Genomic DNA, 69,912 nt, shown 5'->3' on the forward strand with positions numbered 1-69,912 from the left:
CCACATTCTCCCACACTGGACTGGTCAAGGCAAAGTGTCTGTTTTAAGCTCTTAATTACCCTTTATAATATAATCGCAGCTGGACAGGTGAAGAGGGGTTGACAGGGATACAGACACAGAGACAAAATCTGGGCCCTTGAGGAGGTTTTGTTTGTTTGGATTGTTTGGTTTGGTTTTCTTGGCCATGCCTGTGGCAGGGCAAAGTTAGCGGGCCAGTGATAGAACCTGTGCCACAGCAGTGACAATGCTGGATCCTTAACCTGCTGAGCCACCAGGGAACTCCCAAAGAGGTTTTTACTGTGTGGACATTGATTGCCTGCTGTCCCAGCTCTGACAAGTGTCAGTCTTGGGGATAAACTTCCGCATGACTAGAACTCCCCATACAAAGGTCAATGGCTGACTGGCTTGTGCCCGTCCCAAGGTGCAGGGGACACAAGCAGGCAGGATACCCTGGGCTGTGTGACATTACACAAGCCAGACCCCTCTCAGCTCCTCATCCACAGGATGTTGCCCTGAGGTGGCTTTTTTTCTTCTTAGGGCTGTAAAAAATTGTGGTAAAGTATATATAACCTAACGTTTACCATTTTCATCATTTTAAGTGTACAATTCAGTGGCATTAAGCTTTCACAGTGTTGAGTAAGCATTGCCACCATCCATCTCCAGAACTTTTTCACCTCTCAAGCAGAAACTCCGTAGCCCATAAACCAAACTTTCATTTCTCCACATCCCCTGCCCCTGGAAACCGACATTCTGCTTTCTGTCTCTATGGATGTGCCACATTTAAGCATCCCATAGAAATGGAACCGTGCAACATTTGTCCTTTTGTGTCTGGGTTCTTCCACTTAGCATGTTTTCAAAGTTCATCCATGTTGTAGCAAGTATCAGAATTTCATTCCTTTCTGTGGCTGAATAATAGTTCGTTGTGTGGATAGACGGAGAGACCACATTTTGCTTATTTAAAATTTTTTTTTTAATTCTTATTTTTGTCTTTTTAGGGTTGCACCCAGGGCCCATGGACGTTCCCAGGCTAGGGGTCAAATCAGAGCTGTAGCTGCTGGCCTACACCATAGTCACAGTGACACCGGATCCGAGCTGCGTCTGCGACCTACACCACTGCTCATGGCAATGCCGGGATCCTTAACCTACTGAGTGAAGCCAGGGATCGAACTTGCATCCTCATGGATGCTAGTCAGAATTGTTTCCGCTGAGCCACAACAGGAACGCCCACATTTTATTTTCATCTGTCCTATTTGGGTTGTTCCCACCTTCTGACTATTGTGAATAAAGTTGCCATGAACATAGGTATAGAAGTATCTGGGTCCCAGCTTTCAATTCCTTTGGGATGTGTAGCTAGGAATAGAATTGCTGGTTCATATAATAATTCTGGGTTTAACTCTTTTTTTTTGTCTTTTGTCTTTTGTCTTTTTAGGGCTGCACCTGTGGCATATGAAGGTTCCCAGGCTAGGGGTTGAATTGGAGCTGTAGCTGCTGGCCTACACCACTGCTACAGCAATGTGAGATCCAAGCCACGTCTGTGATCTACACCGCAGCTCACGGCAATGCCGGATCCTTAACTCACTGAGCGAGGCCAGGGATTGAACCTGCAACCTCATGGTTCCTAGTCGGATTCGTTTCCACTGCGCCATGACGGGAACTCCTGAGTATAACTCTCTGGGGAAATGCTACACAGGTTCTGGAGCAGCCGCACCATTTTCCATCTGCACAAGCAATTCTTGGGGCTGCCAGTTTCTCTGTATCCTTCCCCACACTTGTTCTTTGGCTTTTTCGGTTGTTGGTTTTGTTGTAGCCATCCTAGAGGGTTTAAAGCGGTGTCTTCTTGTGGTTTACATGTCTTTAATGACGAATGATATTGAGCATCTTCTTATAAGGCTTTTTTTGGGGGGGCATTTGTATATTTTCTTTGGAAAAATGTCTATTCAGGTCCTTTGCCCATTTCTGAATTGGGTCTTTTGTGTTTGTTTTTGTTTTGAATTGTAGGGGTTCTTCATATACTCTAAATATTAATTCCTTATCAGCACTATTTGCAAAGATTTTCTCCGATTTTTCGGGCTGTCTTTTCACTCTCTAGTGTCCTTTAATGCATCACCAAATGTGAATAAAAAAGGTTGATCTGACAAAGATCTACCAGCTGACAGCTTTGCAATATTAATTCACCGGTTTAACCACCAATTATTTTTGTTTGTTTGTTGTTTGTTTTTTGCTTTTTTTTTCAGGGCCGCACCTGCGGCATATGGAGTCTCCCAGGCTAGGGGTCGAATGGGAGCCACAGCTGCCAGCCTACTCCACAATGCTAGATCCGAGCCACGTCTGTGACCTACATCACAGCTCACAGCAATGCCAGATCCTTAACCCACTGAGCGAGGCCAGGGATTGAACCCGCAACTTCATGGTTCCTAGTTGGATTCAATTCCACTGCGCCATGACAGGAACTCCAGAAGTAGATTTTACAAAGCAAAAAAGTTAGAAGGCAATTCTTTACACAGTCAAAAGAGTCTATATTTTTGCAGTTCCCATTGTGGCTCGGTGGGTTAAGAATCTGACTAGTATCCACGAGGATGCAGGTTCAATCCCTGGCCTCAGTCAGTGGGTTAAAGGATCCGGCGTTGCCGAAGGCTGCGATGTAGACTGCAGATGTGTCTCAGGTCGCATGTTGCTGTGGCTGTGGGATTTGACCCCTATCCTGGGAACTTCCATATGCCACAGGTGTAGCCATTAAGAAGAAGAAAAAAAAAAAGAGTCTATATTTTTGAAAGCCTTCATCTTAAAGTCTTAGGAAGAGATTTTTCTAACACAAAAAAGTGTTTAGAAGCCTTAAATCCCTGGAGACCATCAGCAGAGAACTTCATGATGAATCCTGGGTCTTGGGCGAGTGAAAACCAATCAGAAACCACGGTTGCTGAAAGGAGGACACAGGCACCTGAGGTAAATATTGTATCTGAATGATTAATATGAATGGTTTCTTTATACATTGCTTTTCCGTAACATTTTGCTACTTAAGGCAAAGGTACACGTACCTCAGGGAACCGAATGGCGCTGGCTTGACTTGCCACCTTTCTGGATCTGAAGCCTGGCTCCCCTACACAGGTTTAAGCTCCAAGAGGGTAGCCTTGTCTCCTGGGCCTTCCAAGACTTGCTTTGAGAGCGAGGGGACCCTGCTGCTTAAGCCGAAAGGCCAGGCAGCCTCCCCTTCGTCTTCTTCCTTCATCACCTACATCCAACCCATCAGCAGATCCCAGCAACCTCCTCTCCCACTGAGCCTCTCTCTACCGAATCCAGGTGTCCCCTGTGGATCAACCATGTGTTTCTGATGCTTTGACCTCTGGGGCCTTGCTGACCTTGGAGGGACTGCCCCTCTCAGGCCTAGCAGGTCCCTAGAATCCTTCCCCCTTCACTCTGGAGGGTGTTTTTTCCTATGCAAACAAACCAATGCAGATCCAAAGCCTCAGCCTCCTTTTTTAAAATCAGAAGGTCACAGTCAGAGTCCCTATCTACCTGGCCTGATCATCTAGGACCAGGTACCACTAGGGGGCAGCCCCTAAGCCCCAGAGCCTGCATACATTCTTCCAACTAGCCCTGCCTTGCTATCCTTCCTGTGGAAACCACTAAAAAGGCCCTTGTAGGCTTGTCCCCTCACTCCCTCTGTGTCCTGGCTGAACTGGTGCATCCCCACGTGGCCCTGTATGGGAGGCAGGGCATGCCTGCTCTTCTTGGGAAATGTCACAGATCACTTCTCATGGCAGCCATCCCCTGACCTGTTGGCCTCGCCATACTAAGTAGTAAGAACACAGACATTTTCCAACAGCCTGGAGTTGTGCCCCTCGCCTGCCTGGACCCTGCAATGACCCCCCCCCCAACTCAAAATGCTCCCCTGCGAGGCCTGCAGCCCAGGAGTCCAGGGACTTTCCAAAATGAAAACCGATGGTGTCTTTCTCTTATTTAAAAGTCCCTAGAGGCTTCTACTACAAAGAAAAATAAAACCCACAGTGCTTGTAGTGGCCTAGAAGGTCTGGTGTGTCCCAGCTTTTCCAGCATGTTCTCGGGCCTCCCCTGGCTCTGTGCTCCAGCAACACTGGCCTCCTTTCCATTCTGCAGAGACGCCAAGCTATTTCCTGCCTCAGGGCCTTTGTACGTGCTGTTCCCTCTGCCTGAGCACTCGTACCCTAGCTCTTGCACAACCAGCCCCCTTTCCCTCGAGTCTCGGTCAACTATCAGCCCGGGAGAGGCCTTCCTGAATGATGGAGCCAGACATTCTGTTCCATTACTGTGTGTTATTTTCTCCATCACCCTTGTCACTCTAATTATTCTTTTCCTCATTTGTTGTGAGTCTTCCCACCACACACCCCGACTTGGAATAGAATATAAGCTTCCTGAGGACAGGAGCCTAAGTCAAGGCCATGGTCCCTGAGCCAAGACAGCCTGGTGGGTAGCGCTGGATGAATGAATGAGGGGCCCCTGACCTGTGTTTCCCAGACTGGAGCGGGGAGGAGAGGAAAGGGTGGATGAAGGCAGAGTCGTGACCTGCTGCGACCCTGCAGCCACTCAGGAGCTGCTGGCTCACCAGAGGCTCCTAAGCGCCTGGCCCCAGACCAGGCTGCTGCAGTGTCAGGGCTGAGAAAGGCAGACAGTGCCTGCGTCGTGGAGGGGCCAACGGGAAGCCGGCCTCTGTCTTCTGAGGTTCTGCTGACCATCACATTTCTCCTGCAAGGGTGCCTTGTCCTTCCCCGGACCCCAGGCTCATCCGACGCCTGCTCCAGAAGCTGGGCTGTCCCCAAGCTGCGTCTCTACTTGGCCCGAAGGATACAATGCAGCTTTTGCTGGTGCAGAGACGTCTGGGGTGGCTGCCAGCCCTTTTATCCTTTCATTTCATCTGCCAGCCAAGAGCTTTTCCCTGCTTGTGCCTCTTGAAGCTTAAGGCAAGAAATGTTGACCTTGAGTACAGGTGCTTCTTAATTCGTTACTCCAGGTCCCTTGTCCTGGTTCACATCCAAGCCAGCTGCTCCCTCGTCTTCTCTCTTCCTTTCCCTTGACCCCTCTGTTCCCTGGCAGCCCCCAAACAAAATTTGGGACTTTTCCCTTGAGATCTGGCTCAGCCAGTAGTGGCGGGTCCAGTGTGCCCCCTATACTCAAGGGCATCAAGCTATCTCTTTAGATGGCGGCAACCTGGAGAAAGCATTTCCAGATTCACAGCCACGTGCAGAGTGATGGGGACTCTCACCCCTGAACTTGGGGGCTCAGGCTCCCCACCCTGCTCCACATTCATCCGACAGTTTTTGAGGCTCTGCTGCTTCCAGCATTGGCCTGCTGGGGTCTGTCTCACTGGACTGCGTAGGGACTCTGGTGATGCCAGGGTCACCTAGCGAACCAAGCAGGCGTTTTTATTGGAATCCATTATGTGACAGTCCAACAAAGCATTCTGGGACAACTGGATGGCCACATGCAAAAAAATTAAGTCAGCCTCCTGACCTTTCACCTCGTATACGAAAATTAGCCAAAAATGAACCCCAAACGCCTAAATGTCCAAACTAAAACTATTAAACTCTTAGAAGAAAACACAAGCCTAAATTTTCATGATATTGAAGTTCCTGCTGCGGAGTAGTGGGTTAAGAATCCGACTGCAGTGGGTCGGGCCACCATGGAGATTCGGGTTTGAGCCCCAGCCTGGCGCAGTGGGTTAAAGCATCCGGCATTGCCGCAGCTGCAGCATAGGTCACTGCTGTGGCTCAGATTCAAACCCTAGCCTGGGAACTTCCATATGCTGCGGGTGTGGCCATAACATTTAAAAACATTTTTTTTCATGATATTGGTTTAGGCAAAGCCTTTTTAGCTATGACACCCAAAACCAGAAATAAAAGAAAAAAATAGATACATTGTCCATCAAAATATACTCATGTGCTTCAAAGGACACCATCAAGAAAGTGAAATGACAACCCACAGAATGGGAGAAAGATTTTTGCAAATCTGGTAAGGGGCTTATATCTAGAATATATAAAGAATTCTAACAACTCAGTAATAAAAAGATAACCTGGGAGTTCCCATTGTGTCTCAGCAGGTTAAAGAACCCGACTAGTATCCATGAGGATGCAGGTTCAATCTCTGGCCTTGCTCAGTGGGTTAAAGATCCGGCGTTGCCATAAGCTGTGGTGTAGGTTGAAGAGGCAGCTTGGATATGGTGTTGCTGTGGCTGTGGTGTAGGCTGGCAGGTACAGCTCTGGTCCGATCCCTAGCCTGGGAACTTCCATATGCCACAGATGCAACTCTAAAAAGATTAAAAAAAAAAAAAAGATAACCTAATTGAAAAATGGGCAAAGAATCTGACTAGATATTTCTTCAAAGAAGATATACGAATGGCCAATAAGCACATGAAAAGATGCTCAATGTCATGGGCTATCAGGAAAATTCAAATAAAAAACTCAGTAAGATCCACTTTACACCCACAAGGATGGTCAGAATCAAAAAATCTGGTAATAACAGGTGTTGGTGAGAAAGAAATAGGAACCCTATACATTGTTGATGGGAATACAGACTGGGGCAGCCACTGTGGAAAATAATCTGAAGTTCCTCGAAAGGTTGTGCACAGGGAGTTCCCTTCTTGGCTCAGTGGCTAATGAACCCAACTAGGATCCATATGGATGCGGGTTTGATCCCTGGCTTCGCTCCGTGGGTTAAGAATCTGGCATTGCCATGAGCTGTGGTGTAGGTCTCAGAGCTCGGATCCCTCCTTGCTGAGGCTGTGGCATAGGCCAGCAGCTGTGGCCCCAATTCCACCTGTAGGTGTGGCCCTAAAAAAACGGCAAAAAAAAAAAAAGCGTTAAACACAGAGTTAGCATATGACCCAGCAGTTCCCCTCCTGGGTATACACCCAAGAGAATGAAAACATAAGTCCACACAAAAACATGTACACATATGTCCCCAGCAGCATTATTCCTCATGGCTCCAAAGGGAAAACAGGAGTTCCCTGGTGACACAGCAGGTTGAGGATGTGGCATTGTCACTGCTGCGGCTCTGGTTATTGCTGTGACTCAGGTTCGATCCTGTGCCCACAGCATGCCTGCTTCTGCATGCAGTGGACACAGCCAAAAAAAAATGCAAATAACCCACATGTCCATGAACCGATGCATGGATAGACAAAATGTTGTATATGAGCACAGTCAAATGTTATTTAGCAATAATAAGGAATGAAGCAATAATACATGCTACAACATGGATTTACATTACATGTTTTCCAGGTTCATCCATGTCATAGTATGTATTCTATTACATGTGTAATATACATTTTACGGAAGTGTCTACATATCCTATGTACACAAAAGGCCACATATTATATGATTCCGTTTATACGAAATCTACAGTACAGGCAAATCCATAGAAAGCAGATTAGTGGTTACCTAGGGCCGAGGGGGTTGGGGGAAAGCAGGGAATTTATGCTCATAGGTGCATGGTTTCTGGTTGGGGTAATTAAAGTGTCCTTAATTGCTTGCGGTGATGGTTGCACAACTCTGTGGCTACCCTGAAAAACAAATGAGTTGTACACTCCGAGCGGGTGAATTGTGTAGTATGTGAATGATAACTCAGTTAAGCTGTTCTAAAAATATCGTGTGATAAAGATCCCAGATAATCAAGAGGGTTTAAGAATCTAGAAATTTAGGGAGTTCCCATTGTGGTGCAGTGGAACTGAATCCAGCTAACATCCATGAGGACAGGGGGCCCATCCCTGGCCTCGCTCAATGGGTCAGGGATCCGGTGTTGCCTCGAGCTGTGGTGTAGGTCGCAGATACGGCTCAGATCCCAAGTTGCTGTGGCTGTGGAACAGCTGCAGCTCCGATTTGCCCCTAACCCTGGAAGCTCCATAAGTCATGGGTTTGGCCCTAAAAACAAACAAAAAAAGTCTAGAAATTTATAATTTGTGGTGGGCAGAGTAACGACTCCCTGAAGACATCCAGACCTTAATGCCTGGAACTTATTTTTTTTTTTTTATTTATTTATTTATTTATTTATTTATTTATTTATTTATTTTGTCTTTTTGCCATTTCTAGGGCCGCTCCCTCGGCATATGGAGGTTCCCAGGCTAGGGGTCTAATCGGAGCTGTAGATGCCGGCCTACGCCACAGCCACAGCAACACGGGATCCGAGTCACGCGCGTCTGTGACCTACACCACAGCTCATGGCAATGCTGGATCCTTAACCCACTGAGCAAGGCCAGGGATCGAACCTGCAACCTCATGGTTCCTAGTCGGATTCGTTAACCACTGAGCCATGATGGGAACTCCTGGAACTTATGAGTATGTCACAGGGCAAGAGGGACTTTGCAGGTGTGACTAAAGATATGCACCCTGAGCGAGTGCCCACTGTGGCAAATCAGGTTAAGAATCTGATTGCACTCGGTCACTTTGCAGCACAGCCAAAATTGACAGAATGTTGTAAATCAACTATAATAGAAAAAATAAAAATCTTAAAAAGGAAAAAAAAAAGGGAAAAAGAAAAGGATCTGACTGCACTACGGGTTGCTGTGGAGGTGTGGGTTGTCACGCCTACGTCTTGGATTCAACCCCTGGCCAGGAACCTCCATTTGCAGTGGGTATGACCATAACAAATAAAATAAAATTAAATTAAAATAAATAAAGTCATGGACCCTGAGCTGGGGAGATGATCCTGGTTTATAGAAGTGTGTTCGGTCTAACCACACGAGGCCTTAGAAGCAGGGGTCCTTTCCCAGATGCGTCAGACAGATGAACCTGAAAAGAAGAATGAGAGCTTCAAAGCACGTGACCTGCAATTCCTGGCTTTGAGGACTGAGGAAGGGGGCCATAGATGAGGGAATGTGCTAGCCTCTAGGAGCTGGGAATGACCCTCGGCTGACAGCCAGCAAGGGAACAGGATCTCAGTCCTCAAACCACAAGGATCTGAATTCTGCCAACACCCAAATGAGCAAGAAAAGGGCTTCCCTTGAAAGGTAACACAGCCCCACAACCTCTTGGTTTTATTTTTATTTTTTGGCTGCACCCGCAGCATGCAGAAATTCCTAGGCCAGGGATTGAACCCATGTGACAACACTGGATCCATAACCCATCGAGCCACCAGGGAACTCCACAACCTCTTGGTTTCAGCCCAGTGAGAAGTAAGACTTCTGACCTACAGGCTGTAAGGTAATATATTTGCATTGTTTAAGCCACTAAATGGTAGTCAGTTGTTACAGCTGCAATGGAAAACCCATACCTAGCTATTTTACATAGACTTTATGAAGCCAATCTAATTTCTTGTTTTTAAAGGATGAAAAGATGTACTCATGGCTGAAAATTCATGGCACCTGTTCTCCCCTCGCCAGCCCATGCCAAGAGCAGAGTGAGTGAGGAGAGCTGACTTAGTAAGGGGTACCCGAAAATAGAAAAGAAACTGCAACGTGATTTTATTTCTGACTCCACAGACCTCTCTTGTGAGTCATCCATCTCTTCAGGTCTCACTTTCCATGGCTGGGAAGCAGGCGGAGCTAACTCTGACTGCTGCCTTCCCCACAGTTTAGGAAAAAAGTCAGCTTCACCCACAGAGCTCCAGCACGCTCCTTGGCAGACACAGTTCAGGTCCTGGGACCCACATCGGGCAATCGCTGCTTTCTTCTGGCCTCTTTCAGAGGGTTTGGGGCACACCTGGGCCTCTGGGATGTGGCCTTGTGGCTGCTTTTAGCACAGAAATGAGCAAAGCTTCAGGTATGCAAAGATGCTGAACTTCATCACAAAGCCAATGGACAAGGTTTGGGACTTTGGTTCGGCGGGGGTGGGGTCGGGGTGGGCAATGCCCTCACACCTGGAAAAGACCCAATTGTTTTCATGATGGAAAGAAAAAGTAATGGTCCAGATCCGACCATGAGCTACCCAGTCAGAGACTGAGATAAGGACAAACAGTGACGGAGGAGGGCAGAAAATGAAAACTATGCCTGGGCATGGAAGTGAGAGCAACAGTTATAACATCCTAGGCTCATTTCATGTCACACCTCAGGCTCCACCCCATGGACACCTGAATGGACACACCCATTTTCTTAAGAAGCTGGTTGGAGCTGACTTGGCTTTGGGATTTTTTTTTTTTTTTTTTGCCTTTTCTAGAGCCGCTCCCTCGGTATATGGAGGTTTCCAGGCTAGGGGTCTAATCAGAACTGTAGCCGCCAGTTGGCGCCAGAGCCACAGCAACACAGGATCGGAGCCGCGTCTGCAACCTACACTACAGCTCACGGCAATGCCAGATCCGTAACCCACTGAGGGAGGCCAGGGATCGAACCTGCAACCTCATGGTTCCTAGTCAGATTCGTTAACCACTGAGCCACGACGGGAACTCCTTTTTTTTTTTTTTTTTTGGTTGCACCTGAGGCATGCAGAAGTTCTGGGCCAGTGATGGAACCCAAGCCACAGCAGTGACAACACCAAATCCTTAACCACCAGGCCACCAGGGAACTCCTGGATGTTTTTAAGGGTCCCCTCAGGGTGACTGAAGATCACGGTTGGGATGGCTGTACGAAGGATCTGGGAAACATTCCCTCCGTTCATCTCAGTCTCAAGGCACCTGCCTTCTTCCATCTGTGCCTCCTTTGGCCCCGGTTTACATGATGTGTGAATGCACAGTGTGTCGAGGATTACAGAACATGGGAAGGGCTCTTGGCCAAGAGTCCTGGCATCCACCAGTCCCGTTTGGCTGGCCCATGCCCTAGACCCTCCTCCCCACTGCCAGCTGTGGAGGCAGCTCGGCCGGTACCTGGTTCCTTAACTCTCCACCCGGGTCCCAGGCAGAGTGGCCAAACCCTTGCTGAGGCCCAGCAGTTCATGCAGGCCCCCAGATGGCCCCCGGCCTTCATGTCAGCGAAGCCCAGCCCCCTTGGCTCCCCAGCCTTCCTGGAACCTTCTTGCTTAATATCCTGTGTGGTAATCATGCCTTTTGGCCCACTTAGTCCTGCCGGCCACTGCCAAGTTCCTTCTGTTAGCTCCTGACATCCCTACCTCTAATGGAATGTCCATGAAATGAAAAGCTGCTACAAGTTTTCTCTCTCTCATCAGAGTGCCCTCTCTTGGGTGGTCCAGCTCCCTTTGGCACAGGTGACCAGGCATGCCCCTGTCTCTGGGATGGGAGGAGGTGGAGTCTGAAGAAGGGACAGTGCTAAGATGCTCAGCAGCGGGGATGGGAGGGCCAACCTCTGTCTAGGAGGTGGTCCTGGGTAGTCTGGCCGGTCAGCGCAGCAGTGGCCCTGCCTTATTTATTATTACTATTAATATTATTTTGGTGATGCTGTGGCATGCAGGGATCAAACCCGTGCCACAGCAGTGACAACACCAGATCCTTAACCTGCTAGGCCACCAGAGAACTCTGGCCCTGCCTTATTTAACCTGCGGTCACCCAGATGCTGCTGAGAAGTGGGAAGGAGTGGCTGCCTCTCTGATGGCCAGGGCTCCAGGGAGTCACGGACAGCATTGCAGGGTTGGGAGAAAAGGGTTGCAAAGGTGAGGTACAGCGTGATCATGGTGAGGACCAGGGGAGAGGACCAGCGTACCATCTCCCGAGGGCCGAGAGAGGCAGCTGACCCTGTCGTCTCCGGTATAACCTCACCATCACGCCGCAGAGGCCTTATTCCCATCCACCGTCTTGCGGATAAAGCCACAGAGGTGCCAGCTACCATTTCCTGAGCACTCATCGCGGGTTAGTGTCTTCAGGGTCACAGGAATGTAGGCAGAGATTTGAAGCTGTCTGGTGGAGACATGACCATAGACGGCTCTCCGGCGCCCAAATCACTACGTCTGGATATTGACAATAGGATGATGGAGTTCTCCATGCGGCTCAGTGGTAACCAACCCGACTGGTATCCATGAGGATGTGAGTTCCATCCCTGGCCTCGCTCAGTGGGTTAAGGATCTGGCTGTTGCCCTGAGCTCTGGTGTAGGTCGCTGATGCGGCTCGAATCTCACCCTGCTGTGGCTGTGGGGGTAGGCCGGCAGGTAGGCCGGCAACTGCAGCTCCGATTAGACCCCAGCCTGGGAACTTCCATGTACCAGGGGGGCGGCCCTAAAAAGCAAAAAAAAAAAAAAAAAAAAAAAAGAGAGAGAGAGAGATAAAAGAAAATAGGATGAACCAAGCCGCTCATTCTACAGATGGAGAAAAGCGAGGCCCAGGGAGGTCAGGCCCCAGGTCCCAAGTCCCAGTTCCCACAGCTCGTGCCAGATCCGGGAGGGAGCCAGTAACCAGACTCCACGAGACACCATTTCCCTCGGCCCTCTGTGTCCCCGAAGGCAGCCTCTACCATGCGCAGCAGAAACCAGGGCCGGAAGGAGGGGCCCGCTCACTTCGCTCTTAAATCCAGAAGATCCACGCGAACCAAGGAATCTTTTGAGAGGTCTCCGCCCCTCCCTCCTCCGCGACCCAGAGCTAGGGGGCGTGGCCTCGCCGCGCCTCCGCCCCCGCGGCCCGCCCCGGCCCCGCCCACTGCGCGCGCCCCTGGCCTGATTCCCCCCTGTGCGCGCGCGCGCGCGTTCCAGGCCCGGGATCCCCCTGCGCGCGCACCAAGGCCGCTGCGATCTGAGACCCAGGCCCTGCGGTTCCGCCGCGCCCCCGGACAAGGAAGCGTCTCTGGCTGGGCCGGGAAGGGGCGCCCTCCCCACTCGCCGCCCCCGGCCGCGCTGGCGAAACCTGAGCGCGCGTCAGGCGCGGAGCCGCGTGACGCGCACCTGTCCGGGCGGGCCCGGAGGGCGGAAGAGCATGCGCGGGTCCCTGGCCTGGCCTGGCCTGAGCTCGGCCCGCAGCCCCGCGCCGCCCCTGACGTTTCCCGGAGAAGCAGGCGGCTCTGACGGCCGAGATGAAGTAAGCTGCCTCCCCCGCTTTCTCTCCCGCTCCTCCGGCCGCAAGGAGGTCTTTACAGCAGGCCCAGGAGGCTGGCCACGCGTGGCGGTGAAATCCTCGGGCATATGGTTGGGAAGAGTCACCCGAGCCACCACCCACCCGCCCGAATTCCCTTTCCCGCCTTCCTTCCGCAGAATAAATTCATTGTTCTCCTCCTCCTCCGCAGATCCCTTAGCACGGTGGCGGCTCTATTGGGTGGCAGTTCTACAGGAGGCAGCCAGGCCCCATCAAGGCTGGTCCAGGGGCCCAGTGAGGTCCCTTTTCCTAGGCTTTCTGGAATTCGGTTCTGGTTTTTGGTTTTCCAGAAGTAAATCCTTCTGGGTCTCTGAAAATCGGCTCACCCAAAACTTGAATGTTTAGCAGGAAGTGAGAACTTCTGGAAAAATCATAAGCCGAAATTCCTTGCCCACTCATCCCTGTGCCCCTCATCAAGGCCTGTGGCTCATGTTTGGCCTTTGGCCAATGAGGGAAACCTGGGTAGACCAGGAGTATTTTAAATCATGTTTTACATTTTTCTACAGTGGCGGATGGCTGATCGAATTTCTGAGCTTATGAAACTAATCTTTTGGCAAGTTTTAGGAGCACCTGAGACAAAAATGCTCCGTGTTTGGCATAAACAGAGCTCATTTTTAGGCAATATTTTGTGTAAATGTTTCTTTGAGGTACATAACTGCTCAGCAAATGGCCACTCCAGGCAGACATTCAAGTTAAGTTTGTCCAAAGACTATAATTCACTAAGTGACTTGTGTTGTCAGATGGTTTTAGGTTATTTCAAAGGGAAACAGTCATTTCCCATCCTGGCGCAGTGGAAACGAATCTGACTAGGAACGGTGAGGTTGTGGGTTTGATCCCTGCCCTCACTCTGTGGGTTAAGGATCTGGTGTTGCCGTGAGCTGTGGAGTAGGTCGAGGATGCGGCTTGGATCCCGAGTTGCTATGGCTGAGGCGTAGGCCGGCAGCTGTAGTTCTGATTGGATCCCTAGCCTGGGAACCTCCATATGCTGCAGGTGCGGCCCTAAAAAGCAAAAAATAAATAAATAAATAAATAAATAAATAAATAAATAAATAAATAGGAACCGGTCAACTCTGTGGGTACACAAAGGGAAATCAAGAGGTGCCTTTGGGCATCTGTGGCCCAGCCTCTTCTCACTTTATGGATGGAATACGTAAATTTCACCATGGATTCTGCCAGGCCCTAAACCAGAAACAGCAGAAAGTCTGCTTTTGCTTTCTGTTGCCCAGAGTTGGGAGTCAAGTGGCTGTTTGTCTGGGAGACCTCTTACCACCATTGCCCTCCAAAGTATTTTCACAGCCACGATCTGGGTTTGTTTATCTGTTTGTTGGTTTGCTTCGTCAGACATTAAAATGAGGTGGATGGAGTTTCCTGGTGGCTTAGCAGTGAAGGATTCAGCGCTGTTACGGCTGTGGCTCAGGTCCTATCCCTGGCCAGGGAATTTCTGTTGGCCACGGGCAAGGCCCAAAATAAAGAAATGAAATGAAATGAGGTGGGCGATGTGCATTTTACAGCTGGAGAAAAGGCCCTGAGTCGTTAAGGGCAAGCCTAGGGCTGCAAAGTGAGAGGTTTCATCTTTGGGGCATACTATAAACGTCTCATGGGCTGGGCTGGGGATTTTTTTTACCATCTCAGCATTATATCCCTTTGATTTTTTCCATCAGTATGACTGGAAGGTCAGGAAACTGTCAATGAAGTGTTCCTTGGCATTTGTTTTTTTCTGTTGTGGGATGTTAATTGGCTTTGTAGCAGTTCCAAAAAGCTCGAGAGAAAAGTCACTTTCTTCTCGATGCTGTTGGTTTAATAACGACAGAGGCTCCCATCTCTTGGGCGCTTCCTGAATGCCATGCACGGTGCCAAAGGCTTTATATGGATCATCTCACCGTGTGCTGCTTATTGCCTGTTTCCCACTCTGCGGGTGGGGCTGGGAGAGATTAAATAATTTGTGGAGGCCACACCGTTCCTGAGTGGCTACGGATTTCAGGAACGAGTCCCTCCGCCTCCCAGCAGGGCCTTCCAGGCTTCAGTAAAGCACCTCTGGCTTAAACACAATGTCTTCCCGAGGTCAGAAGGCAGGCGCGTGCATCACCGTTCGAGGGGACTGGGAAGCCAGGCCATGCCCAGCGGATGGTGTCCAGGGCACCTTGACTTCAGGGGACAGAGCTGCCTGCCAGCTGGCGGGACTGCTTCGACCCCTGTTGTCCCAGGTGCGGAGGGGAGCAGAATCCAGGTCCACACCAAAGCAGTGCTTTGAGTTTGCCATTTGGGGCTGTCCTCACACAGTTTACAGGGAGGCGGGAAGTAAGGGCTGTGCCCAGACCGCCTGTATTTACATCCTATCCCCTCTGAGCTGCGTGACCTTCAGTAAGTTATTTTCTCTCTCTGTATCTTAGTTTCCCCTCCACTCATTCGAAAAATGGGGCTATGCCAGGGCAAGAATGAGTGAGCGGCGTGCTGCCTTTGAAGCTCTCAGTCCAGTATTTGGCGTATAGTTGGTGACTTGCTAAATACCATGCATAGTATTTCTTATTCACAGTATGGTTTTAAGTCGTAAGCTGCTGCTCCCGTGGGCAGGGTCACAGGGCTTGATGTCACCAGTAGAGATGTATTCCTTTGTGCTGTCACTCACACGCTGGCCGCTCATGCACAGGCGACAGTGGTCTTGGGCACGTGCAATCTATTTGTTCCTTCAGCAGCAGTTGAGAGTGTGCCCTCCGTGTGCCAGGCTCTGTTTCGGATCCTGGAGATGGGCAGTGAACCAAACACAGACACCCCTGCCCTCCTTGGCATGGACCGCCTTGAGGGAAGGGAGGGATAGACAGTAAACCCAATAAACTCACTTATCACATCCAGTGTATTCGCAAGGGATCTGTGCTCCAGGGAGAAGTAAAGCAGGGCATGCGAGTGGGCGGGAGGGTTACAGTTTGACGCAGAGGTGGCCGAGAAAGCTTCGCTGACAAGGTGACATTTCAGCAAAGCATTGAAGTTAGGGAGTAGACCACGTGGACGTCTGCAGGGAAAAGTAGGTCGGGCAGCGAGGACAGCAAGTACCAAGGCCCTGAGGCAGGAGGATGGGTGTCTGGAGCCCAGGGAGGGGCAGAGGAGAGGAGAGAAGATCCAAGAGGCAAGAGGTGGGAGGCTGGAAGATGTAGACCCCGCTGCCCCTGCACAGAAGGATGCCCCGATGTGGCCGGTGCTGTGAACAGATGACTCTGCCTGCTGTGTTCAGGCAGAGAAACCGGAGGCCAGCGAGGTGGTTCCTGCAGCTGAGTGGACGGAGGTGATGGTGGCTTCCAGCAGAGTGGAGTGGTGCAAGGAGGGGAGAAGTCGCTGTGTTCTCGGGAGATGTTGGTGACAGTGTGGAGTTTGCTGACCGATCGGATGACCCGAAGGTTTCTGGCTTGAGCACTGGGTGGGGTGGCTTCGGCTGAGGATGGGGAGATCCGCCTTGGGAACACAGGGGAGATGGTCAGTGCAGTTTCGAACCCGGCGGGTCTCGTAGACACCTGGCTGTTGGTATCAGGGTAGCAGGTGATCACAGGAGACCAGAGTTTCGGGGGAGAAAGTGCAGGCTGGAAACCACGACTTGGTGTCTAGGCCCTTGTGTGCTGGTAAGTGTTTAACAGCCTCTGAAAGAGGTGGCGGTTGGTGGCAGGGTGTCAGATCGACAGATTTGCCAGCACCTGCCGCGTAAGTTCCCCCCGTGGGCCAGCTCCAGGCACACGGTTACAGGTCTTCACCTTACAGATACAATAGCCATAAATAACATCAAGAGCACAGATAATAGTAAACTGTGGTAAAATCATTTGGAAATGTTGAGTTTTGAATGTTTCATACCTTTGTTTTTAGTGTAACTTATTTGGTTATGCATTTGTGTCATTTGTTTTTGTAATAACGTGTGTGTTTAACACCTGGCTTGGCAAATGCCTGACAATGTCGCAAGTGAATCTTGGGTGCAAGTATCTTGTGGGCAGGTGGCTCCAGCACACCATTTGAGTCTCGGGGACCCGAGATTGCTGCCCAGCGAGGCGATGGGACTAGGAATCCTCTGAGTTTAGGGAGGAAACAGGCCTCAGAGGCGATCTTTCAGGTTCTGTCCCCTGTGTAAGCCTGAGGGGGCCGAATGAAGGTCACAGGGCACACTGAAGCCTTCGACTTGCATCTGCATGGGGGTGTTTGTGCAGAGGCCCCAGAGCACAAAGGGGAGAGCTGGAAGCCTACTGGGGTGGCCATTCCCGGCAGGGATCCCCTCGTACTTTAGCTAAAAACCATCTTCAGCTTGAACTCTTGTTTTCACCCCCCACGCCTTCTTTTAAAAATTCCTAACTCATGAGCCATGATTTGAAGAAAATTCCCCTTTTGCCTGCCAGGCAAACAGAGGGCAGAGGGCAGAGGCCGCATTGGGAGAGGAAGCAGAGCGGCAGCGGCCGCACTGGCGTCTACCTGCCAGCCCCTCCTCCCGCCCTTGGTCTGCTGGGACCAGGGGACAGAGCCGCCCCCTTCTGTGGTTTCCCAGAAAGGGCTCTGCTGCAGGAGCTCCCGCCCAGGCTGGGTCTGCGCAGGGACAGGTCCTGGACGGCATAGCTGCGTGGGTGTGCCGATGTCTGCCTCTTTCACTGGAACCCCGCCCCTGATCCATGCACTCTGGCCGGCCAAGGCAGTGCTCACAGCCATGGGGATGTTGGCAGAGCCGTACGTTAAAAGGTGAGTCTCCCAGGATGCCCACTAGGAGACCCTCGCCCTGGAATCGGGGGCTGTGAGAGGTGCCCCGGGCTGTGGACCGGTGCCAGCTCAGTCCTGACTCTGAGATGAGCCTGTCACCCCCTGGAGGACACCTTTGTAGTGTCTCGGATCTCGAATGATAATTGTTGTAAAGGAACTCGCACCCCCCTGCCCCACTTAAGCTACAGCTTCAGAGGGTCGGGTCTTGGCTTCTGAGCGATGCTGTCAACCCACCCTGTGCTTCATCCTTCAATCCTGCACCTCCCAGCCCTGCTGCACTGGCCTAAGGCTGCAGGCACTATGCTGCGATGACAGAAAGGCAGTGGCCACCCTTACAGATTACAGAGAGGTTATCTCCTTGCCGTGGAAAGTGGAGCGTAGGGGCAGGAAAGCAGTCGAGAGCTCCTTTAGCTCCATGTCTTCCCAGATGGGGAAACCGGGGCCCAGCCGGGGACACGCCGGTTCAGGGTGATGAGGAAATTGAGGCCTAGCCTGTTCAGGGTGACATGGTGTTTAGAGTCTCCTGGGGAAGAATCAGCACGTGTTCCGATCCACAGCCTAATACACTGCCTTCCTGTCCCAGAGGGGCTCAAACTTTGCACTAAGGGTTTTTTCATTAATTAAAAATGGAAGCGATTCCTGGCAGTATCTGCCACTGGAACGCCACGCTCCTGGTTTCTGGCTGACTTCAAGTATGTGATCTCAGAAGATGTATTTCGCAGCCCGTTCTTCTCGGAGCAGGAGAGAAAAACCTGCGGAAGTAGAGCCTCGTAGCCCGAGAGCAGTTAAGGTCGCAGGTGGATGGGGAGCCATCAGTTCCCTGTTATTGGAGCCCTGCTCCAGGGGCAGACTTTGGCTTTCCTGGGCTTCTCCGAGCCTGTTCACTCCCCTGTCGGGGTGGCAAGGATGATACCTGTGTGCTTGTCTTCCTCCTCTCGGGGGTAAGGACCAGCCCGGGAGTGTTACGTGCATGGTGGATGCCTGGGCGTGTCCTGGTGCTCTCTGCCAGGCTGGGGTCTAGCTCTTGAGGAAGGAAGGCACAGGTTTCCTGGCAACTAGGGCTTTATGCCAACCTGGGAGCCCAGGAGGCACTTTACCTTTCAAACGTAATTCATTAGCATTTGTGTAGGGCTTTTGTCATTGGAGCCATCTCAGCTAATGGTCAGCAAACCTTCATTTAGTTTAGGGGTGTTAGTGCACTTGACAGGTGACTTAATTAGGTCCTACAGCTCGGAGGTGGCCTTGAGCCCAGGTCCTCTGACCCAGGGCCCACCTTCCCCCACTTGACAGCAGTGACTGGGGCCTCAGGGTTGGTGAGTCCACAGTGGCTCACCTACCAGTTCCCTCATCTGTGAAATGGGCATCTTTGCAAAACCTTCACAACGCAGTTCTGAGGGAAGGTCAAGCTGGTGCATGTACCTCGCCGGGCGCACGCCGACCACCTGCTAAATGCTGGGTGTTACTGGGCTGGCGCTGGTCGGCGGTCAGGTTTTGCAGGGGGAAGGGCAGGGCTAAACCATTCAAGGCTGCTTTGAAATACCCGCGTTTGCACCTGCCCTGGGCCTGCTGAATCAGAGGTGCATCGCCTTGGCGAAGGGAGGAGGATTCAGATGTGTGTGTTTTGAAAGGCTCTCCAGTTGAATCTGATGCGCTCCCTGCCGAGGGCCCTGGCTCTGGGCTTCACCGCCGCCGCCGCCGGTCTTCCAGAGTCCTGCTCCTCTCACCGCGTGCTCTTCGGACCAGCTCGCAGCACTGTAGGCCCTTCCCCGGACCCTCTGTGCCAGAATCTGCATTTTCAAAAGATCCCCAAGAGATTCATAAGCACATTCAAGTTTGAGAAACATTGTTCAGGTTAAAAAACATGGTAATAAGAACACCAAACACACAGCCCCCCTCCGAACCCCCCCCCCACAAGCTCATTTAGCAAAGAGTTGTTCCCTGGTTGTTTAGCAACCACAGAGTAAGCAGCCGTGTCGCAATAACTGATATTTTGGATCTGTGTTTGTTTAAAGGAGCACCGGGGACTGGGGGACGAAAGCAAGCGATAAGGGAGGCCAACCTGAGAACTGGGAACAGGGACAGGGCGGGTGGGGAAGACTCCAGCAGACTCCAGAGTCAGAGCAGGTTGACTAGAGCCCCTGGGGTGGGCTCAGGCCAGGCGGCGGGGCATTAGGGCCATGCATCTGTCTTCTGGGGCAGAGCACGTCCAGGCACGTCCAGGCACATCCAGGGCCCGGGCTACCCGTCCCATCAGGAGCTCTGAAACGCGCCTGCCAGCTGGAGGCTGCTCCTTCTCCAGCCTGTTCTCTGGGCTTCAGATTTCTCGCTGCCTCTTTCCCGCACTGACCTTGCAGCTTCTCCCTGCCCCCAGACAGGGGCGGTTGCCAGTAGAGATAGAAATGCTTGAAGGGCCAAAGACAGGGATGGGAAGCCGGGGGAGAAAGTAGTATGGTTCTGGGTCCCTCCGTGGGTTGGGGTGTGGGTGCAGACAAGGGGGGAGTGGAAGAGGGAGGCTGGGAGCCTGCTCACCTGGGCCCTCGGTCCTCCTGTTGATGCTCCCATGACAGAAGTCTGGTGTCCTATAGACCCTGGAGCAAACACTGCAGTTGGGTCCTCCTCTTGGTTTGGCCACTGACTGGCGCCGTCTTGGAGATGGATCTCTGGAGGAGGCGAAGGGAAAATAGGAGGTGGGGGGGATCTGATGTCAGAGTCGGGGGGGGGGTCCTTCCACAGCAAGGATGAGATAGGAGTCTGGAAGGGTCTTCAGGGCCTTTTATGGATTCCCGGTGTCTCTTTAAATCTCAATTTCCCTGTCCGTATAGCCAGACTATAGCCTCATTGTTAAGAATTCTGTTAATCCTTTATCGTTTGAACACCTGCCGTATAATAGGTGCTAAACCGGTCATCGTTTTTTTTTTTTTTTAAGGGCCACACCCGTGGCATATGGAAGTTCCCAGGCTAGGGATCAAATCAGAAGTTCCCAGGCTAGGGGCCGGCCTGTACCACAGCCACAGCAATGCCGGATCCTTCATCCTCTGAGCGAGGTCAGAGATCGAACCCTCAACCTCATGGTTCCTAGTCGGGCTCTTTTCTGCTGCGCCACGACGGGAACTCCTAGTCATCTCTGTCCCTTCTTAACTGCTCCCTCCCCCTGGGCTGGCCCCGGCTCCCATGTTGCTTTCCTTCCTTCAAAGCCCTGCCCTTGGAGGGACGCTGAGAACGGGAGAGCCAAGGAGTCGGCTGGGCATGGAGTGTATTAAACCCAACAGCCTCGGGCAGAGTCGAAGGCCGGAGAACGGAAACCGTCTGGAGCATTTGTGACAGGCCCGAGGCCTCTCGCCTTTCGTGCATGTCCGCTGCTTCAAATCGGGCTGAAAATTAGCCCAGACATTAGGCTAACCCCGGGGAGGCTGCAGTGTGCCATTGCTGCCTGGCAGCTCGGAGCCAACCTGGCACCTGCCCGGCTCCCCCCCTTTCTCTCACGGAACCTTCACCTGAGCCTCAGCTTGTCCATCTGCCAAAGGGGGACGATGGTAGTCCCCCCTCCACTGGTTCTTGTCGGGGCTCCTGACTGGCCTGGGTGAGCTCTAGCACACGGAAGGGCTTTAGTGCTGTGTCTGCTGCTGCTAGTGGAACCCCAGACCAATAGCTGCCGCTTAAAGAGCACTTCGTGGGGGGCAGGCCCCGTCCTGAGCACCCCGTAAACCATAGCCCATTCTCGCCTTATAACAACCCCGTGGTCTGAGTACCACTAGTGCCTCATTTCTGATGAGGGCACCGAGGTAGAGAGAGGTTAAATCATGGGTCAGGGAATCAGCTGGGATTCCGACTCGGCCAGTTGGTTCCAAAGCGCGTGCTTTTGAGCGCTGCGCCGTAGCAATTACTCACAATCATTTTGTGCTTAGAGCCCAGTAGACACGGGAAACACAGAGGAAGACGTGAGGGGCCGTGACCTCTTCTCGCAGCCCAGCCGTGGTCCGAGGCCAGGGCCTGCTGCCATTCCCCAGCGTCTGTGATGGTCCCAGCATCCCGCCCTGGTGGGTGACACTGGCCATGGTTGTAGAGCGAACCTCTGCTGGGGGCTGGGGCCATGTTCCCAGGCTCCTGCAGCAGAATGGTCCCCCTCTAGCAAGTGGCGTAGCCCCTGCTCACAGGGCAGCCTCCCAACCAACTGGCTTCTTGGCATAGAAGCCAAGCTGCCGAGGAAGGGGGGAAAGCTGTGGGGCTCTAACGTCTTCCTGAGACACGTGGCTGTTTCTTGCCAGGCAGGAAATGTTTGATAACCTATAGACACGTGTTTCCCCCCACTTCACAGCCACCTGAGCCGAGTCTGATCCTTCCTTGTTCCTTGTCTGTCTTTCCCACGCACCCCAGGCACCCAGGCGTCCGGGAGATGCTTGCGGCGACAGTGTATGTGGCCCTGCTGGGCTGCCTGCAGGCCCAGCAGCTCCAGGGACATGTCTCCATAATCCTGCTGGGAGCAACCGGGGACCTGGCCAAAAAATACTTATGGCAGGGGCTGTTCCAGCTATACCTGGATGAGGCGGGGAAGGGCCACAGTTTTCGCTTCCATGGGACAGCTCTGACAAGCACCGAGCAGGGCCAGGAGGTCATAGCCAAGGTCCTGGAGTCCCTCTCCTGCCCCAGCGACACAGCCCCCGGTCGCTGTGCTGAACTCAAGGCTCAGTTCCAGCAGCTGAGCGAGTACCGCAGCCTGAAGACGCCTGAGGACTATCTGGCCCTGAGCAAGGACATCGAGGCTCAGGTCCAGCATGAAGGCCTCCAGGAGGCTGGCAGGATTTTCTACCTCTCGGTGCCACCCTTCGCCTATGCGGACATTGCCCGCAATATCAACAGCAGCTGCCGTCCAGGCCCCGGCGCCTGGCTGCGGGTCGTCCTTGAGAAACCCTTTGGCCACGACCACCACTCGGCTCAGCAGCTGGCCGCAGAACTTGGGAGCTTCTTCCAAGAGGAGGAGATGTACCGGGTGGACCATTACCTGGGCAAGCAGGTGAGCCACAGCCGGGAGCCTGCCAGGGTGCAAGGTGCTGGGTGCAGGTTGGCCCCATCTGCAGCACTTATCATGGAGTTGGGCCCGAAGGCGTTGTGCAGTCTGGGTTCCTGTGGTCACCTCGACAGCGGGCCGGGGGTGAGAGGACAGAGGAAGAGTCGGGAGCGCAAGGGTGCGTGGCCAGCCACCTGCTCTTTTGTGTCCCCTGTCCTCTCTGTGTCCCAGCCAGGCTCTGGGTTCTGACTTCTCGGCGCTGCCCTGGGTCCTCTGCTCTGGGTTCGGGGCCCGGCTTCGAGTTGGACGTGCTCTGGGAAGTAGAATGGACCCCCTATTCCACACCATCGGCCTCGGCTCGGTACCTTTTTCTTCCTGAGTTGTGGCTTGAGCCAGAAGGCTGGTGACAAGATCTTAAAACTGAATAGAGACCCTAAGTGCATGCTTCTCACCCAGGCCCTGTGGCAAAGCATGGGCCTGGCCTCCTGGGTGATGCTCGTCAATTGGCCATTTCACTCTGAACACGCCCTTGGGGCCCCTTCGGGACGCTTCTTCCCAGGAATCACAGCAGACACACGCCAGCACCCGTGTTCCCTGGTCCTGACAAGCCATGGGTCCAGGGCCACAGGGGAGCACCACATAGTCACATGGGCAAGCCCTATTCAGAGTCACAGTATTCCAAAGACAGGTCCTCGGATCCGTGCCTCTCCTCGTAGTTTTTCACTTGTTTAAGGAAAACTAGGGGGAAAAAAATTCTGAATGTATTCAGTTGGAAGCTTCTCTTGCTCCATTTTTGGTTTAAAAATATCTTTCCTTTATTCAAAGTTGATGGTCACAGAAGATAGTGAATGTTTTTTGTTTTGTTTTGTTTTGTCTTTTTATTTTCAGGGCCACACCCGCCGCACATGGAGGTTCCCAGGCTAGGAGTCGGATCAGAGCTGCAGCCGCCTGCCTACACCACAGCCACAGCAACTCCAGATCTGAGCCACCTCTGCAACCTACACCGCAGCTCACGGCAACGCGGGATCCTTAACACACTGAGCGAGGCCAGGGATCGAACCTGCAACCTCATGGTTAACCATTGCGCCATGACGGGAACTTCGAGATAGTGAATCTTCAATATTTTCTTCCTTGGCGAAATGAAAAGCTGGTGACAGTGGAGGGCATGGAAAGGTGTTCGGATCCTGCCAGCGCTGTGCAGCCCTGGTGGCCAGTCTGAGGCACAGGGCACGTTGTCCGAGGGCCGGGTGAGCGAGGCCCGGGCCTTCCTGGGAGTCAGGCCTGCCTGCTGGTCCTGCACGGAATCCACCGCACGACCATTCTCCTTCCCTGGCAGGTGGTGGCCCAGATCCTGCCTTTCCGAGACCAGAACCGCAAGGCCCTGGACGGCCTCTGGAACCGGCACCACGTGGAGCGTGTGGAGATCATTATGAAGGAGACGGTGGACACGGCAGGTGCGCTGTGGGGAGGTGTCGGGCCGCAGGGCTGGAGGGTCTGCCCGGCCCGTGCCCACCTTGGCCAGTGCTGCCCAGAGGGAGGCATTTGCCAGCGTGTCTCCCCCTCCAGGACCCGCCATGTGCGCGGCTCCAGGCTGTGCTGCACCCACGGGTGCCTGCCAGCAACCCCCACAGGGGCCTCCCTGCCCTTAGGAGCAGCCCATCGGGTTAAGTAAACTTGGCCCAGAGGCTGAAACGCTGGCCGGCAATGAGCACTGGGAGTTAAACGGCTTCTGCCCGAGTGCGGTGGAGGCCGTCGGGCTGCCGTCGGGCCGTGCGAGGGCTCCCAGGCTTGTCCCTGCGCAGAGGCTGCCTCTGCCTTCTCGCCCCACCCTCACCTCCGCGCGTTCGTTCCTTCTTGCGTCCTCAACTCAGTGGTCACTTGTGCAGGGAGCCTCTACCGACTGTCCCGACAAGGTCGCTCCCGTGGCCCACTCGGCGCACCCGCCTCCCTTCTCTGCCCCTCCGTGGTCTCGGCCTCGTCTTGTCCCTACCCAGTGGGTCTGTCCCACTGGACGGCAGGTCCAGGCCACCTCCTTGCTGGCACCCGGCACACACCTGGGAAGTGCCGAGCAACGCTGCTGCAGGAGCTAGCAGCGTTGCCCTGGGGGTCAGGACCTCTGAGTGTCACCCCGTGACCTCGGCACATCCCCGATGGTGCGGCGAGCGGGTGGTGTGGAGGTCTGGCAGCTGAGGCCCTTTGAGTCCCAAGATTCTGTCGCGATTTCATCTCTCTTTTTTTTGCCACACCCACAGCATATGTAAGCTCCTGTGCCAGGGATTGAATCTGAGCTTCAGCTGCGACTTACACCACAGGTACAGCAATGCCAGATCCTTAACCCACGGAGCCAGGCCAGGGAGCGAACCTGAGCCACTGCAAAGACAACACTGTACCGCAGAGGGAGCTCCTCATTGCACTTTTTTATTTATTTTTAATTTAGTTTTAAAAATTAACGTATCACTGATTTTTTGTTGTGCCAATTTCTGGTGTACAGCAAAATGACTCAGTTATACATATATATGCATTTTTTAAACTATTCTTTTCCATCCTGGTCTATCCCAGGAGACTGGATAGAGTTCCCTGTGCTGTACAGCAGGACCTCGTGTACCCATTCTAAATGGCAGAGTTTGCATCTACCAACCCCAAACTCCCCATCCATCTTTTGAGCTCTACGTATCCAAAGCATCGGTTCTTACCCCAAAATAACAAAAGCTAATTCTTAGTGTGTCCCAATGCCCCCAGGATGAGGTGGATACTATTATTAGCCTCTACCTACAGATGAGGTTGGGGACCGGCCCGGGGTCCCGGCAGGCAGTCTGGCTCCGGCTCCAGCCTCTGCACCACCACAGCCAGCTTGTTCCTGCCACTGTCCCCACCCTACAGTGTACCTGGGTGCAGGGGGGCACCCCAGACCCCTCAGGCCTGGGTGAAGCAGCAAGAGGCCGGCCTTTTTCTCTTTTTTCTTCCTCTTCCGCTTGGTTACTGTCTTCTGCTTTCTGCCCTTTTCTCTTCGAACGTGTGTTTAGTGCTAGAAGCTCTGTGTGAAACCTCTGGTCTTAGGGAGGTCTGAGACGCAGCCTCTGTCCCCTGATATGTCATAGGTTCACTGGGGGAGGTGACTGCTGCAGGCAGGAAGTGCTGCAGGGGGTGGGGAGGCGGGGAAGCCGGGCCTCCAAGGGCTTTGCTGTCCTTGGGAGGAGCCCGTTTTAAAGAAGAGGTCCCCTCCCCACTGCGGAGAGCCCTCGTGGGTCTCGGGGACCCTCCGCAAGCCTTCCAGAGGCCCCCTCCTGTCCCCAGCATGGGCTCAGGCTGTGGGTTTCCTCCTCGTGCCTGTGTGTGTCAGGTGGCCTGGCGGGAGTGTCCTGGGCTGTGCCCTTGCTTCGTGGGCAGAGAGATGAGCTCCAGACCTGGCGCTGAGGGCGTGGGCCAGATCGGGAGGGGCCAGCACCTCTCTGCCCGGACTTGCCGCCTGCTCTCCTCTCTTCCCCCATTTCTGGCAACTTCTTCCCAGGCCCACCCTGGGTTGGGGAAGAGCTGTGACGTCAGGAGCTGGCCTGGTTGCCTCTTATTTCTCCCAGCCCTGCCACCCACTCCTTCTTCGTGCCTGATGTCCTTTGCAGGATCCCTGTGGAGCCAGTGGCTAGACACAGTGCAGGCCTGCTCAGGCACCTTTGGATGTTGGAGAAGGGAAGACAGAAGGCAAGACAGCGAGGCAGGCAGAGGCCTGGGCAAGTCTGTGCGCCCAGGCAGGTGTATGGCGGGGAGAATCTCGGGGCTGAAAGGCAGCGCAGCCGAGGCTCTGCCTTCAGGGCTGCTCGTGGGACCAAAGCACAGGCCCTGCTGTCTTCAGAGCGTGGGTTCGTTGCAAGCAGCAGTTGGAACCACTGTGCCAGCCCCAGAGCACGTGCTGCTTCACACAGAGCGGGGCAGGCAGCCTGAGGCACCAGCCCCCGGGGCCTTGCAGCCAATAGGGGTGCTTGTTCAGCCCACTGTCCTGGTCAGGGGTGGCCAGCAGGACTGCAGCTGTCCTGGGTGGTAGGGCTCCCTGGTTGGCCCGTTTACCTGCCAGTCGCATGCACAGGCCCTCAGCAGTGCCTGACGGGGTGTGTGTGTATGTGTGTGAGACTTCCTGCTGCTGTGCTCATCCTGCAGTGAGGGGCTATGGAACTGGGCCCTTGACAACAGTGAGAGCAGCGTGTTCTCTTTCCTCCGTCCCTCTCCTCCTGTCTGTCTGTCTCTTCCCTTGGGCCACGGGGCCCCAGAAGGACAAGCATCTCTGCATCCTGAGGAAGCGCCCTGCTGCAGCCCCGTGGCCCAGGCCCTGACCCGTACTCTCCCCTCTGGGTCCTGCTTTGGAGCCCCTCTCTCAGGGGGACCCTGCTGGACTCTAGTTCTGGCTGGAGAGCCAGAGCAGACACGGGGGGCCCAGCAGCCACCGCAGCACGGCAGTAAGCCCTGTGCCCAGCGCATCAAGGCGTCGGCTGTGCCTTGTCCTAGGGTTGGGGATGGGACGCCGCAGGAGAGGCTGCCCGCCCCGCCAGAGGTCACCGTGTCTGGCTGTTGTTTGGTGAGCTCAGCAGGCAAACTGCCGCAGTGGGACTGAGCATGGCCAGCAAGTGTCCGAGGCAGGATTCCCAGCCTGCGGTCTGACTGTTAAGTTCCGCTGGAGGACAGAGTGGCGGCCTTCTTCCCCGCCCCCCCCCCCGCCCCCGCCACCAGGTCCCCATCCTGCTGCAGTTGTGTAGACCTTGCTGACTCCTTTGCTGGGAGCACAGAGCGACCCTGCTCCTGGTGGCAGCCTAGACTGCGGCCTGAGTGCTGGAAGGGGAGGGGCTGCTGGCCCAGGGACAGGGGCTCCTGAGCTCAAGGTGGTTTGGATTGCACCCCCCCCCCCCGAATCCACATCCCGGTGGGGAGGCTGGCTTCCCCAGAACCCTCCCTTCATGGCTGGGTGAGAGGTGTTTTCTCTGCTTCTGCCGCAGCCTCTGGCCCAGAGGAGTTTGCTGCAAAGGCAGGAGGGGGAGAGAGCGCAGGGGAGGAGGGGGGGGCAGAGTGTCCTCCTGCAGCCCCAGCGCCCAGCACCCCTCTGCAGAGTCCCCGTCCAGTGAGCCCCCAGGAGTCATAGAAACCCTGGCTACCCGCCCAGGGTCTCCTGAAGCAGCACGTGGGCTATAGGAGGAGCGACCCTGGCTGAGCCCCTAGCCTGTGTGGGGAGAGGACCCCTGCCAGCACTCATCACGGCCACTGGTCACCGGCCCCTGGGAAAGGCTCTGCTGGAAGGGGGCTGGGTGCTTCATGGACCGAGGTTCAGCTGCGTGGACTGGGCTGCCATTCTGGGGGTGCTGAGATGTGGCCCCAGGTCTGTGGCGATGGCGCAGAACCCAGGCTTCTAACCGTGGAGCCCTCCACGCCCTCGGCCTTCCTGCCAGGATGCACTCCAGGCCGGCTCTCTGCTGCCCTAGTTTCCCCACTGACTGCAAGGCTCCTTTTTTCTGGCAGGAGGAAGGAGGAAGGCTTCCTGAGGACGGAGTAGCTGTCCCTACTTTGCGAGGGACCCTGTTCTGGCGCTGGCGTGATGCCCATTGACCACTGGGGGTGGGAGCGCCCATTGCCTGCCTCTCCCTGAGGGACCAAGGCAGCCAGCATCCTCCCAGGTCCACGCCAGCTGTCCTGCCTCCAGCCTGACATGCCAGAAGGGGCTGGGAGCTCACTCAGCAGGGCAAGCAGCGGGGCCATCTGCAAGGTGAGCCCAGGGCCGCCGCCAGCTCTCCTGACCGGGGAGCGTGCTGGCCAGCCCGGGGCTCACTCTCTCTTTGGCCCGCTCCCCTTGTTATTTTTAGCGGTCCCAGGAGCTGCTGGTAGAGATCACAGCTAGCTTTTCGTGGTTTTGTTTTAAAACCTGTGTTTTTGCGGGGAAAACCAGCATCTCCCACGGTGCGCAGGCGACGGGGACAGGGTTTCTGGCCCCAGCTCTGAAGGCTGCGTCTCCAGCACAGTCTCTAGTAAAGATTTCAACCCATCACCTGTCTCTCGGGATTGTTTGAAGGATTTGCACAGAAATGCAAATGGGGTTGCTGCTCTTCTTTCAAGTTGGGGGGCCAGCAGTGAGCTCAGCCTCTCTGGGCTCCGAGTGGCTCCTAGGTGCCTTTCATCGGGTTATATAAAGACCCGGGACTGATCTGAGGTGCTCTGTTATGCCCATTCTTCACCCACTACCCTCTCTCTTACTTATATATGTATTTAAATTTCCATGTATCGACAATCTACAAAATATATATATCTTCCACCGTTTCTGTTCAATTCTGTTTATAGCACAGAATATGAATTGTTCTATTATGAAGCATCTTGGTTGCTTCCACTTCTTACTTTTTTTTTTTTTTCTTTATAGGGCGGCATATGGAGGTTCCCAGGCTAGGGGTTGAATCGGAGCTACAGCTGCTGGCCTACACCACAGCCACAGCAACGCCAGGTCCGAGCCACATCTGTGACCTACACTACAGCTCATGGCAACACCAGATCCTTAACCCACTGAGTGAGGCCAGGGATCGAACAGAAACGTCATGGTTCCTAGTCGGATGCGTTTCTGCTGCACCACAACACTTTCTGCTATTTTAAATAGTACTTTGCAAGCTTTTTAAAAAAGTTGAATTATGATTCACCTACTGTAAAATTTCCCCTTTTTCAAAGTGTATAATTCAGTAGTTTTTAATATATTCACACAGTGGTGCAACCATCATCTAATTCTAGAACATTTATGAGCATTCTACAAAGTATTTTTTTCTTTAAGTGTACTTCTGAAGAGGAATGACCAGAAGGGTTAAAAACGACTTTATAGCTGTTATTACATCTTTCCAGACTGTTTCCTAGGAGATTTGCAATGGCATCATTCATAACTGGTGGCGTCCCTACAGCTTTGCCTGTCTTGGGTGCCCCCACCCCCCTGTTCCCACTGGTCTGGGAGGTCTACACCTGCTGCCGGTCTCAGGTGCATGGATCACAGCTGCTCAAGCCTTGTGAGGGATGAGGGATGCCACCCTCCCCCAAGGTTTTGAAGGGCTGCCCAACTGAGGGACAAGGTGACAGGTCTCCCGTGCTTGTGACCTTATGGCTGGGATGAGCTTTAGGGTGTGCACAGTTTGGGAGCCGGTGGGGGGGGGGGGCTTTCTTGCTGTTGTCCCACCTGGTTGTGCTTTTTCCTGTCCTTGTTCATATATTGGTGGGGTTTTAACTCTGAACTTTCAACCTGGTGTTGGGGACATGGCTCGGATCGTCAGTGTGGGAAAATGAGACCCATGAACATAGGAGATCTGGGCAAGGCTCTTTACTTCTGCAGAAGGGCGCAGGTGCTCAAAAAGCACGTGCCAAGAAGAAAAGACCCTCCCTAATGATCCCTAACGCAGGGGATGGACCTGCCCCCTTCCCATGGGTCAGGTCAGGGCGCACGTTCTTCTTGGGCGGCTCATTTGAAACCAATTGTTACTGGGAGAAGAGGGAAGGGGGGGAGTTGCAGGAAGGCGTTTCAGCTGAAACCAGAGCACAATGGAGTCCCCAAGATTTCCTTTGACAGAAAAGACATTATGTTACTTTCCACACCGGGAAGGATACTAGGAGTCATTGGAGGTATTTTCAGGGAAACGCGGTCCACAATAACTCGTGGCAACCAGGAAAAGTCACCGTGATGGGTGCCCTGGAAAGGACCAGCCCCTGGCTTCCCATCCCTATCTGCATGTCCTTTTCCCAACAAGGTGCCAGTCGCGGGCCTGATCACTCACTTTAATTCTGAAAAGACAGCTATCCAGGAAAGGATCAAAGTCTGCCCGAGTGTGGGCTGTGCCAAGCACAGGCGCACCCCCTGAAGCTTGAAATTAAGGAATAAGGGAAGCTCTCTTTCACACAGCGGGTGGGAAACCTGTGAATGCCTTCTCCCCAGGACTGAGGGAGGATAAAAATAGGAAAAGGGCCACTTAGGGATTTGCTGAACTAATGACTAGTAAGCAGATACCAGGGCTTTTAAAGACTCCGCCGTGTTCCCGCCATCAAAAATTCATCTGTTCTCAAAGCTTTAACTATCCTCTTCACACTCTTAAATCTGCTGTAATTCATTGATCCTAAGACACACGTTGTTACATATTTAAACCTCTCCGAAGTGGGGTTTACCATTGATGGGGTGATGTAGTTGAATCGGCAGCCCGTTTCTTTCTTAGAGGTGACAAAACAATGATGCATTTGCCACTGCTGGCACTTTTGATTTGATGAAATTTAATATAGCTCCAGCTTTCATGGCCTTTCCAAGCCCTAGACTTATACCTCCAGCTGCTTTTGTGATCGTTTCACTGGATATGTCACCATGTCAGACTCAGCAGATTTATTTATTTATTTATTTTTAATCTTTAAGAAAAAATTTTTTATTGTTATTTCCCCAATACACTTTTTTTTTCTACTGTACAGCAAGGTGACCCAGTCTCACATACATGTACACATGCTTTTTTCTCCCATTATTCTGCTCCATCATAAGTGACCAGACATAGTTCCCAGTGCTACACAGCAGGATCTCATTGCCAGTCCATTCCAAAGGCAATAGTTTGCATCTATTAACGCCAGGCTCCCAATCCATCCCACTCCCTCCCCCTCTCCCTTGGCAACCATAAGTCTATTCTCCAAGTCCATGATTTTCTTTTCTGTGGAAAGGTTCATTTGTGCCATATATTAGATTCCAGATATAAGTGATATCAAATGGTGTTTGTCTTTCTCTTTCTGACTTACTTCACTCAGGATGAGAGTCTCTAGTCCCATCCATGTTGCTGCAAATGGCATTATTTTTTTCTTTTTTATGACCGAGTAGTATTCCATTGTGTATATATACCACATCTTCCTAATCCAGTCATCTGTCGATGGACACTTGGGTTGTTTCCATGTCTCGGCTGCTGTGAATAGTGCTGCAGTGAACATGTGGGTGCATGTGTCTTTTTTAAGGAAAGTTTTGTCTGGATATATGCCCAAGAGTGGGGTTGTTGGGTCATATGGTAGTTCTGTGTATAGTTTTCTAAGGTACCTCCATACTGTTCTCCATAGAGACTCGGCAGATGTAGAACTTAAACCGTTATTGCATTTTTCTCATAAAAGACCCTCTCACTTCATTTTTTTTTTTCTTTTTAGGGCCCCACCCATGGCTTTTGGAAGTTCCCAGACTAGTGGTCAGATTGGAGCTGCAGCTGCAGGCCTACGCCACAGCCACAGCCACACCAGATCTGAGCTGCATCTTCAACCTACACCGCAGCTGTGGCAATGCCAGATCCTTAACTCACTGAGCAAATCCGGGGATAGAATCCGCGTCCTCACGGACAGTGTTTTTAACCCACTGAGCCACAATGGGAACTCCCATCTCACTTCTTTGTTTTCATTTTTTAAATTTTTGTTGTCTTTTTGCTATTTCTTGGGCTGCTCTTGCGGCATACGGAGGTTCCCAGGCTAGGGGTCAAATTGAAGCCATAGCCGCCGGCCTATGCCAGAGCCACTGCAACGCGGGATCCAAGCCGTGTCTGTGACCTACACCACAGCTCACGGCAATGCCGGATCCTTAACCCACTGAGCGAGGCCAGGGATGGAACCCGCAACCTCATCGTTCCTAGTCGGATTCGTTAACCACTGAGCCACAATGGGAACTCCTCACTTCTTTATTTTCAAATGGTGACTGTTTTCTGGGTTGCCCGGCTGGTAGCCCGTCTCTTACTGCTGTAATACTAAAAATGCTAGCCAGTATTTAATACTGCTTCCTGCTCGGCAAGCGCTGTTCCAAGCTCTGTGTCTGTGGTCACTCATTAATCCTCACAGTGGCCCTACAAGGCATGTACTGTGATAGGTCCTCTATTACTTGTGACAGAGCCACTTGCAAGGGGTCACAGGGCTAAAAGATGGCAGAGCAGGTCCTTGAACCCGCGCTGCCTGGCTCCAGACTCCAGATCATAACTCCTGCCCACCATTCCTGGATCCAGCCAGTCGCCACAGCCATCTTCACCCATCCCCTGAATAACACCTGCGTATGTCACTGTTACGTCCTTTGCAGAAAAAGCTGCCTCGTTGGTTTCATCACCGCCAGGCCCCTCTGTGTTCCTGGGTGCAAATCGTAGACAGCTTCATCCTCCCACGGCAGCTCTCTCTCGGTTCCATTCCCCTACTCTAATGCTTTTTCGTTTTTTAGCTATACCCGTGGCACACAGAGGTTCCCAGGCCAGGGATCAAACCCTTGCCACAGCCCCTGGCACCCATTACTTTACTTTCTGTCCCTCTGGACATCTCCTATAAACAGAATATACAGTATGTGGCTTGTGTCCAGCTTCTGTTACCGAGCATCGTGTTTGCGGGGTTCACCCATGTTGTAGCAGGTGTCTGTGCCCCATTTGTTTTTATTGTGAGACACCATTCTGTGGTGCGGATGGAGGTCCCACATTTTACTGTCTGTTGATCAGCTGATGGGCATTCGAGCTGTTTCCACGTCTGGGCTGTTGTGAATGGTGCTGCTGTGGACATTTGTGTGCAGTGTCTGATGGACCTGTGTTCTCCCTCTCTCGGGGGTGCACCTGCGAGGGGGAACAGCTGGTCAGGCGGTAACTCTGTGTAACTGGAGGAGGTCAAGGACTTTAATGGCTCCTCAGATGCCTCTGCCCAGTTTCCAAAGCCGTTTCCAGCTGTCCTCGAGTTCTGCTCTTCCCAGTTGCAGACTGGCTGCTTCTGCCAGACCAGGCTTGCCTTCGCTGTCGGACCTGCGTGTCAGGGCCTCAGCTCTCTGCCTCTCACCTCTTACCCCAAAGGATGCGGCCTGAGGGCAGAGTCCGCCCACCCATGTATTTCTTTGAGACACACAGCATTTTAAAAAAATCTGCGTTATTTGTGCACACGCGATTATAGTTAATGATCCAAATTTTTTATGTTCTCTTAAAATAAAATAGCAAGTTTTACGAGTTCCCGCCTTGGCGTGGTGGGTTAAGAATCCAATCGCAGTGGTGGCTCAGGTTGTTGTGGCAGTACGGGTTTGATCCCTGGCCCAGCACAGTGGATTAAAAGAGCCAGTGTTGCTGCAGCTGCGGTGTAGGTCACAACTGTGGCCCAGGCCCAGGAACTTCCATATGCTGCAGGTGCGGCCATAAAATTAAAAAAAAAAAAAATTGGGAGCTGTGGTCACTTGGGCCCACACTCCTGGGAGGCACGACTGCCAGACTGCAGCTGGTGCATGTGTCCCCTGAGGGGACACGTCCTTGAGTTCTGTCTGCTCTTCCTTGAGTTCTGCTTGGATTGCTGCTTTGACCATCACATTGCACTTCTGAAAGCGCCGGTGCTCCTGAGCCCAGCTCCACACCCCACGCGATGCCCTGCCGTGTGGCTCTTTGTTTTTATTATTTATTTATTTTTTAAAATTTTTTTGCTTTTTAGGGCCGCACCTGTGGAATATGGAGGTTCCTAGGCTAGGGGTTGAATCGGAGCTGCTGCTGCCAGCCTACACCACAGCCGCAGCAACACAGGATGGAGCCACATCCTCATGGATACTAGTCGGGTTTTTTACCGCTGAGCCATGATGGAAACTCCCCCGTGTGGCTCTTTAGATGAGATGTGCTGGGAAGCTAAAACGGAGCTGTGCTGGTGGTAAGAATCGCAGGCCCTGGGACCACCTGCCTGGGTTCATATCTTATTTTTACCCCTTTACCAGCTGTGTGACCTTGGGCAAGTTGCCTGACTTCTCTGAACCTCAGTTTCCTTACATTTTAAAATGGGGGTAATAGTAGGCTCTCCTTACATGTTACCATGAGGAGTAAATAGACTGATATTCACCCATTGTTGTGGTCATCACTGCCTTTTTTTTTTTTTTGTCTTTTTGCCTTTTCTAGGGCCGCTCCCACGGCATATGGAGATTCCCAGGCTAGGGGTCTAATCAGAGCCGTAGCTACCGGCCTACGCCAGAGCCACAGGAACGTGGGATCTGAGCCGCGTCTGCAACCTACACCACAGCTCACAGCAACTTCGGATCCTTAACCCACTGAGCAAGGCCAGGGATCGAACCTGCAAACCTCATGGTTCCTAGTCGGATTCGTTAACCACTGAGCCACAACGGGAACTCCAGTCATCACTGTCTTTTCCTTGATGTCTTCTCAGTGATATTGTGAGAACTTGGGAGACCAGGACCCCGTGGGGCTGAGCTCAGCCACCGTTTCTCAGCGGGGGCCCCTCGGGGCATTTGGGCTGGAACATCTGGGCTGATGATCCTGTGAGTTCAGGGTTCAGCTCGTAGGAAGACAGCTTTATCCTCAGGGCTGGAGCGTGAGGTGCTGCTTTGGCCAGGGAGGCTCACTTCCTGCCCCACCACACAGGTGCCACCGTCAGGCCTGGCTTGTGGGGCTCAGCTCAGGGCAGGCTGTCCCTATTCACCATCCAGCTGGCCTGAGTCCGGGCAGGTGGGCCCAGCAGATCTGAACAAGCAGCCACTTCTTGTCTTTTGTCTTTTTAGGGCCGCACCTGCAGCATATGTAAGTTCCCAGGCTAGGGATTGAATCGGAGCTGCAGCTGCCGGCCTGCAGCACAGCCGCAGCAATGCCGGATCCTTAACCCACTGAGTGAGGCCAGGGATCAAACCTGCATCCTGGTGCTTCAGAGACACCGCCAATCCCATTGCACCACAGGGGAAACGCCAACACTGTTTAATTTTAAAGAGGAGTCACGCTGTGAGTGTCTGAGTTTAACCTGCTCTCAGGATAATCTCTCCCCATCTCCCTTGCCCAGTGCCAATCCCTAAAGCCCATCTGTGGAATTGTTAATGTCCCATTATATTTTTCATTTATTGAAGTTCTGTGCATCCTGGTCATTTTTTATCATATTTTGAAAGTTAGTTTTTATCACAGCAAGGGCGTCTCTCCCCCTCGGCGCTACGCCTTTGAGGCTGGTCCACGACGAGGTGTGTGTTCACCTTCTCTGCTGTGCAGTGTTCTGTGCGTGTGTCTCTGGTGCTCAGGATGCAGCCGTGAGCGGACAGGGGCAGGTCCTGCTGGGACAGAGCTTCAAAGGTAGCAGGAAAGAGAGAGAAACAGGCCCCAGGTTAGTCAGGTGAACTGGCTGAAGACAAAACCCCCAGGAGGTCAGTAACATCTCCTTGAAGCCGAGACCCGAGGGGTGAGAAGGAGCTGCTGGCCTGGCTGAGGGCCCTGACCCCGTGTTACAGGTGATGCACTCCAGCCTGGGTGAGTGGCTGCCCTTCCTGTCGTGGTGTCAGGCCTTTTCTATGCGTGAGGCTGTGAGTTGGCCTGAGTCCTGGCAGGTCAGCAGGATATGAGCCGTGTCAGGTGAGATGTTGTGCATTTGAACCCTGGGCACAAGATCATCAGGTCATGTGTTCACGCCGAGCTCTGGAGGAGGGAACGAAATGTTCTGTGTGGTTAACCAGCTCCTGACTCGGAGCCTGGCCTTTGACTCTTCCTCCTTGTGGGTTAGGGACAACTGTGGTCCCGCTGGGCAGGGTCTCATGGGTGTGATGGGGACAGTTGTGGTCCCCTGGGCAGGGTCTCATGGGTGTGATGGGGACGGCTGTGGTCCCCTGGGCAGGGTCTCATGGGTGTGATGGGGATGGCTGTGGTCCCCTGAGCAGGATCTCGTGGGTATGATGGGGACAGCTGTGGTCCCACTGGGCAGGATCTCATGGGGGTGACGGGGACAGCTATGGTCCCCTGGGCAGGATCTCATGGGGGTGACAGGGAGGGGTGAGTAGCGTCTCTGCACTGGGTCAGGCAGAGCAAGCATCGTTGTTGTCACTGCCGGGCTCTGTGGTCGGTGTCCTGGGTGTCACCCTCTTTTATCCTCTCGGTCACCCTGCCTACCGGCCAACTTGACTCCACCTGTGTGTCTTAAGCTTAAACATACCTAAACCAGAACTTCTCGTTTCTCCGCCATCAAACTACTACCCCTTCCAGGCTCTGCACTAAATGTCACCATGCCTGTCCCTTGCTCAGGCCTAACTTCTGGGCGTTCTCTTTTGTTCCTCCTTTATGTTACACTCCTCCCCGTCGGTCAGCAGGTCCCATTGGTCCTGACCCCAGGAAGAATGGCCCACTCTCTCCAGCTCCTCTGCAGCCACTGTCGTTCAAGCCCCGCTGTCTCTCCTCTGGGCAGCTGTACAGCCTCCCCATCTCCAGCCACTGTCCCCACAAGACGTCGGGGTCCATTCTGAATGGACCCCGAGGTTTCCTCCTTCAAACCCGCCACTGGCTTCCCCTACATTTAGAAAGAAGTCATGTCACTTGCCCGGGCCACACGCTGGCAAGCAGCCTGGGTCCTTCCGGCGATGCACAGCCTCCCTTGGCGCCAAACCTGCTGGCCGGGGCGCGGGATCTGAGGATGCAGTGCGGCCTCTGCAAGAAGCAGAGCCTTCCCCAAGCAGATGCCTGGAGATGCCCAAGGGGTCTGGCACCTTCTGGGAGAAAGTTTTCACTGAAGGGGTGTGGCTCTAAGCCGCCTGCCCTCCTCTCATTTGCTCGGGCATGGATCACACTCTCTCGGGAGCGTGGGTGTGGGGACGAGAACTGCAGGCGGGGGTCTCGGTGCTCCTTGGAGGTCGGGGTGGGGGGAGTCAGATGCATTGCCTGGTCCTTACGACCTCCCCCCGCCCCCGCCCTGGCTCAGGTCGCACCAGCTTCTACGAGGAATACGGCGTCATCCGTGACGTGATCCAGAACCACCTGACCGAGATCCTCACGCTGGTGGCCATGGAGCTGCCCGGCAACATCAGCAGCCCGGAGGCCGTGCTGCAGCACAAGCTCCAGGCCTTCCGGGCCCTGCGGGGCCTGCAGAAGAGCAGCGCCGTTGTGGGCCAGTACCAGGCTTACAGCCAGCAGGTGCGCAGAGAGCTGCAGAAGCCAGACAGCTTCCACAGCCTGACGCCAACCTTCGCAGGTGCGCTCTGGGGCCGGGCTGCTGGGCTGTGGGGCTGCTGGGCTGCCCCCCCCCCCCGCCCCCCCAGGTGGAAGCCGCTCTCCCAGCCCAGATGCCCGTCGGTTTGGGTTGGAAGGGACTTGAAGCAGGATTTTCACAAGAGTGCTCAGGGGGAGTGACCATCCCCCGGCTCTCTGGCCTCCCCCCGGCTTCAGGCAGCAGGTCCCCTGCTGGTGCCCTCCAGACAGAGGTCACCTCGGTGATGATGTCTGTTCAGTCCATGTCCACAGATGCTTCCAGGGCCTGCCCAGCTGGCCTTAGACCTGGCCTTGCCCTTGTGGAGCGGACATCCAGTCCCCAGGGGGTGCCGCAGACCTGCTCGCCGCAACCGGGGGCATCTCCAGCGGGCACACACCATGCTGGTCAGGCAGATGCCCACTGGGGCCATCCTCTGGGGAGTTCCACAGGCTCAGAGCTTCCCGGGGGAGGCTGGCTCCCTCACACCAACGTCACGGCTCCTACGACCAGAGCGGCAGCTGCTTGTGGGGCCCTGATTGGGTGCCTGGCGCCTTATATGAATTATCTCATTGAATCTTCACACACACAGGCACCTCAGGCAGGTATGATTGTCATCCCTCCTGAGAGGAGAGGAAACACGAGGCTCAGTGAAGTCGCCAGAACTTGCCCAAGTTCATGTGGAGATAGTCCATGAGAAAATCAGGCTTGGAGTTGGGTCTGGGCTGTGCTCAGTGTCCAGCCCTTATTGCCATGGACCCCCTGCAGGCCTCCTCCCCTGCATGCCAGTTCCCTGCGGGCCTGTGGCTGGGTGCCCTGCCCCGCTCCCCGCCTCCCTGTATGCGTCCTGGGTGCTCTGCCAACAGGAAGGAAGCACTTTCCCGCAGGGCGCCCCCCCAGCGGTCAGGATCTCCCCCGCCGTGCCCCCACCGTGAGACCCCTCTCTAGTCTCTGGATTGGAGTCGCTCAGGCCAGTTCTCCTTTGCTCAGGGCCGATGATGCCAACAGGTGCCTCAAGGGAGGTGGGTGTCCATGGTGGCCCCAGAGGCTACGTCTCGAGCCCCGACATGAACGAGGCGAAAGGCGAGCCAGGGGCTGTCTCGGCAGTAGGTGCCCAGAGGAGGGGCCCGGAGAGCAGGAGGCTGGTTGGCTGGCAGGAAGGAGAAGGGAAGGCACATGGGCCGGGTGGTCCTGGGTTCTGGTGCTGGAGCGTCACCTCCGCTGTCCCCCTGTCGCCCCAGGCATCCTCGTGCATGTCGACAACCTTCGCTGGGAGGGCGTCCCTTTCATCCTGATGTCCGGCAAAGCCTTGGATGAGAGAGTGAGCTACGCGCGCATCCTGTTCAAGAACCAGGCGTACTGCGCCCAGAGCGAGAGGCGCTGGGAGGCCGAGCAGAGCCAGTGCCTGCCGCGGCAGGTCGTCTTCTACATCGGACACGGTGAGCTGGGCAGCCCTGCCGTGCTGGTCAGCCGGAACCTGTTCAGGCCCTCCCTGCCCTCCGCCAGCTGGTGGGAGGTGACCGACCGGCCCGGGCTGCGCCTCTTCGGCCGCCCCCTGTCTGATTTCTATGCCTACAGCCCTGTCAGGGAGCAGGACGCCTACTCTATCCTCATATCTCATATCTTCCACCACCGGAAGGATTCCTTCATCACCACGGAGAACCTGCTGGCCTCCTGGGTCTTCTGGACCCCCTTGCTGGAAAGCCTGGCCCGCGAGGTCCCACGCCTCTACCCAGGGGGAGCGGAGAACGGCCCCGTGTTGGACTTTGAATTCAGCAGCAACCGCCTGTCCTTCTCGCAGCCGCCACTGGAGCAGGTGGTGCCGGGGCCAGGCTCTGCCCCGACGCCCAGCCACTTCCAGGTTCTCACGGCGAAGTACCGCCACAGCCCGCTGATCTCGGCCTGGCCCGAGGAGCTGATTGCCAGGCTGGCCGGTGACATCGAGGCCGCGGCCGTGCGGGCTGTGCAGCGCTTCGGAAAGTTCCACCTGGCGCTCTCAGGCGGCTCCAGCCCCGTGGCCCTGTTCCAGCAGCTGGCCACGGGCCACTACGGCTTCCCCTGGGCCCACACGCACCTGTGGCTGGTGGACGAGCGCTGCGTCCCGCTCTGGGACCCCGAGTCGAACTTCCAGGGCCTGCAGGCCCACCTGCTGCAGCACGTGCGTGTCCCCCACTACAACGTGCACCCCATGCCCGTGCAGCGGCACCAGCGGCTCTGCGCCGAGGAGGACCGGGGCGCCCAGGCCTACGCCGAGGAGATCTCCGCCCTGGTGACCAATAGCAGCTTCGACCTGGTGCTGCTGGGCATGGGCATGGATGGGCACACGGCCTCCCTCTTCCCGCAGTCGCCCACGGGCCTGGACGGCGAGCAGCTGGTGGTACGGACCGAGAGCCCGTCCAGGCCGTTCCAGCGCATGAGCCTCAGCCTGCCCCTCATCAACCGCGCCAGGAAGGTGGCGGTCCTGGTCATGGGCAGGATGAAGCGCGACATCGCCATGCTGGTGAGCCGCGTGGGCCACGAGCCCAAGAAGTGGCCCATCTCGGGTGTCCTGCCCGCGTCTGGCCAGCTGGTGTGGTACATGGACTACGAGGCCTTCCTGGGGTGATGGCCTTTGCCCTTCACCCCCACCCAGGCTTCCCTTCGCCTGCCCTCTCTCCGCCCTCTTAGTCCTGCCCCCCCGCTCCAACCCCCCCCCCACTGCGTGCTGTGGCCCCTCTGCAATCAGAGGCCTCACTCAGGGTCAGGCCGCAGAGAGGGAGGTCGCGGCCCCTCCCAGCCCCGGTGACTGTCCCTGTCTGCCGGTGATGGGTACACACCAAAACAAGGAAGATATGGTATCTCTGCCCTCGAGAAGCTTGAAGCCCAAGTCAAGAGAGGAATACCCACCTTGAGAGAAGACCTGCAGCAGCCACACGTGAATATCAACCAGCACAAAGGGAGAGACGGTTTGGAAGCACCGCCCATGAGCAGGGGTGCGGAGGCTGGGGTTAGTCAAGGGAGGCTTCCCGTGCGCCGGGACCTTGGACCAGCTCAGCACCAAGGGGGGCGGCTGCAGCCTCCCCTCCTCCTGCTATCTCATGGTGGCCTCCAGCTCCTGCCCGCCGGTCCCTCCAGCCGGCCCTCGCCTCACCACCAGCACATGCTGAAGACCTGGGGAAACCAACACAGCTTCTCTTTAAAGAACAGGTCGGGTGCTCTGCTTCTGAGGAGCTATGGGCCAATAATACCTGTTTTTCTGAAACATGTTTTTTTTTTTTTTTTCCTGAGATGCCCCAAGGCAGGTGTCTCTGAAATTCTTTTTAAAGATTTCAAAATTCTCAGGATGCATTTACTTTTTTTTTTTTTTTTTTGGCTACGCCCATGGGCAGGCAGAAGTTCCCAGGTCAGGGATCAAACCTGAGTGACAGCAGTGACCACGCCAAATCTTTTACTGCTACTAGCCACCAGGGATCTCCGGGATGCCCATTTCATTTTTATTCAGTGTCCCACAGAGCCAGGCCCCCAAGACACGGCGATAAAGGGTAAGACAGGTTTTTCTGTATAACCTCTTCCCTGTCTTACAGTTAAGGGTTTGTATCAGGCAGATGCATCTGATCCGGCAGACATAAAGTGCCAAGGTCACACCAAGGGCTTTCCTGGGGGAGGAGAAGCATCACAAAATCTGCTTCTCTACTTTTGATTGTTTTACACTTTTCTCAAGCCTGTTTATTCTGCTTTAAGAATTTATCGGAATTCTTGTCATGGCTCAGTGGTTAATGAATCCCACTAGGAACCATTAGGTTGCAGGTTTGATCCCTGGCCTCTCTCAGTGGGTTAAGGATCCGGTGTTGCCATGAGCTGTGGTGTAGGTTGCAGACATGGCTCGGATCCTGTGTTGCTGTGGCTCTGGCGTAGGCCAGTGGCTACAGCTCCGATTGGACCCCTAGCCTGGGAACCTCCATATGCCGCGGGTGCGGCCCTAGAAAAGGCAAAGAGACAAAAAAAAAAAAGAATTTATAAGAATTCTTGCTTTCCTCTGAGATGAGCGTATGTGAGATAGGCACCTGGCTGGACAGGCTCTGCATATGATGGCACTGGTTGAAATTTGGCTTCCCCTGGCCTCCAGCGCCCCAGGCCAGACAGGGCACCTCTCTCTATGCCAAGAGCTCACCTTGGCAGAACAGAACAAAGTGCCCGGGTCAACACATCTCCTCACTTTCCAAGAGTAGGCATCTTAGCTTTGATGTGCTTGGTGGGCCCAGGTGCAGGAGCAGACCCCTGGTTGCAGGCCAGGTGCCACCTCTGGCCACGTGGGGGCGCCCTTGCCCCACCCCTTCTGTCTGGGCTCTGGGCCTTGGTGGCAGTGCCCCCCTTGGCAGGTTCCGCCCTGTTCTTTGCGTTTCCATCATCTGCCTCCCTGGGCCCTTGGTGCTGGGCACCCCTCCCCCTACCAGTTCCTCAGGAACTTCTTCCTCTGCGGTTGCGCCACCACAGAGAGAGTGTCACTGCGGGACAAGGAGCAAGCAGACGCCTGATGTCACCGTTTCTGAATAATAGTGAGTCACGGTGAGCCTGAGCCTGGCATGTCCTATTCTCAGAAGAGCTCCTTGCCTCAAAACGGCGCCTGCATCGGTGGAGAGCCTGTGGGGGGGATGGGGTGGGGACAGAAAGGGCCAAGGTCTCCTTTACGGAATCAAGCGCTGTCTTAAAGCCACACCGGAAAAGCCCGCTGGGAGACCCTGTCTGAAATCCTGCTTCTGGCCGCTCGGCCCCGCTGTCCCTGCCTCACCCTCTGCCAGGAAGGAGAGTTCTCTGAACTGGGCCACCTCTGCCGGTGGTTTTCAAGCTTTTTGGACCATGATCCACAGCAAGAAACACGCTTTGCATCATGGGCCAGGGGCACAGAAATCTGCATCTCGAGCCGAAGTTTCACAAAGGACTTCTCACCCTGAGACTTCCAGATACCTTCTCTTTTCTATGTTTCATTTTTTTTTAAATGCTGCCTGTCATTTGCTAAATCAAGATGACACATGGTTGGAAAAGTGCTGCTCTAACCCGACGTTACCCTGTGGTATCAGCCGAGCCCCCTGCTCCGAGGTTTGGAAGGGGGCACGGGCACCCAGCTCTCACCTGACGCCACTGGGACTGGTAGCCAGGCTTCCCATTCCTGGCTCTGTCCACAGGGGCCGGGAGCAGGGGGTGAAGACACGCCAACCAGGAGCCTGGGGCTTGTGGGAGCCACGACGCTGTGTCCCTTACAGAGGGGCCATGGGTACCAGGCTCAGTCCTGAGCGTTTTGCCCTCGTGGTCTTGTTTCATCTTTTCAGCCCTCCTTTGAGAAGGTGGATGGATCCTCATTTACTGATGATTTTGAAACTGAAACTGGTCTTGTCTAAATGGCAGCAGGCCAGCAGTTCTGAGCCAGATGTGCAGCCCAAGGCTTCGGGGTTCTGGGTGGGTGTTCCCAGCCATCCTGCACAGCCACCTCCCTCCCAGCCACGGTGCCCAGAGCCCAGCCTCCCTGAGGGGACCCCAGGTCAGAGGCCTGCGTGCGCCCTGTGGCCCGAGAAAGGCAGCAGGGAGGCCTCGTCACATCCCATCTCTGGAGCAGGCGTTAGTTCCGTTGGCTGCTGGGCCCGATCTCAGGGGCTTCCCAGGTTGCTGTAAGCTAGATTCCGACTTTGCTCCAGAAGCAAGCTTTGCTTCTCAGCGCTGTTAGCATCCGTAGTCTTGCTGACCTGCCCTGCCTCTCATTTCTCTGTGGACGGAGTGTGAGTCCTGCTCCTGGGCCTTCAGTTTAGCCCCACAGCCCATGCCCTCTGCCAGGGGGTGACGGTCAGACTCTTCCCTCCAGGGCTGTCTTTCCAGAACGCACAGGCTTGGTCTGCCTGATTTGAGAGCTTCCTCCTTCCCGTTTGTCTAGAAGCTGGGGATAGCATGATAGAGGAAGCAAGGAGAGGCTTACACAGAAGCTTGAGGGACCGTTTTCTACAAGGAAGTTTTCGGAAAAAGACTTTTTTTTTTTTTTTTGGTCTTTTGTGTTTTTGGGACTGCACCTGAGGCATATGGAGGTTCCCAGGCCAGACAGAGGTCAAATGAGACCTACAGCTGCCAGCCACAGCCACAGCCACAGCAATGTGGGATCCCAGTTGCGTCTGCGACCTACACCACAGCTCATGGCAATGCCAGATGCTTAACCCACTGAGTGAGGCCAGGGATCGAACCCATGTCCTCATGGATACTTGTTGGGTTCGTTAAATACTGAGCCATGACGGAAACTCCAACAGAATCTTTTTTTTCCAACAAAAATATACAACCTCACAGAAGTAGCCTCTGTACCAGCTTTAACCAGCTCTGGTTTTATCTTAAGATGGGGCCCGGCGGACCTCAATCCGTTGTTAGAGACGCTACCCGGCAGCGTGTCTGCGTCAGGGAGTGGACAAGTCACAGGAAAGGCCAGTGGTGACACGAGGGTGAAGTGGTTGTGGTGTCAGGCCCCCTCCCCTGCAAAAGATAAACTCTAGAGGTGCCAAGGGGGCCACTCATGTGGCACAGCAGGAGCCGTCCATCCACCTGAGAGCTGAAAAATATCCCACGGCATCCCATCCCCTCAGCCTCCCACCACCCTCTGCTCTGGGCATCGCAGACCTGGAGGCTGCAGCTGTGCAGGTGGCACTTGAGGTGCTGCTCTATCAGGGAGGCCTCCCTGAGGGAGAGGGCAGTGCCTCCACCCTCACCCGCCCTTGACAGCACCTGGGTGGTCAGCACAGCCTTCGCGGAGGCCCTGGGCCTTCTGGCGGCCGTGGAGGTGGACTCACCCCTCTAATAACCCCGCCCTCCCTCCCCTCCTCCCAAGGACCAGCTGGTCCATCTTCCGTCGCCCACTTGGAGCTTTGAGTTGGGCACAGCATGTATCCATTGCAGTCCTCTGCCATGTGCCATGTGCCGTGGAGCCCCCACGCGAGGTGCATATCCCGCTTCCTGCCCATTCTGCTCTGGAGCCGGATGCTGCCTCCATTTAGACCAGCCCTCCCTCCACCCAGAGTCTCCGCCGAGGGAGCCAGTGGGAGCCCAGGCACCTGTGTTCCGGGAAGACGTGAGGCCAGAGATGTCTTCTAGAACATTCCGGGACCTTCTTGGGGGCACATTCCATCTCCCGAGTTGGCAGCTGGAGGAGGGGCCGAGGGAGAAAGCCAACTTTCATGGCGCATCTGTCGGCACAGCAGGTCCCTGGGCTCTGTGTGTGTGTGTTTGTGTGTGTCTGTATGCGCGTGACCCAGAGATGGGAAAGGGCGGATCTGGATTACTTAGGCTTCCTCTGTTCTTTTTTTTTCTAATGGGCCACACCTGCGGCACAAGGATGTTCCTGGGCCAGGGGTTGAATCAGAGCTGCAGCTGCCAGCCGACACCACAGCTATAGACACCAGATCCTTAACCCCCTGAGCCAGGCCAGAGATCGAACCCGCATCCTCACAGAGACATCGGGTCCTTAACTCACTGAGCCACAACGGGAACTCTGCTTCTTTTATTCTTGATTCTCAGGATACTTTTTGTTTAAAACCCTTGCCTGCTCCAGGTGTCGTAAAGGAAGTCCCTGCGTCCTTTCTGTCCCTCTGGTGTGGGAGAGGGTTTTTTTTCACTCACCCCAAGCTGCATGTTTGAAAAGCTAGTAGTTAGCTTTGGCAGCAGACGTGTGAACAGAACCGGCTATATTGGTCAGTTTGGGTCCTTAGCGGTACCCCGTGGTCTAGAAGGTGGGTTATAAGAGCACGGGTCCTTAGGCATAAGAGAAAAGGACCCTGGAGCCGCTAGGAATAAAGCTGCTCCACTTCTGCATCCACTTCTCCGAGATGTGACCTGAATAGCCCAGCCGTCCCGGTCTTTGGAAGAGCGGGGTGAGCGCGGACCCCAGCAGGGCCTCTGTCGGGTGCACGAGCTGTTGCTGCCCACACCTGAGTGCCAGGCATGGTTCCAGCCAGGAGGCCAAGCTGGACCGTGCTTCGCGGCTCTTGCCAGCAGGAGACTTGGGTGGGGTGTGGGCACTGAGAGCAGGACGTGTGGCCACCTGGGTCGTGTCCGTGTGTTCTGTCCCATGCTGGGAAGCCCAGTGCTGATTTCTGTCAGGACGGGAAAGGGAGAAGAAAACTCTTTGCAGAGGGACCATCTGTCCCCTCGTGTGACAGGGACATAGTGGGCCCGAACCGCCTCCCCTCACCTCCACGGCCAACCACAAAAACGTGCCACGCCTTTCGGCAGAGAGAGAAACTGCCCCTGGTTTTTATGGAAATCCCAGGCTCTTTTCACGATGCCTCTGACAATGAGACACATTCAGAACAGAGTTTTTAAAATGGCTTTTCATATGGCAGATGTAACATTTATTTTTTAAACAGTAAAATTGTTTTGCCAAAATTCATGTTTTCCTTCCTTCTCTGGGGGGTGGAGTGTGACAGCTGTGTGTGTTCTTGGGGGGGGGGGTGCAGTTACCCAGGACCCACTGCAAGTGGGGCATCTGAGGGGGACACTGGGAGGGAGTGTCTTGAAAAGCAGCAGGGCCCGATGTCATCCCTGGTCGTCTGCCTCTAGCCTTGCCTCCTCCCAGGAACCTAGGGTTTGGGGGAGTCAAATAAAACTGCAGGACCCCTGGGGGGACAGGTGCCAGGGACTTGTCAGGCATGGTCAAGGGTGTAGAGGACCCAAGCAGATCTGGAGGCCTCACAAGGCGGCGACAGGAGCAGCCTGCCCATCCAGAAGGGGTGTGGCCCCAAGGGACCGAGAGGCACCGGTGACAGCCACACCCAGAGCTGGCCCGCCCCCCCCCCAGCCCCCCGCCACAAAAAGGGAAGTCTGTGGGCTGTAATGTCAGCTGGAAACCAGAGGCTGCAGTTGCATCCTTGTCTGAGTCTCAGCCTGGGCACCACCGTGCTCCTGGGGGAGGCAGCCCGGAGCTGGGGGAGCACCCGCTTCTCTGCGGGCAGCCCGGGTTGTGCTGTCCAAACAGCCTCCGGAGACGAGACCGTGGGTCGCAGCTGGTGTCTGTGACGGCAGCCCGGGAGGGGCACCACTCCCCATTCCTCCTTTGTGGAGCCTCCCTGCCCTTGCGTCCCAGGGGGGCCAGGCTACCAAAGCCCACGGCTGTCGTGATTGGTTCAAGGGGAACCCGTGGCCCACGTCAGTCAAATCAGAGTGAATTAAGGGCGTGGCTGCAGCCTCCTCGTTTCTCTGGTGGCCCCGGAGCCACTGACAGCTGCCTCAGCACCGTGGCAAGCCCGGGACTCCTCCTTCAAGAGTTCTTGAGCTCCTGGTTCTACACCTCAGGCATCCAGGCTCCTGGATCCCCAGGCCACGTGTCACCTTGCTCCTGAATGTGGCCATTGCTTGCTCTCTTAACCCGGGCTCCTTTGGTTGCAAGCGACAGAAACTCAGCTGAAACTAGATCTGAAAAAAGAAGGCATGGAATTCCCATCGTGTCGCAGCAGAAACGAATCTGACTGGGATCCATGAGGACGCAGGTTCAATCCCTGGCCTCGGTCAGTGGGTTAAGGATCCGGCGTTGCCGTGAGCTGTGGTGTAGGTGGCAGATGCTGCTCAGATCTGGCATTGCTATGGCTGTGGCATTGGCCAACAGCTACAGCTCCGGTTCGACCCCTAGCCTGGGAACCTCCATATGCCGCAAGTGCAGCCCTAAAAAGCAAAAACAAAACAAAACGAAACAAAGAAAAAAGGAAGAAGGCATTGCCTGTCTCCACTCCTTGGAAGGTCCGGGGTGGGGGCCGCCTCAGCAGGGCTGGCCTCAGGGAAGTCAGCCAGGACTGCCAGGAAGCAGAGTTGGGCTCCCCTTTCATTAAGAGTTGCCAGATTTAGCAAACACCTCGACGGGGCGCCCAGCTAAGTTTGAGTTTCAGGTAAAGAACAACTACAATTTTAGTAGCAATATGCCCCAGAGAACATTTGGGACGAGACTAAACTATTATTGGTTGTTTATTTGAAATTCAGATTTACTCAGGAGTCCTGTGTTTAATCTGGACACCCTACTGGGCGTGCTGGCTTCAGGCACATGGCCTCGCCTGGGAGGTACTGCGGCTGCCAGCCACTCACAACCTCTTTTGGCTCCAGGATGCCCAGAGAGAGGCCCTCAGGCTCACGGCTCTGCCTGGGATGCCCTGCGGAGGACTTTGCAGGGTCCCGCAGGGGTCACTGCGGTGGTGGCCCCAGGAGATGCCCCGGGGAGACCTCGCTCTTCCCTCCGCCCTGCCAGTGCCCCCACAGATGCCTGGAAATGAGCAGCTGGGCTTTTCTCAATCTTTGTCAAGTGCTGGGCGATCATCAGGAAAGTGCTGTGGCCTCTGCCTCCCTTCCTTCCTTCCATCCTTCCTGCCTTCCTGCCTCTCTCCCTCCGGTCCGGTCCTCCTTTTTTTTTTTTTTTTTTTTTTTTTTTTTAATGGCTGCACCTGCAGCATATGGAGGTTTCCAGGCTAGGGGTCGAATCGGAGCTGCAGCTGCCAGCCTACACCACAGCCACAGCCACACCAGATCCGAGCCACATCTGTGACCTACCCCAGAGCTCATGGCAATGCCAGATCCTTAAACCACGGTGTGCTCTGCTTTCTAAACAGATTCTGGCCCCAAAGCCCCTCCTCAAGGGAATTCTGGTGGCACCCGTCTCTGAATCCATCAGTGGATGGGGATGGTGTGTCCAGATCATCAGATGGGAGCCTCCCCAAAGGGGAAGAAGCTGTGCCCAGACCCATGTGGACCGACAACTCATGGATCCACACGTCAGAATTTTTGCTCGGTGCGTCCCAGTCCTTAGAAATCAGGGCCGCCTGGTTGACAGAAATAACAATTTTAGCAGTTGTTATTCCATGTTCCGGACAGGGGAACATCCACCCAAAAGGTTTTCTAATCATCAAGCTGTTTCAGAAGCAAGTCATCTCCCAAGAAACCCAAGCCGAGGTTCGTGTTTACAACCAGTGTGCAGGCCATCCGCTTGGACGCCCACCCGTGTCTGGGAGCAAAGTTAGAAGGGGAGGCGGGAGGGGTGTCCAGAAGAGTCCCCGTGCTCTCGAAAATAAACACCATCCCAGGGCTTGGCTCTCCCTCCGCAAATGTTACAATGACTCCCAAGTGCCTCAAAGCTTCCAGTCTTAGCTGTGATTTGATCCTTGCAAACATCATACCTTGATGTGCCGCCATGGAGGGTTTTCACTAAAATCCTAAAAGGCGGTGGTAGAGAGGACCTGGGACCACAGAGGCAGTTGCCCACCTCTTGAATTTGAGGGATGTTCCCAAGATGGTCAAACCCTAAGGACTGGCTGCGAGTGGCTGCAGATGCCCTGGGCTGGTCACCAGGGGCAAGAAGCTCCCTGGGCTGGGCCTTAGGTGACCTGGGGGCAGTCTGGGGCTGGGCTCTCACAGTGGCCTCCCCCTGAGGGTTGTGTCTGAGCCATCCCCACCCTTGGACGGCTCACCTAGCCACTCTTTGACAAATAGGCCCTGTTTGCTCTAAAAAGGGACTCAATTTTTTTTTTCTTTTGGGGGCCACACCCACAGGGCATGGAAGTTCCCAGGGTAGAAGTCAAACTAAAAGCTGTATCTGCCACCTACGCTGCAGCCATGGCAACGCCAGATCCTTAACCCCCTGAGTGAGGCCAGGGATTGAAACCCACATCCTCATGGATACTAGTTGGGTTTGTAACCTGATGAGCCATAATGGGATTTCCCCCTAAAAAAAGACTCTTGGAGCCTGTCCCTTCTCCCCGCTGCAGTCTCCAGGCTTCCCTGTCCCCCACCCCCTCCTCACTCCAGCCACCCAGAATCCACCCAGAAGCTCCCCTCCCGCACGCCGCCCCCTACCACCTGCTCAGCCCTGCCCAGCAGGGAGGCAGCTCCTCTGGGCCTCTTCCCAGGCCTAATCCTCTGGACACCCGGCCTGCCTGCTGCACCCTGAAGAAGTTGTTTGTGTGGTGTGAGAGCGGGCAGGGAGGAGCCCAAAGCCCTGTCCTCCAGCTGTCCCCTCAGCCTTGCCCTGAGGAGGGACCCGAGGCCTCCCACACTGCCCGGGAGGTGGCTGAGCCATCTGTGCCAGCAGCCCCAGTGCATCAGGCTTTGTGACAGCCTCATTCATCTGTTTCAATGTCCAGTTATCCATGTTGAGCCCTGGAGAGGGGAGGCCCATCACGGGCCCTGACCCCTGGAGCCCCGAGTGCCGAGCAGGTGTTGAGGCAGTGATGGCCACCCCCCCCAAGGCCTTTCCTCACCTTCTCTGTTCCATCGGGAAGGCAGATGCCTAAGGCTGGGCCAGCCAGGTGCCCTCCCTGGCCCCAGAGAGGTCCAGGGAGAGAGAGTGATGCTCAGGGGTCTTCCGTTTCCACCCCCTCCCTGCATCCTGCCCCACCCCACTGCCCATCTTGGTCCCAGGATGTTGGCAACAGGGGCTGCATCTCAGGCTCCCTTGGCTCCTGGCTCCAGTCGGATCCATCAATGGGGACACATAAGAAGGGGTATTTATTACCCCGGCTGTGAAGGGTCCCCTGGGCTGTCCGTGTCCATGAGGGAAGGTTCCAGCACCTGTGCAGCCAGCTTTGCTGTGTTTCTCTCCCCCAGGGTCCCAGGGCTTGTTCCCTCGCAGGACCCCTCGGGGTTCCCTAATGGGCCCCGGCCTCTGTGAACAGCCCCCTTTGCCGCGCTCCTCAAATGTGCCTGATTTCTGTGAGCCAGCAGGCTGGGGCCGGGACCCATACACTCCCCTGGAATTTCTCTACCTGGAGCTGGTGGAAAAGCCTGGTTTTCCTGTGACTTAGAGCTGTTTGTGTGTTTGCCTGGGGAGCAGGCAGCCAGGTCGCTTCTCCCAAAGAAAGAAGCCACTTAAGAGACACAGAGGGTCCCAACCATCCCAGGCTTGCTCCACCCCTGCCGTCCCCATTTTGTGAACCAACCCGCCCCACCTCTTTTTCCGACTTAAACTAATTTGAATTGGATTTTTGTCATCCCCTGGGTTATACAGTGGACAGACATGGAGCACCATTCTAGCGCTGCGTTGGAAGTCTGATATGAGAGGGCGGGACAAAGGACAGAGCAGAACGCTGAGCCCCACCACAGTCCAGGAGGGCTTCCTGGAGGAGAAGGTGTTGAGTTGAGTCCTGAAGGGTGAGTAGACCTTGGCCAGAAGAGGAGCAGGGTTGGCGGCGGGGGGGGGGCACACCCAGTCCTTGTCTGCTGGGAGGACAGTCCAAGTGTCGGAGAGGTGACAGAGATGACAGAGGCTAGACCTTAGGGCCTTGAAGGCCAGCCAAGGAGTGTCAGTGCTATCTGGGATCTTCCCAGTGTCTCAAACATCTCAAAACCTTCATGCAGAGTTGGGGGCTTGAAGCCACAGGACAAAGGAAGCATCATCTCCTAGGGCAAAATCTGTGAGTATTATTTTTATGCTAAAATGAACCTGGAGCAGAAAGCAAAATTCCATCCCTTTCCAATATGAAACATAAGACTCCAAAGCTATTCCCACCTGAGGTGGGTTAGGGTGGTTTGGGGGCAAAGCTTGAGCATCACTTCCTGGGATGGTGGGTCATTGAAGGGGTTGCTACCAGGGAGGGGTCCATCCAGGTCTGGCTGTGGTGTGAGGACTCAGCAAGACAGGGAGCAGCCAAACTGCCCACTGCTGGAGTCATCCACCCATCCGTCCATCCATCCACCCGCCCACCCATCCACCCATTCATCTGTCCATCCGACCACCCATCCACCCACCCATCCATCCATCCACACATCCATCCATCCATACACTCATCCATCCATCCATCCATCCATCCATCCATTCACCCGTCCATCCATCCATCCCTTCATTCGCTCACTCCACTTGTCACTAAGGCGAGTGCTGGGGACAGAGCTGTGAACCAGGCAGGCAGGGTCCCTTCTCCCATGTCAACCTGTGGTTTTCTGATGATGTACCCTCCCCATTAGCCCAGCAAAGTCCAGCGACTCATCTCTATGGCCCTGCTGCCTGGTACACAGTGCTTGTTGACTGAGTCAGCAGTTGCCCAAATGCAGGCTGTCAGGTTGTGTTGCCATGTGTTTTGGATCAGCGGGGAGGCCAGTGCTGGCTCCGCGAAGTCCCTCCGGCTCTGCCCACACGGCGGCTCCCACTCTGGAGGGGCTCCTGCCAAGAGCGATTTCCTTTCAGGCCTGAGGCCTGTCCAGACAGCCAGGGTGTGCGATGTAGCCTGGGCAGAGTTTCCACCCCCAGGTAGGACGTTGGGAGCGAGGATGCAGGTCCTGCGGGCCTTGACTTCCAGGATCCCTGGGAGGTTGTGGAGTTAAGAGGTAGGCCCTGGAGTCAGAAACACTGGGTCCAAATCCCGGCCCTGCAGCTTAGCGGCAGAGCGACGGCCCCCTCTTACCACTATGAACTTCCGTCTCCTCCTCTACCGGTTGGGAGGATGAACCCGGCTTGGCAACGGGAGGCACAGAGCCAGGTGTCAACGCGGCCCTCGTTAAGAGAGACCCGTGGCCCAGAGGCACTGGGTCTGCACCATAGAGAGCAGGTACCGGTACCCCCACCTTGCCTGCTCATCAGACAATTGGAGTCTCTGGGGTGCCCGGGCTGCCATCTTGCACAAAGCGGGCTCTCAGGTACAGCCCACATCCTGAGAAAACTTGGGAAAGATGGCAGTTCTGGGGTTCTTGGGGAGTGGGCAAGGGAGTCAGGATACAGATCCACAAGTTGGGGCTGCAAGTGTGCGGTGTTCAGGAAACACTGCCAGCAGGTGTCACAGTCGCCCACGAGGTATTTATGGAGTGCTCGCTGGATGCTAGGCACGGTGCACGCAGTTGGGTAAACGGAGCACAGGGCGAGGCGGAGAAACTGCCTGCTGGGGGGAGAAACAGGCCGGGCAGCCTGGCTGGGAGCCCGGGGAGACCACCCCCCCGCCCCCGGGGGCGGGGAGCAGCACGGGCCCTCACCCTGCAGGGAGGCTTCCACTGGGAGCCGCCAACCAGGGCAAAGGCCCACAGGACACTGGTCAGCCCCCTCCCGGCTCTGGGCCTCGGTCTCATCATCCATAGGCCAAGGGCCTGGAGCTGCCAGAACCCACGAGAATGGTCTCTGTCTTGGGCTCTGGCAGCCCTGATGGGATCAATTCCTGAGGCCTCTCCAGGTTCCTGAGGACTTGCTTCCACTAATGACCTGGAAGCCCTTGGAAAGCGCAAGGGCTCCTCGGAGTGTGGCTTCAGAGGCTGGTTTATCAGCAAGGCTATCCATCTAGCAGCCCAGCCATCCAGCAGCCCAGCTGCGGCGGGGAGCCGTCGCCTCTGCACGCACCTTGCCCAAGCCCCCAGGCCTCAGCTCCACCGCCCCAGCGGCCCCAGAGCCTGGAGGCCCCTAACGGGAGGCTGCTCTTCTCTCTTGGGCCTTGGCTATGGTCCCTGTGTCCTTCCCAGCTGCCCCAGGCGACAGAGGGGAACTTCAACATGCACAAGCTGCAGGGTCACTGGAGAATCTTCTTGAAAATGGCCCCGCAGGACGCAGAGAAGCACAGGTTGACAGTCCAGCACGTGGCCTCAGCTTCAGGCATCCGCTGCAGAGGAGCCTCCCAGATGTGGCTTCCAGACACAGCTCAGACCACCCCTGGTACGTGCCAGCTGCCTGGGTGGTCTGGTATCAGAATGAAATCCGGAGGCCAGAAGGAGCCCAGGTTCAAATTGCCATCAATTTCCTGAACGTTCTTTCTGGAGCTCCAGATGAGCCCACTGGCTGAGTGGCCGGTGTGGGGTGGGGGCAGACCCTTCACCGAAAACCAGATGTCAGCATCTGTCCTGAACCAGCCCAGGCAGCTGGAGACACCCCGCAGCCCCTCTTCCTCCTCTTCTCCCTGTCCTAACTCTGCCGGCTGGGTCAGCCTCCACCCCACCGCACAGCAGACAGAGACCCTGTTCAGAGGAAGCAACTTCTTAGCTGGCACCTAAAAATACTGACTTGGGTTCTTTTCTTTAAATAGAAAGGAAATTCACCTCACCCCACCCCAGTCTTCCTCCTTCTGGGTTGTGAGTGGGCACGCAGGGGACCTCACCCAGACTCAGCTTCCCGGACACTGAGCCTGACAGCTCTCTCGCGGGATGGAACGAAGACAGGGTGGGGTGACAGGGAGGGGCTCGCCCACTCCCGAGGGCAGATTCCTGGGGCAGGGAGGGAGGGCCTGGTTGGCATTTGATGGACCCAATATCCCAGAGCACCGTCAGTCCAGAGAGATATTAAGTGTTTCGGTGGCACCTTGAAGTCAGGGACAAAGGCAACCAGACTACTCATCAAATGCGAAGGGAGCTCTGATGCCCCGGGGCCACCTGGCTTACAGACCTCGCCTTCCCCAGATCCTCCTCGGGTCTATGCCAACCATGGGCGGTGGCAGGCAGGAGCCCTCCCTCTGGGGCAGACATAGGGTCTCTGAGCTCTGGGTGCATGTGACCGCCCCACTCCTATGTCTCAGTGGCATGGTCCTTGGGCACAGGGGGTGGCAGCGAGACCAGGGCTCCTGCAGCTTGGACATCTGTTCTGAAGCGGAGCCGCAGTGGAACACTCAAGAGAGACCCCGGTGCCCAGATTGGACCATGATGCAAAGGGAGAGCCGAGTTCGATGGTCTGGGGGCCACACAGACACAGGGACTGGTCTGGGGGCCACACAGGAAGCTGGCCTGAGGGTTACCTTGATGGAGGAGACTGGGCATCGCTTTTGTCCTGTTTGAAGCTCCTTGGAGGGATTCGATTTAATCAAAATCAAAAGAACGCGTGCAAGTAGTTTTTGAAATTTCAGAATGCTGCAAGTAAAACAAAAACCCCCAGCAATTTCCTGTCCCACCCCTCCCCACGCCAGTGGCCAGCCACGCCCTAGAGGCGGCTCCTTGCAATTCTTTTTTGGCTGTTTCTTCTGATACTTACTGCCGTATTTCTCAATAGCTTGCTATACTACTGCTTCATATGTTTTTTCACTTATGACATTATCCAAATATCTAAAATCTAAGACAAGACAGAATAATGGATAAGGTGCTGACTCCTGAGACAAATTACCTGGGTTCAGATTCAGGTTCTGCCACTCACTGGCGGAACTACCCTGACCAAGTGATCTATGTCTTCATGCCTCAGTTTCCTCATCTCTGATGTGGGAGACTATTCCCTGCCCCGGGGCTCATGTGAGGAGTAAATGGATTAACACGTGTACTTTGGGCCTGGCATAAAATAATCTTTTTTTCAACAATCGTTCAATAAGCCGTTGGCTATTCTCATCATTATTATCACTATGCTTGTTATTTTTCATCTACGAGAGATGGGAATCCACACTCTTCTCCTTCCACTTGCATGATATAATTATATCATCATTTTGATTCAATAAATATTTATTGTATCTGTTATAATCGAAACTGAAAACCCCTCTAACTCCAACCCAGCCTAAACCCAGACTGGGACTTGAACTCATGTTTGTTTGTTTGTTTCTTTTTAGGGCTGCACCTGCAGCTTACGGAAGTTCCCAGGCTAGGGGTTGAATCAAAGCTGCAGCTGCCGCCCACAGCAACTCCAGATCTGAGCTGCATCTGCAACCTACAGTTCACGGCAACGCCGGATCCTTAACCCACTGAGCGAGGCCAGGGAAGCAACCCGCATCTTCATGGATACTAATTGGGTTCTTAAGCTGCTGAGCCACAATGGGAGCTCCTGAACCTGTGTTTTTTTTGTTTTGTTTTGTTTTTTTTTAATTAGAATCTGGTGTCCGGACTTACGGAGGCTCAGGTTTTGTGTCTCATCACAGAAGGAATTCAGCGAAAGACTAAGTGATGGGCAATAAATAGATTTATTAGGATAGGACACTTGAGAGAGATGCGGGCAGGCGGGTGGGCGAGGAGGCACTGCCCCAGGATCAGGTGGGCTGCAGTTTTATCAGTTAGGAAAGTGGGGAGGGGGAGAGGCCCCCTTCTTCCTCGTTCTTCAAGGAGACGTCAGGCTCACATCACTAGCTCCCCCTTCGTTATTGGGTAAGAGAGTATTTGACCCTATGAGGCCAAACTAGGTCTGTCCTGTGCTCATTCAGATCAGCAGAAGGGCGGTGACATCTGCTAAATATGTTGACTCATCTCAGCTTTAATCAGGGTCTCCCACTGTGGAAGGTCCTCTTTCCCTTAAATTCCTGTCCTGGGTCCCAAGGATCATTATCTTGCTAAACCTGAATATGGGCCTCATTTTATCTTTCGCTTAATGACCTGAGGCTTATATCATGTTTTTATTGGTAAGCAAGCCTGCTTTTTTTTTTTTTTTCTTTTTGCCTTTTCTAGGGCCACTCCTGTGGCATATGGAGGTTCCCTGGGCCAGGGTTGAATTGGAGCTGCAGATGCAGCCTACACCACAGCCACAGCAACAATGGACCTGAGTTGTATCTACAACCTATGCCACAATTTATGGCATGGATCCTTAATCCCTTGAGCCAGGCCAGGGATCGAACCTGAATCCTCACAGAGACAACGTTAGGTCCTTAACCCATTGAGCCACAACGGGAACTCTATGTGTCAGCCTTTTTTTTTTTTTTTTGTCTTTTTAGGGCTGCACCTGTGGCATATGGACCAGTAATAGTTCTCTCCAGGATTTGGAGAAAAGAATTAGGAGATTTAAGGACGAGGCCAGGGACTGAACCTGCATCTTCATGGTTACTAGTCAGGTTCATTACCACTGAGCCACAGTGGGAACTCTGTGGATTAGCCTTTTTTTTTTTTTTTGATCTTTTTAGGTCTGCATCTGTGGCATATGGAAGTTCCCAGGCTAGGGGTCAAATTGGGGCTGCAGCTGCTGGCCTACGCCACAGCCGCAGCAACGCCAGATTGGAGCCTCGTCGGTGACCTACACCGCAGCTCACAGCAGCACCAGATCCTTAATCCACTGAGCAAGGCCAGGGATCAAACCTGCGTCCTCATGGTTACTAGTCAGTTTCATTACCACTGAGCCACAGTGGGAACTCTGTGGGTCAGCCATGTTTAATCAGAAGTCCCCTTCTTTGTTCTGCTCTGATAAGAATAACAATTACATCAGGAACAATAGGAGTTCCCACTATGGCACATGGGATCGATGGGGTCTCTGCAGTTGCAGGGACGTGGGTTCAATCCCCGGCTTAGTTCAGTGGGGTAAGGATCCAGTGTTGCCACAGCTGTGGGATATGTCACAGCCCTGGCTCAGATTTGATCCCTGGCCCAGAAACTTCCATATGCCACGGGGTGGCCAAAAAAGAAAAAATAAAAATAAATACATCAGGGAGTTCCCACTGTGGCTCAGAGCTAATGAGCCTGATTAGTATCCACGAGGATGCAGGTTTGATCCTTGGCCTCACTCAGGGGGTTAAAGATCCAGTGTTGCTGTGGGCTGTGATGTAGGTCGAAGACACAGTTCAGATCCTGAGTGGCTGTGGCTGTGGCGGAGGCCGGCAGCTGTCACTCCGAATCAGCCCCGAGCCTGGGAACATCCATATGCCCCAGGTGCACTGTAAAAACGGAAAAGAGAAAAAAAAAAGAAAAGAATGGAGTCCTATAAGGGCCTGGGGGCTGAGCTTGGGGCTCCCTCTGGGGGGAGGAAGGGGCTCCCCAACATGGCTTCTGTGTTGGCTTTGGGGGGGTAGTACCAAGGGAGACTTTACAAACTGTCTGCTCCGTTTGGGGGGGTTAATCACTAGCTAGTTTTGGGGACTTAGGTGAGCCCTCCTGGCTGGTCCCTCAGTGTCCCCACCAGTCATGGTGCTCAAGGACTTCCCTCTCGGCCCACTGTTGAACTTGGAGTTTTCTGCAAGTGCAAGGCTGCCCAGCCGATGTTTCAGGTGGAGCAGGGAAGCACCGTCCTGCCTGCCTCTGGGAGGGGGTCTGGGAGGTTACACGGAAACAGGCCGTCTGTCATCACGGCTAGAACAGGGGCAGAGCAGGGCTCTGCTGGCTGTGGGCTGGGAGGCATAAACAGGTCCAGTGTCACGAGGGTGGGGAGAGACCCCTGGAGTGGTGGGGAAAGAGAGAGGCCACTCCTGGGGGTTCCCTCTGTGGCCAGCTTTAGTGGCTCCTAGCATCCTTGGCATTCTTAATTTTCTTCTTTTTTGGCCACACCGAGGCATATAGAGTTCTAGACCAGGGATCATGTCTGAGCTGTAGCTGTGACCTACACTGTAGCTGTGGCAAGACTGGATCCTTAACCCGGTGTGCCAGGCCAGGTATGGAACCTACCTCCCGGTGTTCCAGAGATGCTGCCGATCCCATTGCGCCCCAGCGGGAACTCCATCCTTGGTATTCTTTCTTTTTTTTTTTGGTCTTTTTTTTTTTACCTTTTCTAGGGCCGCTCCCACGGCATATGGAGGTTCCCAGGCTAGGGGTCTAATCAGAGCTGTAGCCGCCGGCCTACACCACAGCCACAGCAACGCGGGATCTGAGCCGCGTCTGCAACCTACACCACAGTTCATGGCAACGCCGGATCCTTAACCGACTGAGCAAGGCCAGGGATCGAACCCACAACCTTATGGTTCCTACTCGGATTCGTTAACCACTGCGCCATAACAGGAACTCGGGTCCCTGGCATTCTTTGAATGTGTCTCTCCGTTCTCTGCCTGTGTCACCACGTGACATTCTCCTCTGTGTCCAAGAGGAGGAGTTAGAGACACCTGCCATTGGATTAGGACCCACCCCTACCCAGGATGACCTCACCTTGATGATACCTGTAAGGACCTATTTCCAGGTTAAGGTCACGAGCACAGGTTCTGGGTGGGCCAACATTTGGAGGACACACTGGCACAGGGTGAGGGTAGAGGCGGTGACGGGGTGGGCAGGGCTGGGAGTGAGTGAGGGGCACGTGACCTGTGGAGGGCCGCCCGGTGCCCCCCTCTCCACCTGACTGCAGGGCCACTCCTTAGAGGTGGTGCCCACACTCATCCTCATCAGCTGGCCTCTGACTCGCCCAGGTCTCCTGTTTGGCTGTGGTCCTGTCTTTGACTCCTTCCAGAGGCTCAGAAGCACTTCTTTCTGCCACGTGCTGCTCCTGGTGCCCCGAGGCCATCGGCGTCAACATGACCTGGGCCCACACAGAGCTGGGACTTCTGAGTCACTCTGGGTTCGCATCTTGGCTCTGCCACTTAGTGGCTGAGTAACGCTGGGTGATGTCCCACTTGATGTCTCAGCTTCCCCATCATGCAACGTAGCCAGCCCTGGTGCCCACCTCCGAGGAGGCTTGCGTGAGTGATGCATGTAACACTTGGAGCACCCTGCCTGGCATATACAGTAAGCGTTCTATATGTCTGAACTTTTTAAAAAATACCTCTGTTGGAGATCCCATTGTGGCTCAGAGGTTATGAGCCCGACTAGTACCCATGAGGATGAGGGTTCCATTCCTGGCCTCGCTCAGTGGGTGAAGGATCCTGCGTTGCCGTGAGCTGTGGTGTAGGCCAGCAGGTGCAGCTCCGATTTGATCCCTGGTGTGGGCACTTCCACATGCTGCAGGTGTGGCCCTGAAAAAAGCAAAAAACAAACAAACAAATACATATATATGTGTGTGTGTGATAGGTGTGTACATACACACACACACACACACACACACACCCTATCAACAATCATCCTATAGGTTTAGGTGTCTTAACTCTTTCTTCTTCTAACATGATCTCTCCTGGAGAGAAATACTCAAGACATCCCCAGAGAGGAAGAAGCCCACCCAGAACCAGCATCACCACTTCCCAGCCAGGACTTCCCGTCGTGGCACAGTGGAAACAAATCCGACTAGGAACCATGAGGTTACGGGTTCGATCCCTGGTCTTGCTCAGTGGGTTAAGGATCCGGCATTACCATGAGCTGTGGTGTAGGTCGAATTTGCTGCTCGGATCCTGCGTTGCTGTGGCTGTGGTGTAGGCAGGCAGCAACAGCTTCAATTAGACCCCTAGCCTGGGAACTTCCATATGACACAGGTGCAGCCCTAAAAAGACAAAAGACAACAAAACAAAAAAACCCAAAACAATTCCCAGCCAGAAAGTGCCAGGTTTTGTACAGAGGGTGGAGGGACTGATACTCTAAGGTCTCGGAGGCATTTTTCCAAGAGTGAGACAGAATGAGGACAGATTCATCTCACTCTCCAAACAGCTCCCCTGTGGGATCAGAGCTAACCTTAGAAGCTCCCCGCACAGCATGGGGCGTACAGCTCACTCCCAAGAAATACATACCTAATGAATGCGGCAGCTGGAGTTCCCACTGTGGTGCTGTGGTTTAAGGATCTGACTGCAGGAGTTCCTGTCGTGGCGCAGTGGTTAACAAATCCGACTAGGAACTATGAGGTTGTGGGTTCGATCCCTGGCCTTGCTCAGTCGGTTAAGGATCTGGCGTTGCCGTGAACTGTGGTGTAGGTCGCAGACGTGGCTTGGATCCCATGTTGCTGTGGCTCTGGTATAGGCCGGTGGCTACAGCTCCGATTAGACCTGTAGCCTGGGAATGTCCATATGCCTCGGGAGCGGCCCAAGAAAAGGCAAAAAGACAAAAAAAAAAATTAATCCGACTGCAGTGGCTTGGGTTCGCTGCTGAGGTGTGAGTTTGATCCCTGGCCTGGTGCAGTGGGTTAAAGGATCCAGGATTGCTGCAGCTATGGCTTGGATTCAGTCCCTGGCCTGGAAACTTCCATATGCTGTGGGTGCAGCCAAAAAAGGAACATGGCAGTTGATCCCCTGGCTGGTGTACCCTGAGATGAGGACAGAGTGGAGAGGCCAGCCCTAGGAATTTGGGCTGATTTTCCAGGTGTCTCCAAAACACCTGTGAGGACAGGAAGAATATGTGAGTCTCTGACTTTTGGAGGTCTCTGATCTCTCATTTGGGGCAGAAGGGCGACCTTTCTAGACTCTTTATAGTCTTTATTTATTTATTTATTTTTATTTTGTCCTTTTAGGGCCGCACCTGTGGCATATGGAGGTTCCCAGGCTAGGGGTCAAACCAGAGCTTTTGCTGCCGGCCTATGCCACAGCCACAACAATGCCACGTCCGAGCCGCATCTGTGACCTACACCACAGCTCATGGCAACACCAGATCCTTAACCCACTGAGTGAGGCCAGGGATTGAACCCACAACCTCATGGTTCTAGTTGGATTTGTTTCTGCTGTGCCACTATGGGAACTCCCTATAGAGAGTCTTAATGTTGAACTGAATCCACATGAATCCATGTTTCTTTCTGAAGAAAAAATAGACCACAGAGCAGACTTCTATCCAATGATTCTTTATCCTCCACCTGTTACGACCTGAAATGATCTCATTTACTGTTTATTATCTGTCTCTTCCACTTAAATGGAAATTCTCAAAGGCCAGGAGCCTGGTCCCTCTTGTTTACTCTCTCCCTCCAGCATGCAGAACAGTGCTGTTCAATATTTATTCTTTCTTGATATTTAGTAAAAAAAATATAAATACTTGGAGGGGTGCTTCGCTTGTGCAGGAGTTTTACTATAATATTGAAGATGTTCCATGGGGAGGAAATACACTGAAGGACTGTTGAAAATGTCTGGTTAAGAGTCAAGGCAGGCATCGAGATCACTTTTATTTCACCGAAGGTGCTTTTGACACTTAAAATTATTGTCATAAGTCCAAGGTCATCCCTTTATTAATTTCTTCTCAAGATTATAGGAGCTCTCATCAAGCCTGGTTGCCACTCAATGTCTCATTTATTTCTTATTTTTTGTCCTTTAGGGCTGCACCCGCGGCATATGGAGGTTCCCAGCATAGGGGTCCAATGAGAGCTACAGCTCCCAGTCTACACCACAGCCACAGCAACACCAGATCTGAGCCGCGTCTGCGACCTACACCACAGCTCACAGCAACGCCGGATCCTTAACCCACTGGGTAAGGCCAGGGATCGAACCTGCGTCCCTATGGATGCTAGTCAGATTCGTTTCCATGGAGCCACGACGGGAACTCCCAACAGCCCCTTTAAAGCCACTGAAACTTTGTGTCATCCCTTTATTCTGATGATTAACAATGTCTGATAGAGCTACTCTGCAATATCATATTCTGCCAGCAGGTGTCGCTGTTTAATAATTCTGTGATACAGAGTGAAAACCACAGACATTTAAGGCCGGAGTCTAAGAATCTGCCTACTCAACTTAGGACGGCTTAAAAGTTCTGTAAGGTAAGGTCTACTCTACTTTAGTTTCAGTTCATGAACTAAATATATCTTGTGTTAGAGATGCAGAATGGGCCTAAATTTTATTAACATGCTTCACTGTTTTAGGTTCTGGTGGATCTTTCCAGAACTTGTGTTATGAATCCCATGGTTTTCCAGGAAACCTCTTTTTGTTTGTATGTATGTATGTGTTTATTTATTTATTGTCTCCCTCTCTCTTTTTAAAAGGGCCGCACCCATGGCATATGGAAGTTCCCAGATTAGGGGTCAAATCAGAGCTGCAGCTGCTGGCCACAGCCACAGCCACAGCAACACCTGGTCTGAGTCATGTCTGCCACCTACACCACAGCTCACAGAAACGTTGGGTCCTTAACCCACTGAGTGAAGCCAGGGATCAAACCTGCGTCTTCATGGATACTAGTTGGGTTCCTTACTGCTGAACCACAGTGGGAACTCCGGAAACCTCTTTTATTATTGTCCATAGTGACATCTAAAATGCGTCAAACGGGAGTTCCCTGTCGTGGCTCAGTAGTTAACGAATCCGACAAGGAACCATGAAGTTTCAGGTTTGATCCCTGGCCTCACTCAGTGGGTTAAGGATCCGGCGTTGCCGTGAGCTGTGGTGTAGGTCACAGATGTGGCTCGGATCCTGCGTTGCCGTGGCTATGGTGTAGGCTGGTGGCTACAGCTCCAATTAGACCCCTAGCCTAGGAACCTCTATATGCCACAGGTGAGGCCCTAGAAAAGACCAAAAAAAAAAATAAATAAAAGCTAAAATGTGTCTATTATCTTGACATTCTCCAAACCCTTCTGGATTTCATTTTAACACAATACTTTGCCCATGTGGTGCTCAATCAATATTAGCTGAGTGATTGCTGCCCTTCCCCCCCCCCTCCAAATCCTGGGAAAGAGGTAGAGCTATTCTCTGGATGAGGAACCTGAGTCCCAGAAAGAGTAGGCAACTTGCTCAAGGTCACAGGGCCAGTGAATGGCAGAGGCGGGGTTTGCGGTAGGCTTGTCTACTTCACACCTCTTTCCCATTCACTCTGAGCAGCAAAAGGGACTCAGAGACAGTGGGAACCCCTAGGAGAAGGGAGCTTGTCAGGGCAGCAGGATTCTGCTCTAAAGGCTCAAAAAGTGTCCAAGACATCTCTGGACAGACTTTTCATCATCAGAAAAAAAGCAGCCGATAGCGAATTTGCGAATCATTTCTCCCCATCAGGTTCCCGAGACAGATTAAAGAAGTGGACAAACGGTACTTAATGCAAGTGATGCAGTGTGAGTGTGGGTGGAGGTGACACCACCAGGGGCCCAGAGCCATCCCCGTCCCCACTCACCCGCTGTGGGACACAGACACCCAGTTTAAGACTTGAGTCAGTCTTCACATTCCGGGCTGATGCTTATCGGCTGATGTCACAAGTTTATGTATCTTTTGAAACAAACAACAGTATCGGTGCTGATAAGATGAGGGTCCACCCCTTTCAAACAATCTGGTCTCTGCAATGGCTCAACACTGCTCCAGGTCACTGCTGGAGGACTAGCTCCCCGCATCCTTTCACCTACCTGCTCACGTCCCGAGGAGAGGAAGGCTCACTCCCAGGGATTCCTCTGGGAAATTTAGGTCAGCAGCATCTAATTACCCAACTGGATCAGAGCTGCCATGTCACCATTAATGCTGAGGGAGGGGCAGGGTGCTCAGAACTTCTCACTGGGAACAGTCTGTTTCAGGCCCCTCACTTTCAAGTTGGGGTCTCTGGTCCCAAACAAATGGACTCTGCCAGTTGAATTACGCTTGATCGGCCCACGTGGCCCCAAAGGTCCTCCAGGCTAAGGGCAGAGGCCGGGAGGAGCTCTCCTTAGGAAAACTGATAGCATCAAAGTCCCAAGCCCCAACCTCCAGCATTCCACTGCTTCTGGTGAAGGGCCCACACTTCCTGCGTAACACACCAACTCTGGTTATTCTTTGGAGGGAAAGTGATGAAGCACAGAGGCCAGAGAATCAGCTGTGCTTTCCAGGAATTAGGCTACTCACCCCTCCTGCCATCTTGGATATTTTCAGTTTCTCCCAAGCCCCCTTTCCCCCTGAGACAACTAGCAGTTCTCAAACTGCCAAGGAGCTAAAGGGAGTCTAGTGCTCTTTTTAAATGCAAAGCCCCCCCCAGCCCCGGGGGGAGGTGCTGGTGTTAGCGCAAGATCCTGTGCCCCAGGCACACTGAGGCCAAAAGCATCCAAATGTCAGAGTTTGAGGCAGAGAAAGGTTTGTTGCAGAGCCGTGCAAGGAGATGGGGGCTCGTGCCCCAAACTCCCCAATTAACAAAACCGTAAAGCATTTTGTGTGTGTGTGTGTGGCTTTTCTAGGGCCACACCTGCAGCATATGGAGGTTCCCTGGCTAGGGGTCTAATCGGAACTGTAGCCGCCAGCCTATGCCAGGCAGAAATGTCATATCCGAGCTGTGTCTGCGGCCTACACCAGAGCTCACAGCAACGCTGGATCCTTAACCCACTGTGTGAGGCCAGGGATTGAACCGGCCACCTCATGGTTCCTAGTCAGATTCGTTAACCACTGCGCCACGACGGGAACTCCCCATAAAGCATTTTTAAAAGCCAAGAGAGGGAGGAGTTCCCATCGTGGCGCAGTGGTTAATGAATCCAACTAGAAACCTTGAGGTTTCGGGTTCGATCTCTGGCCTCGCTCAGTGGGTTAAGGAGCCGGAGTTGCCGTGAGCTGTGGTGTAGGCCGGTGGCTGCAGCTCTGACTAGACCCCTATCCTGGGAACCTCCATGTGTGGCCCTAGAATAGACAAAACAAGGACAACCACAACAAAGCCAAGCCAGGGAGAGGCAGGTGGCAGGAGGTAAGTGATGGGCTCATGCTGGGACCTCTTATTGGCTGATGGTGAGGTAACAGGGCGGAGTCACAGAGAGGAATGTGATCAACCCTCAGGCTCCAGGAGGCCTGGGGACCTTTGTGCTCACAATCACCTCCTCCCTCTGCTGAGGGCGATTTTCACATCTCAAGAACTCTGCATCAGATACTGTTATCTAGGTACTTCAGAGAGGAGCCAAAGCAGAGGCTCTGGGGGAAGGAGCTGTCCCAGGAAGGCCCCACAGGGGCTCAGTAGCGGCCCCCCTGCCGGGCCGGGGCTCAATATCCTAGACAACTCAAACCAGGGGAGTTCACCTGAGTCCAGAACGCAGGCCCATCCTGCCCGTGAGCCTCAGTAACTTTTAAATCCAAAACAAAAGTGATTTTCAGCCCAGTGAGGTAAGACCAAAACAAACGTTGGGATTTCAGAGTTTGGGCTCCAAGCTCTGCTACAGCGGGACCTTTGGCCAGTAACTGCTGCCTCACCTTTACAACTGCCCTTAGAGAGTGATGGTAAGGATGAAATAACTTCTCCACTAATGTTTTCATTTGTTTGTTTTTGTTTTTTGTCTTTTTATGGCCACACATGCTGCCTATGGAAGTTCCCAGGTTAGGGGTCAGATGGGAACCGTAGACGCTGGCCTAAGCCACAGCCACAGCAATGCAGGATCTGAGCTGCACCCCCTACCTATGGCACAGCTTGCAGCACCGCTGGATCCTTAACCCACTGAGAGAGGCCAGGGATCGAACCTGCATCCTCATGGATGCTAGCTGGGTTCTTAACCTGCTGAGCCACAGTGGGAACTCCCTCCAATAATGTTAATTCCCCATTCCCTGCAGTGGACAGGACACACAAGGGGTGGAAGAATGTAAAGAGGTTTTTCTCTTTAAAACGTTTTTTCGGGGAGTTCCCGTCGTGGCGCAGTGGTTAACGAATCTGACTAGGAACCATGAGGTTGCGGGTTCGGTCCCTGCCCTTGCTCAGTGGGTTAACGATCCGGCGTTGCCGTGAGCTGTGGTGTAGGTTGCAGACGCGGCTCGGATCCCGCGTTGCTATGGCTCTGGCGTAGGCCGGTGGCTACAGCTCTGATTCAACCCCTAGCCTGGGAACCTCCATATGCCGCGGGAGCGGCCCAAGAAATAGCAACAACAACAACAACAAAAAAGTTTTTTCTTTAAAATCGTCCCAGTTCTAGGGTGCAAGTGACTGTTCTGTTGGGGGCGGGGGAGGAAAAGCCCTTTGATGAGCTAGAGCCACAGGACACTCTTATCTGGAGTCTTGGTGGAGGGGTGGGGGATGGGTACCTTCCCCTTAATCGCTCATTCATTCATTCATTTTCTCATTCAACAAACATTCTTGGAGCAGACCGCCTCCAGCTTCGAGCATTGCCCAGAGCCAAGGACGAGCTGCGGGTGTAGAGGTGCCAGGGTCCCAAGGATCTGGGAGTCCCAAGCCCAGGGTCCCTGTGGGTACCAAGACGGAAATGCATGGTGGGGGCAGGGGGTGGCTCGGACAGGGCGGGGAGTCCTTGGATTCTCTGCCGGCCCACGAACTCCTCTCCTGTGTCCTAGAATTACGGAACTCCAAACTGCTGGGAATTTCAGATGAGGCAAGCAAGGCCTTGCTCCAGAGGTTACTGAAACAACCCCGACCCTCCCAAGAGAGTTGAAAAATTATTATTAGTAAGCCCCCCGCCTCCGCTCGGGGCGGCACGGCCGCGGCCCTCCTGGTGTTGCAACCCGGGCTCTTGCCCAGCGGGGGCTGCCCAGCGTTTCCCAAAGACGTCTGCGGAGGGACCACAGCTCCGGCGCTGCCTGGCGCGACCGCTCAGCTTCGGCCCCGAGCACCCGGATGGCCTGGGGGTAGGGAGGCTGCGCGGGTGGAAGAGGGGGCGGGGGCGGGGGCGGTGGAGCCATCGCCGGGCACGTGACCCGCAGTCCGCCCGGCGCCCCGCTGCCGCCCCTGCCAAGCACGGAGCCCGGAGCTGCTGCCGGAGCCCTAGCAGGGGGCGGGGCGGCCCGGAGCAGGGGGCGGGGCGGCCCCGCCCCGGCGCTTTCTTTTTTTTTTTTTTTTCCACTTTAAAGGCTTCGGTTGCTTTTTCTTTTTTGCACAGAAGTCGCGCTTGGGCAGCCTGCGCGCGCTCGCAGCAGGAACCAGGTTCCAAGCGCTGGCGCCCGGGCCGCGGGAAGGAGGCGACTTCCCTCCCGGCGGCGGGAGCCTCCTCGGCCCCGGAGAGCTGGCGGTGGCGGCGGCCTCCTCGCAGCGGTAGGCAGGCCCGGGCACGGGGACTGGGTGGGTCGGGATTCGGCCGAATGCGCGCGGGGATCTGCAAGCGGACTTGGGGATCGAGCGGGCACTGGAGACAGGGTAGGGTCCCGGCTGGGGACCAGGTGGGGTGCGCGGGGAGCCCTTCTTTCGCCGTGGGTGCCGGGAGGGGGGTCGAGGCGCCGCCCAGCACCGCTCCCGCCGCTGCAGGCACGGACAGGTCGCACGGCCCCCAGTCCCACCTGCGGGGGCGAGACGGGGCGCGAGTCCCGGCGGCCCCGGCGACCGTCGCCCCCGGGGTTGAGTTTCGGAGGTTGCAGACTCAGAAAGGGGGTCTGGGACGCGCGGCGGCCCCCTCCGACCTCTGGGTGCGGGGACGCCCTGGGGCCTCCGGTCCCGCGACCATCCTTGCGGCCGAGGCGGGGGCGCCGACCTGCCCCTTCCGCACGGGGGCAGCGCGACCCCGCGCCACGAAGTTACTTTCGTTTTTCCCGCCCGCCCGGACCCGGGTCTGCAGCACGGCCCAACGGGCCCCCTCGGGGCTCCCCCGCTCTGCCCGCGGCGCCTCCCCCGGGAAGCCCGCCGGGCGACACCCCGGGCGGCGCCGCCCTCCCCGCCGCCCCGGAGCCGCCGCGGCTTCTCCCGGCAACCCAGGGAGAGCCGAGTGCGCTGTCAGGAAATAAGATTAAAACAGAAAAACCAGAGGAGCCTGGGTCCGTCGGCGGTAACTGTCCTGTTCAAGTTCAAGGCAAAAGCTCCTGGGAACGTTAAGGGTGGTCCGGGGGCCTTGGTCTGTAGGGAGAGACTGCAGTTGGTGTGGGTTGAGTGTGGGGTGTGCTGGTGCCTGTACGTGAGGGGCTGTGTGTGTCTGCGAGTCCATCTGTGTGTGTGTGCGTGAATACGTGTGACAGTGTATGCGAATATGTCTGAGGGCTTCCGTGTGTCTGTGCAATTGTCTGTGTGTCTCTGAGTGCACGTGTGTGTCTTTGTGTGAGTTAGTGTGCATCTCTGAATGCATCTGTGTGTGAGTGAGTCTCCGTGAGAGGAGAGAGTGTGTGTGTGTGTGTGTGTGTGTGTGTACGGTCCATGGTAACCTGGCACGGGGGCCGCTGGCTCCTGAGATCTGCTTAACTTGGCTCCTGAGCTCTGCTTAACTGGACTTGCCTCCCTTGGTTCTGAAAAGAGGGCTGCACTGGCCCCCGAGACAGGGGACCAGGGAAGCTCTGCTGGTACCAGCTGAGGAGGGTGCAGGCTCCTCCCTCCCTCTCTTTTTCTCTGAAAATGAACTGTTCGGTTTGGGGGTGAGTTGGCAGGGGCTGCTTCCTGAGTGAGTAATATTTAATTAAATGCTCCAGCCAGTAGCATCAGAAACTGGTCATGAGTTGAGTTTTAACAGGTGTTGCTGGTCAGAATGCCATCTCTGGTGACTAAAGCTTGGTGTCCTTGGAAGAATTCTCTCTCCCCCGTGGAACAGTTGTGGGGAGAGGCGGACCCCCTAACCCTGGTTTGGGTGTGAGGAGGGCAGGCAAGGAAGGGGGCGGGGCTGCCCCTCCCTTCTCTGCTGCACCCCTTCCTGACACCTCCCCCCCCACCAAATGCTGTGGTGGAAAGTGCTAGATGAAGCGTTAGGGGCGGAGGCAGGCTTCTCCCTCACTGAGGAATCACAGAACCAGGGAAGCCCTATCTTACTTACATGCAGGGTATCCATCTGGGCCAAGTTTTGCTTTCCCAGCAGAGGCCCAGAGAGCGTGGCGGGCTTACCCAGACTGTACAGCCAGGGGCTGTGGACGGTCTCCAGGGCCCTAGCTGTTGCCATTGGTTACTGTCGCCAGTGCTGAGGTCATGGGCCAGGCACTTCGCACCTCCCCAGCTGTATAGTGATGGGCTGGCTTAGATCATTTTAAACACTCTTCTAGTTCTCTGATGGCCTTGTCTTCTGCAGGAAGCGCTTTACCCAGTAGATGGAGAGAAAAACAGAGACTTGGAGGTGGGGATTAGCCTCAGGCAGTAACTTTGCACCCTTCCTTTCCCCAGTCTGCCTCTCCCCCCCACCCCACTCCCGGAAGCAGAGAAAATAAAAGCAGTGGCATGTTGACCACCATGGCTCTGACCAGCAGGGCAGGCCTGGCTTCAGGGGACTGGGGGCTCTGGGGAGAGTCAGTGGGTTCCGGGGGTTCTAGGCCTCTTGAGGAGAAGTGGTCCTGCCTGGGGCCCCCGGTGATGTCACTTTGGAGCTGGGCAAGGCTCCATTCCTTGGGCTGCCCCAGCAAGGCTGAAATCATCCTGGAGCCGGCTCCCTGGGGCCGCCTGGTAAAACTCCCCGCCCCATGGGGGGGGGAAACTGGCTTCTTATGGGGTGGGGTGGGCATCTAGCTGGTAGAGGCCAGTGCTGCCTACTGCTCGCTGAAGACCGTGGGCCCTGTGCTGCCCTGTGCTGTGCCTGGTCCCTTTTCAAACCACCCCCCTCCCTGCCAGCCCAGGTATTTTCACGTTTAGCGAAATCTCTGATTCTTACGGTGTTTTCGCGTTTAGCCTGGGAATTTTGCAATGATTCTTCCCAGAAAATAGGTTGTGGCCGGTGTTCGTGATCCATGTATCTTTTAGTTCCTGAAAAGTTTGAGAATGAGCATGTTAATGAGCCAGAAGCCCAGGGACAGGTGTAGGTGGGCCTTGTCACCTAGGGCTGCATCATCTTGACCGTCCCCCACAAGCCCGACTGGTGAAATCCAGACGCAAAAGAACCTTTATTTTGGACTCTCAGCCTAGTGCTCGCCCCCTTCCTGGTTGTCTGTTGGCATTCCTCCCAATCCGAGAGTCCGATGCCTGCTTTAGCAGGTGCCAGGCCCTGGGCTGCTAAGTGCATTATGGACATGCCGTTGTTTGACGATGGCGATAACAACAGCAGTAATAGTAACAACAGAGGGAAACAGCGTTCATCGCTTGCACTGGTACCCAGCTCTGACCTGAGTCCTTGACATCTTAACCTTTGTCCTCTTCCTAAGACCCCAGGGCAGCTGGTGGGTTCTCCTGTGTCTGCCTTCTCTTGAGGCTGCCATGGCCACATGACTTGGCCAGGGTTAGAGTTTTGCTCCTGTTTGATGGAGCAGAACTCTAATTCTGAT

General features: G+C 54.5%; 1 protein-coding gene across 2 annotated transcripts; it reads left to right on the forward strand.

Annotated features, from left to right (window-relative positions):
• The first annotated feature begins 12,494 nt into the window (after positions 1-12,494).
• H6PD (hexose-6-phosphate dehydrogenase/glucose 1-dehydrogenase) lies at positions 12,495-42,907 on the forward strand. 2 transcript variants are annotated; one of them, XM_047791610.1, is made up of 5 exons: positions 12,495-12,849; positions 21,997-22,633; positions 23,964-24,081; positions 37,283-37,552; positions 38,788-42,907. In XM_047791610.1, exons 1-5 carry the CDS (start codon positions 12,845-12,847, stop codon positions 40,149-40,151), a joined length of 2,394 nt encoding a protein of 797 aa, XP_047647566.1. In that variant the 5' UTR covers positions 12,495-12,844; the 3' UTR covers positions 40,152-42,907. The 2 variants fall into 2 exon arrangements, with proteins under 2 accessions (XP_047647566.1, XP_047647565.1); XM_047791609.1 differs by lacking the exon at positions 12,495-12,849 and adding an exon at positions 16,764-17,604.
• The last annotated feature ends 27,005 nt before the right edge of the window (positions 42,908-69,912 follow it).

This window comes from Phacochoerus africanus, chromosome 8 (assembly GCF_016906955.1).
Source record: "Phacochoerus africanus isolate WHEZ1 chromosome 8, ROS_Pafr_v1, whole genome shotgun sequence".
NCBI classification, from domain to species: domain Eukaryota; kingdom Metazoa; phylum Chordata; class Mammalia; order Artiodactyla; family Suidae; genus Phacochoerus; species Phacochoerus africanus.

What these genes read in the sequence shown, in the direction of transcription:
- H6PD (XM_047791609.1), top strand. Translation starts at nt 17,501, where the DNA reads ATGTCTGCCTCTTTCACTGGAACCCCGCCCCTGATCCATGCACTCTGG. An exon ending in ACCATTACCTGGGCAAGCAG is followed by an intron (nt 22,634 to 23,963) that starts GTGAGCCACAGC and finishes CTTCCCTGGCAG; the next exon opens with GTGGTGGCCCAGATCCTGCC. An exon ending in CCTGACGCCAACCTTCGCAG is followed by an intron (nt 37,553 to 38,787) that starts GTGCGCTCTGGG and finishes CTGTCGCCCCAG; the next exon opens with GCATCCTCGTGCATGTCGAC.